This window comes from Lynx canadensis, chromosome A1, assembly GCF_007474595.2.
Source record: "Lynx canadensis isolate LIC74 chromosome A1, mLynCan4.pri.v2, whole genome shotgun sequence".
Classification (NCBI taxonomy): domain Eukaryota; kingdom Metazoa; phylum Chordata; class Mammalia; order Carnivora; family Felidae; genus Lynx; species Lynx canadensis.
Window position 1 is genome coordinate 183057878 of NC_044303.2, and position 72089 is coordinate 183129966.

Consider the following 72089-nt stretch of genomic DNA (forward strand, 5'->3'; position numbering starts at 1 on the left):
ATGTTGTATGTGAGGGGTTTCCAAATTCAACTCTATTGATGTTAGCAGCATTCCTGCTCTACCCACTACCCCCAGTTGTGGCAAGCAATAATGTCTCCAGACATTGCCGAATGTCCTATGGAAAGCAAAATCATCCCAAGTTGAGAACCATTGCTGTAGGCCCCACTAATTTGGAGCCATGATACCTGCTTGCTTTTTACTTTCTTTCCGAAGTTGATATCTCCTGGAAATTATCTACTTGTGCTACTGTTCACTAGGCCCTCCTTTGCCTACCCACAAATTGACTTATTTAATAATAAATCTAGAAATAACCCTTAGCAAATGAATCATAGCTATTATTATGAATTATTTGTAATGTTCCAGGTCTTGTTTCTAAGCAAATTATATACATATATCTCATATAATCTTTATAAAGACCTTATAAGTTAGATAACATTATCTTCATTTAAGCTGAATGAATTGGCATTTAGAAAGGTTAACCAATGTTCTTAGGAAAAAATGTCTAAAATCCTGACATTCCTCTCAGGCCCCTTCAGGATCTAGCCACAGTTGACCTCTCCAGGCAACCCACTGCCCCCCCCCCCCCACACACACAATACCACCAACATGATGTAGGCCAACCAGGCTTCATTTCAATTCCTCAAATGAACAAGTCAGTCTGTGGGAACCCACACTTACTGTGCCTGTTCATGGTGCTCTGCTCTTCGTTCCCTGAAATCCATTTCCAAATGTGCCAATTCATTTTTTGGCTTCCGCTTGGACATCACCTGCATTTAGACATGCTTCATCTAACCGTGCACGTTTAGGTTTTCCATTTGGAGATTCACTGTAGTTAATATTTGTTATGTGTCCTTGTTTGTTTTTTCATACCTTGCCTAGTCCATTGCTATCTCCCCAGTGCCCAGAATGCTGTTGACCTCAACGTTACCACCATATAATTGTTATTCACTGACTGATAGAATGAGGGAATAGTGAATTAATATTCTCCAAACCACTCAGAAGCAGCGGAGTAGAGATTTTAACTTGGGTCTGATTTTGAAGCCAATTCCCAGTCTTTTAGGCCTATGAGACCATACCTGTGTGAAAAGTTTCTCTGTGCAGCTGGCTTCATTTTGGCCCTTTTCAGCTACCAACCATGACCTTGCATGAAGACAACTTGAGATATATAAGTATTACAAGATTTGATCTCAGAAATAGTAATGACCAAAATTATTGTTTGTGATTTCATAGAACAGACATCTAAAAAAGGAAGGAAATAATAGTCTGCTTGACACTGAAAAATCAACATCGGATGACTTTAATAAAAATCACAACCAACAATGAGACATTTTTAAAAAATCCTCTACTAGATATTATCAATTCACATGATAATGAGTTTAATACTGTGCTGGAGTTTCAAATGCCAAGTATCACGCTCTGTGACTGTTAGCAAATGGAGTTGCACCATGTGTGACAATTTCATGATGATACAATCTGTGCTTCCCCACATATTTCAATAGATAGCAAGTGGTTTTGGTTAAGACTTATCTAACCAGTCCTCAGATTTCATTGAACTTCATTTGATCGGATGACCTCTTCAAATCCAATACAAATAGTGGCACAATTCTCTGCAAATGAATGAATGGATATGTTTAGAATATCTAAAATGCCTTGTGAAATATGTTTAATTATGCATAGGTTAACAGCTGTTTGTTTAGTGTGCTGTATATAGGATGAGACATTCAAGTCAGAAAAATATATAACCTATTGGAAAAGGATATTAAAGACAGCTACTGTGTAAACATCCACTTTGGAGCTGTATGTCAAATGTCAACATTCCAAATATATGAGTAACTGCATTTTCTTATCTTTCCTACTGCTTGTGGTTTTGTAATTAGTCCACTGGGCAATGGCAATATTACAAAGAGGCTATTAATCTAAATTCATGATTCAATTCTACATTGAAAAAAAAAAAAAAAACCTCTTAGCTAGTAGCTAAAGCTTAAATTCTGAGCCCAACCTAAACACAAATGAATGACTTAACATGAAACAAAGACAAGCTGACCCCCACTCCCATGCACAACAACAACAAAGTCTCTGGAAGGGCAGTTTCCTTAACCCTTAAACTTGGGGAATCCAAAGTAATTAATGGCAGAGTAAAAATGACTATAGTTATTTCAGACTAACAGAAATGACTTGCATCTCTTTAACTGAATTATATATTGTCATATGTAAAGGTTTTTGTACTGATCTCTCAAATTACTCATATCACCTGCCATTGCTTGGATCTCCTTTGGAAGCAAAGTTGATATATCATATTTTTTTTTCTGCTAAAGTATATATTTATATATATGATTAGTGAAGAAAATGTCTGATAAAATATCTTTTAAAAATTAATTCCCATGGCCAATTCCCTATTGCCTGTGGATGGGAGGAAAACATCCACATCCTCTGTCAACTTATCTTTGGATTTTTAAACTTCTATTTCATTGCAACAGGAAATTACTTAGATATAAAAACATAAATGTGCTAAAATGTTTGCAAGGACAATGTAATGGCTTATAGAGGACTACTAAATGATTAGTAGAAAAAAGGGAAATAAGAAATACATTTTAATTTTATTGACAACTTACTATAAGACGATCACAGGGACATTCTTTTTAAAAATGATGCATGATGGAGAGCCTGGGTGGCTCAGTCAGTTAAGCGTTACACTTTCGATTTCTGCTCAGGTCATGATCTTGTGGTTTATGAGACTGAGCCCCATGTCAGGCTCTGTGCAGACAATGCAGAATCTGCTTGGGATTCTCATTCTCTCTCTCCATCTGCCCATCCCTCGTTCATGTGCACACGTTCTCTCTCTCTCAAAATAAACATGAAAAAAGAAAACACGGCACTGGAGAAAACATCCAGATTCTTCATTAAAAAACAAATGGCGTATGGGGCACCTGTGTGACTCGGTTAAGTGTCCAGCTTCGGTTCAGGTCACGATCTCACAATTCGTGGGTTCAAGCTCCATGTCGGGCTCTGTGCTGACAGCTCAGAGCCTGGAGACTGTTTCAGATTCTGTGTCTCCCTCTCTTTCTCTGCTCCTCCCTTGCTTGTATTCTATCTCTCTCTCCCTCTTAAAAATAAATAAACATTTAAAAAAATTAAAAAAAAACCAAATGGTGTACCATATAATCATTACTAAAGTTCCATATGATAAATTATGTTAGTTTTGCTTTCCTTATAATTCAGCAGTTATGCATCATACCCATAATTATCAACTAGATATTGTAAAGATCAAAATTTAATTCCATGTCTATTTTATTTTGAAATCTATGCTCTTGTTATGTATTTTGGATCACATAAGCAATATTTGTTAAATATCTCCTATTCACACCAGGTGCTATGCTTATTCTCATAGCTCTGCAAAAACTCATAGCTTAAACGAGAATATAAATTAATAAGTACATAATTACAATAGATTAAAAAAAGAAAAGACTACACAACGATACAGATGAACTCAGGGAAATGGATTCTTTTATCGGGATGTTCAATATATTACCTTAAATTAGAATGTGTTGCTATTTTCAAATATACAGAAGCATATAAGAAAATTAAGGTGGCCCATTATTACATCAACCAAATACCAATGACATTATAAATTACTAGATCAAGAGGTACTGAATATAATGTGAAAACCCCTCTTATCCCAAACACCTGTCCTTAGAGCTATTTTGCTAAATGTTTCCTTTATATGTGCACATACGCATACTTGTGTATGACTTACTGGATCACTGTGTGGACATTATTGCATCTTGCATTTTTTAGAATGATATAACTTGTGATGATTTCTGTGTCAATTGATCTAATTAATCTCTAGTCAACACTTCAGTTGTTTTCAGTATTTGTTATTAAAAATGATGCATTAAGCATCCTATGCATGTGTGTTTAAATATGAAATTGTTGTGTATATTGGTGAATTCCTAACAATAAGATTGCTAAACCACATATTGACTTGTAACTAACAAATTTGTATATTGTTAAGTAGAATCCCTATTCTCTAAATAAATAAGAAAATAATATTTGAAAATTAGGACTAATTTAAGGGTTTTAGTCCCAAATAAGCTTAGACATCAATCCAGAATTATTATATTCCCTGATAAATGATCAAGGCAGTTGATCCAAAGTATAGAAAAAAAGATTACAGACTTTAAATTTTATGCTATTTAAAACAGTTCTCAAAAAGGGAATGAGAATATATAAACTCTGTGGTTTGTTTTGGTTTCCTTTTAAATTGAGTTATAATACAGAAGTCCATCAGAACCATCTGGTTTCCTTTATAGTTCCATGTTAAGAAAGATTTTTACGTGGTCATGTGTCTCATATTACTTTTCAAAGTAAAAAATATATATATTCATCTACAGTTTCTGTTGAACCATGCATCACTTTCTGGTTGAACAACATTTTTCAAAAAAAGCAAATAATACAAAATGGGTAGCTAACAATAATTGAATATTTGCCAGGTACCAGGCACTGTTATATATAATTAAATGCTTTAATTCATTTAGCCCTCAAACAATCCATGAAGAGATTTTATGAACTGGAAATCTGAATCCAGGATAAACCCAAGTAGTCCCTCATTACAGTTGATGTTCTTACCCATGACCCTCTAGTTTTCTTAAGGATAAAATGTGTTCATATCATGAAACTCTGCTAAAAATTTATAATATTAGGATTCTTTATCCTGGCTTGATGAGAAGTTGATGCAAATACATATTCAACTACAATTTAACTCTCTTTCTCATGACAACTTCCAGCAATGACTGATCAAAGGCCAATGAACACTAAAAGAATAATTATAAATTTACCTAATAGATTCTCTCTATATCTCAATTGTCCCTCCTTTTTAGATTAATCTACCCATTCTGATGGACTTTCTTATCCATTGGAAGCCAAGTTAGTAATAGATTTTTGTCCATTAAAACAATGAAGAAAGCAAGATGCATCCTGACACACCTGAAGTTTACTAGAGAAAAAGATTTCAATATTTTTTGTCATATTGACAGAAAATTCCAAACATCCAAAAACTGTAATTTTTAATCATTAAAATGACACATTGATTATTTGTATTATTTAAGCATTTAGTGATCCACAGAGAATTAATCAGCAGATTATTATTAACATAGAGTATTTCATAATAACTTTAGACTCTATGTATAGTTAGCTTAGCTGGTTTCCGATAGTACCAATAAGACTGAGGTAGATCTCTACTTAGACAACAAGTTTTCCATAACTCTTACACAAAAGGCAAATACCTTGCCCTACCTGAGTCTCAAGGGGTAATGGACACAGAAAGCATAACATGATTACTACAGAAAGCATCTTCAGGAAAAGTGATGTTAACACAGCTTTTAAGTATGGTGGGTTAATAACACTGCTTTCATCTGTGGATGATTATCAACATCCACAAATTTGTAACATTTTTGTTACATTTGTAACAAATTTGTGTAACATTTGTAACAAATTTGTATAAATACAAATTTATAACTGACAAATTTGTATATTGTTAAGTAGAATCCCTATTCTCTAAATAAATAAGAAAATAATATTTGAAAATTAGGACTAATTTAAGGGTCTTAGTCCCAAATAAGCTTAGACATCAATCCAGAATTATTATTCTGGGCATATAATTTTACTGGGCATTTAATATGCCAGGTATTGTCTTAAACACTTACACATATTATTTAATTTACTTCTTCAAAGTAACTCTCTGAAGTAGGTATTTTATCATAAATATTTACAGATAGGGAAACTGAGGCAAAGTGATGTTAAATTGCTTGCCCAAATTGAAATACCTGTGGCAAAGCCAGGATTCAAATCTGGACAAAAGTTACTAACTCTGGCTCTTAGAAAGACTCAAGTATGTGAAATGAGAATGAGAGATGCAATTGTCATTAAGTATATATATGCTCCCTGGGAAATATGCAAATAGCATATTCAGATATTTATGTCCCTTATGTTTAACTACTTTGAAATTTTTTAATTCCACATAATGCTAGCCTAAAATGGGATTTCAAAAAATACAGATAATTTCAAAAATTGTTTTTTATTTTGATATCTTTTTTCTTTCTTACATACTTAATTTTCCTGCTCTTAGATCTTTATCATTGATTATTTTTACTTAAATTTTTTTTTAATGTTGATTTATTTTTGAAGGAGAGAGAGACACATACACACAGAATACGAGCATGGGAAGGAACAGAGATAGGAAGACACAGAATCCAAAGCAGTCTACAGACTCTATGCTGTCAGCACCGAGACCGATGGGGGGCTCGAACTCACAAATGGTGAGATCATGACCTGAGCCCAAGTCAGATGCTTAACCGACTGAGCCACCCAGGCACTCTTACTTTTATTGTTTTCTAATTGACATGAATGTCATATAATATAAAATTAACCATTTTAAAGTGAACAATTCAGTAGCATTTACTACATTCACAATGCTGTTCAACTATAAACTATCTAGTTCCAAAATCTAGCAAGTTCTAAAACATTTTCATCATCTCGAAAGGAAACCTCTTACTCATTAATCAGCTGTTCCTCATTCCACCTTCCCACAGTCCATGGCAATCGCCGATTTGCATTTTGTCTCTATAGATTCACCTATTCTGAATATTTCATATAGAATGAGTCATACAACATGTAATCTTTTGTGTCTGGTTTCTTTTACTTACTCACTTATGTTTTAGAAGTTCATTCATGTTGTAGCATGACAAGTTCTTCATCAGTTTTATGGCTGAAAAATCACCCATCATATCTGTATATCACCATGTTTTTATTTATTCACGTATTCATGAACATTTGGGGTATTTCTATCTGTTGGCTATTGTGAATAGTGCTTCGATGAACATGCATGTACATAAATTTGTGTGAGTACCAATTTTCAATTCTTTTAGGTATATAACTAGGAGTAGAATTATTGTTTTTTATATTGTTTTCTTTTTTTTAAACAGCAGTCAAGCCATTCACCTTAAACTAACTTTACTCAATCAGTCAAGCATTACTAGTTACAACTCAATCTATTTCCCCCACTTGGTATGACAACTTCTAGGGACAATCGTCTATATTTCTTGCTTCCATTTACTCACTCTTCACTTTTTCCTTAATTCATCCCATTTAACTTCTGCCTTTCTTTATTCTGCACCAAAACATACTTCACTGGAGTCACTGAAAATTTCCAGGTTTCTATTAAAGTCTCTTGCTGCCTCAACAGCATTCAGCACCATTAATCAATTCCTTCTTCTGGAAACACTATATTCCCTTGGGTTCTCTAGTCCCTTGGACATTACATTTCCTGGTAATCTGTCTGGATCTTCCTTATCATTTGCAAGACTAACCTCTATTGAGACTTTAGGCACTGGCATGTCTTAGGGCAACTCGGAATACATACTTCTTTTTTGTCCGTATAGTCTCCCTAAGTGATCACAAAATCTCCCATAATTTTAAGTAGACTCTGAGGAGACTCCCCGTTGCATTTCCAATTGCACGTTCTCCCCCTTGTTCTTTTTACACTAGTCTCACTGCTTCTAGTCTCAGTCAGCTGCTTATGCCTGTTATAGCCCCTCCTGGCAGGGGTACTTTGCACATGTTCTTTCTTTGGTCTAGACTTCTAGCTTTCACCTCAACTTACTCATTCTGATCTCTACTCAGCTGATACACTGGATTTTCTAGTTTTCAGATATGAGGCAATTGCAGCTGGGAATTCTGCCCACTTGGATTGAGTATAATCCCAGGAGTTCTTCATTGTTTAGGCTGGAAGAATCCCAGAGCAGAGAGAATGATATTTTGTTAATGTGAGAAAGGTCGTATACCTTTATGATCTGGATTCACAAGAATGTTATTTTATTTTGTGCCCTCGAAATTGTGAACAAAGTAAACTAGTTATATGATGGGAACATTAAAATTTAGGTAGAAACATTTATAAGCTGGGATTAATATTTAAACTGCAAAATGTTTTTATATCACATACTGGAAGCATATGCAGAAGTACCCCCAGGACATCTGTTGAAGGTGATAGGACCATATTTATAGAAAAATGCAATACAGTGATTTGCAGGCCAGGATCCACCTTCCCAGTGATACTGTACTGAGATATTCTCAAGTTATTCTCTATGGATTTCGCTCAATGTATATGTGTGGGCATGTGCATTTTTTCATGTGCAAGTACCCACATTCATGTCAGGTTGTACACACATACATTTTATGGAGTCACTGAAGAAGCCAAAAAAGGATTACCATTGGAACCAATGGAGTTCTCAAGCATTTTAAAGAGTGGTATTTGCCTGATACCTGTTACTCCTTAATGAAATCACCAGCAAAACTGTATGTGACCAATGCCTTGCTTGGAATGAATTTACTGATTACGATCAAGACTTATATCAATAATTCTCATAATGGTCAGAATGGAAATTAATTGTGCTAATTATAGAAGACTAAACCTTAACAGTCCCCTTAAACATTTTTTATGAATAGACTAGATAAAATATCTTTTTAAAAAACGTGCTTGGCTTGTTAAAAAAAAAAGGGCTCTGATTTTTTTTTCTTATTTGTAATTAGAAATTATTTTTAAGTGATTCACTCTTTATAGGAATCCAACCATTGAGCAACAATACATGTAGAGCTTCTAAACACCTATACTAATATATTTTCCAAATCAATTTTCTGTTATTTTACAAATATTACACTAATAAAGGTGACAAGAAGACATTAAACACTCCTCCCGTGTCTTCTGAAACACTTCTTGCAAATAAGCCCACTCCTTAGCATCGTATATAAGGCTCTCCACTACTTCCCAGGTAGTCCCCTTGTTATATTTACCTGGGAGCTTTTGCTCACATCGACTAACAGTATTCTAATAATCATTTTTTTAAAGGGATATATACTACCAGTATTTTTCTGAGAGGCTTCCTTCCTTTTGTCTTCCTTTTATTCATTTCCAGAGATAATCAAACAAGGTGCAATGCAACATGAAAATGTTGATATGAGGTTTTCTGTGATAGGCAGCCTGTAAGGTGGCCCACAGATTCCCCACTTCCTCGTATTCACCCCCTAGCCTGAGGGCTGAAACACTTAGTATGTCACTTCTGATAAGTGGGAGCCAGAAAAAAGTACTGGGCTGCCACTTTCAAGAATAAGCAATGAGAGGAGAGACTCTGGCTTCCAGTTACACACCTTTCTTTTTGCCCAGTCTATAGGCAATGGGCTGCCATGCTGTGTTCTCAATAGGTGGAGACACCACTGGAAGTAATGGAGGAAAGTCTCCAGCCAACAGCCCATTAGGAGACTTGCCAATAGCTACATGAGTGGTTTGGAATGAGATCTACCCCCAGTTTAGCCTTTAAATGACTGCAACTTCAACAGACACATCCACTGTAATCCTATAAAGACCCAGAACCAGAGGTTTCCAGCTAGGCTGTACCAAAGTTTCTGATCTTTAGAAACTATGAGAGAATACATATCTGTTGTGTACGCTTCAAGGGCTCGGGGTAATTTGTTAAGCAGAAATAGGTAACTAATATAGTTGCTAACAGAAATACATAAGTAATGTTGTTGATTCTTTTTGGAAAAAAATACATTTTACCCTAAGATCATGCCTTTCCTACATTTTTAGTGTTAAAATTGCCTATATTTTATGATTTGATTGTGATAGTTTTTTTTTTCCCCTAAGCATATAGCTAGCAAAATAAGTCTATCTGAGCGCATAGAATTTCTACTTAAGTTTTCTGATTAATGAAATACAAAAGTTTGGGAACTGGGCTCCAAACAATTTCTTATCATTTACATTCTTTTATTATCACTATTTTGTGTAAAATAGCATAAATATTTATTTGCATCTAAATAAATATAAATACATTTACATTTATCTAATAACTGTGAATATCAAAAGTGTGAGGACTGTGTTATTTAAGCTTACCAGCACCGAGTGGGGCGTCTGGCACAGAGTGCAGATTACACAACTGTTTATTGAATGAGTGAATAAATGCAACTACAAATGAATAAAAACATTGCTTACCAGGTCCGCAGTTCCTCCCACAATATTCGGGCATCATAATGTATATCACTATAGTGTGAAAATTCCAGATATAGTAGTAAACATTTTAGACAGCCTCTGGATACCTTCTGATATATTGTTTCCTCTAACTAGAAAGTTCAGTTAATCAGAATGCCCATTCTGTTTTCCAAATCACAGTTATTTTCACGCCTATACTCTATATGTGACACAGGTGAACGCTGATTCAAATTTTAAGTTTTCTATTTCTATCATCAAAAAGGAATAGTACATGTAAATTACTTATTTATATACTAGATCACTTGTGATCACAGTCATGGGACTAATTAGAAATAACCACCGAAATACAAAATTCTTAGATTTATGCATCCCAAGGCAATGATTCAGGAAACAGAGACACACACTCACATATACAATCCACTTTCTGTGATCAGATATAGAAGAAATAAATTTAAGAGTAACTGAATGGGGCGCCTGGGTGGCTCCATCGGTTAAGCATCCAGCTTGGGCTCAGGTCATGATCTTGCAGTTCACAAGTTCGAGCCCCGCATCAGGCTCTGTGCTGACAGCTCAGAGCCTGGAGGCCTGCTTCAGATTCTGTGTCTCCCTCTCTCTCTCTGACCCTCCCCTGCTTGTGCTCTGTCTCTCTCTCTCTCTCTCTCTCTCAAAAATAAAAATAAATAAACACATTGAAACAAAAATTTAAAAAAAAGAGTAACTGAGAATTGTCATATTAAGATAATATCCTTAAAAAAAGAATAGAAAAGGAAAGACTGGTTACTTGGTGCATGAAAAATACATGGACATTCTTCTGTCAGAAGATGTCCAATTGCTTAGCAAAAATGTGAGCCCACAAGTCACTGGCATTCCCAAAGAATTAAGTTAACTGCATTCAATATTCCCTCAGAGAGAACAGTGACTGAACAGCTGATTGTCAGTGATGACCCTCTACAGTATGGCACCATAAGAAAATAGGACTATCACCTCTAGCATGTCTAAATCACATTGTATCCTGGTCACTGGGCTATGTAACACCACAAGCTTTAAAGGAACATACTGCTGTGTAACTAAAAGTGACAACGAGATGATTTCAATAAGAAATGTATGTGAAGTTTCTTTCACGAAGCATAGAACTGCTACCGTATAAAATGCAGAAATGTGAGACATTGTAAAGTGAAACGCTATGTTATTTCCTGCCTTATTTGGTCAATGTTTGGTGATTAAGCTCCTGTATGATAACAATAAATGAACAAAAAAGTGGTCAAGCCCACTGTGGAAATCAGATTCTGACCTGACTCCTGGTCATGAGCTTGTGGAATCCCCTCATCTTGAGGGTGAGCCAGGCAATAGGACTTGCAAACAATATCCAAATGTGATGGGACGTCACTTCCAAGCTTAGCTATAAAGGATTGCAACTTCTGTTCTGTTCATACTCTTTTTTTCTTTCTCTCCCTCTCTGCCTTGCCTAGTCTGATGAAGCCAGGTGCCATAGGAAGAGGCCTACAAGTCACAGAACTGAAGATAGCTTCCAGCCAATAGCCAGTGAGAAACTTGTCCCTCAGTCCAATATGCCTTGAGGAATTGAATCATGCTGACAACCACATAAGTGAGTTTGGAAGTAGATCCTTGCCCACTTTAGCCTTGAGGTGAGGCCACAGACACTGATGGCATGTTTTGTGGGGTTTTATTTAAATTTATTTATTTATCTTTCAGAGAGAGAGAGAGAGAGAGAGAGAGAGAGAGAGATGGAGAAAGAGAGTAAGAGGCAGAGAAGCAAAGAGAGAATCCCAGACAGGCTCCATGCTGTCAGCGTGGAGTTCAATGTGGGGCTCTATCTCATGAATCATGAGATCAGGACCTGAGCTTAAATCAATTGTTGGACGTTTAACTGACTGAGCCATCCAGGTGCCGAAAAACACATTGATTGCCTTCCTCAAAAGACTCTGAAACAGATGACCCAACTAAGCTGCATCTGTATTCCACACCTGCAGAAACTGAGAAGATGTGTTGTTGTTCAAGTCACTGAGTTTTAGGGTAATTTGTTATCTAGCAATAGATAACTAATGTACTTCTCAGTGACATACAAGGCTAGGTAGTACTAAGGAGATTGTTGCTATAGTTCCATTAGGAAGGAAAAAAAAAAAAACACTTGTTTTCTGTGATCAAATTTCTCTAACAAATACTAAATATTTCTATTATAATAAGAGCAGTCATGGATAAAAAAATAATATGGAATTTTACTTTAATATTTACTTTGGCAATTGGGAAGAATTTGGACAAAGGAAACAGGGACTGAGCCAGGATCAGGCAAATCACTTCAAGTAATTGTGAATCATAATCACGACTGAACTAATAAACCAATGCTCAGGGAAAGCATGATCTGGGCTGATACCTGAAGTACAGAGGGTGGTGTGGATGGATACAAAGTGGATACAGTGATTGGCTTATATGGTCAGCTATGAGGACCATGGGAGTGGCCAGGCTGATAATGGGTGTTCCTGGCCTAAATGGGAGAAGCACAGAACTCATTGGGACTTAGACTCAATGAGAGTCCTGTGGGCCATGTTACCATTTCTTGATTTTATAGTGCATATTTATTCATTTTCTAAAATTATGGTATATATCAGTTTCAGTTATTCAGTTGCAAGTAACAAAACCCAACAAAGGCCTTGGGAAGGACAGAAACTAGGATAGTCTGGAATATTTAATGCAAGAACTAATGACTATGTGACAATTGTTTTGGTCTTGGCCATTCTATTCAATATTTAAATTTTCTGGGGAAGAAGTCTGATTGGACTAACTTGATTCCCATACTTGTCTCTGAATTTATTGTTGTGGTCAGTGGAGATGGATCCCTATTTGGCCATGTATATAGTTCATGTCCACCTTTGGGGCAATGACTCAACTCCTCTCCACTGCATGGACTGAAATGAAAAAAGTGTCATTATCTGAAGGGGAATAAGGATGCTGTTCCAAAAAAAAAAAAAGGACATAAGGTTGTTGTGTGAGTTAAAACAGCATGCACCAGTATAGAAGCCACCTTGCAATCAGTGGAGCTGTCTCAGAATCAAACTAATGTAATTCCTTTAACAGGTATCACCTCTAACAGCCTTGATGCATGTACTGACTGGTGCCTTAAAGGCACCATCTGACACTTGAAATACATTTGATGCTAGGGATAGAAGAAATTACCCTTCTAGTGAAGGTGTGCTCCACGGCTGCAACTTCATATCCTCTTTAAGCTGCAGAGAAAAATTCAACTGGCTCTTCAGATCAGTGTGCCCAAAGGCCAGAACTGAAGCAATTCATCCCATCTGGCATTTCCTGATACTTAAGACTAGAGATGTTCAATGATGTTACCAATTCATATAGAAGTTCAAGCAATTGCCCAACTTTTAAGGTGCTATCTCAATTTATAATTACTAAGTGATTTATTGTTCCATTTATGTATGATAGAACAAGGTATAACACAATTAAGTGGCCTATCCAAATTCATACAATATATGGCATAGTTGAAATCACAATCCAGATTTCCAAGACCTTGCCAGATAATACATTTTACTACAGTTGCTACCTTAAATACCTCATCACTACTTGATGGCATGTGATCATATTTACACATTGACATGAACCTTAAGGGATAAGCTCCAGATAAGTTTATTGAGTCAGAATTCAGAAACTCCATATTAGACTGCAGTGCTGAGTCACATCATGAAATCATTCAGGATAAATGTCAAGTCCTGTACAGAGTAATAGTGGGAAAGTATAGGTGGGTTGAGATATAACCTAACAGCAAAGGTTTAAAAGACCTGAATTTTAGTAAGATATAATAAACACAAGGGCAAAAAAAAAAAAAAAAAGTGACCTACTTGCCAACAATATCAGTCTATTCTTGGAATGCATTCAGAGAGTTTTGTGTTGAAGTTCTTTCCTTTTTGGAGTTTACCAAGCTAGGTTCATAAAAGTTAACACACTATTTCTGGATACTTAGTCTCCCCTGAATCCTCCTGTAAACTGATCCAGACAAGAAAGAAAAGTTAAAGATTCTCTTTCACTTTTTCAAGAGCTTAAGATGTTTTAAACAACCCAGCTGTTACTTTTGTAGCCTCAGTGTCCAACATAGGTACCTCCTACAGAAAATATTTTAGTTTGTTTTCTCAAACTCCAGGAAATTTGAAGTTTAAGTTTGCCCCTCTCTGTTGCAGACATTTGGAGGATTGCCTGTCCTGGTCTAGAACCATCTACTGTCTCCTGGAATTGCCTGATTTTGATCTACAGATATTAATCTCCAGACTTGATATTGAATAACATCATTACATGACCTCAGCCCCTTAGCTCCATCTGGGTAGGGGACAGAGAGTGTCTGCCCTGAACTGAGTTGGGGCAAATGGCTTATCTCTTGTAGGATTTGGGAATGTAACAGAAGACAGTTGATTGGCTTAAGATAAACAATGTAAAATCGACAGCCAGGAATGCTGCACAAGCCAGTCTGTATAGACAGAAAAAGGATAAAGCAAACTCTGAAGACATGTAGAAGAAATAAGATGGGTACTAAGAAAGAGAGAGAAACAAAAACAGAAGAAGAAAGCTCTATAGATCTTTGTTCCCCTTCCTTTTTGAAGCTGGGCTACATTCCTAAACTTCAGTTCCATGAGACACTTCTGAATTTTTATAATTTCTATAATATAAAACTCCTGTTTGGTTTAAGCAAAAACATTTATCAACAACTCAAGATCTTGGGGAACTCTGTAGACCCTTCAGGCTCAAAGCACCAGCCAAAGCCCACCACCCACAAATATCTCCTACTCTTTGATTTTATAGTTTCTTCCCACTTTCATCTAACATGAAAGCACAAATGGTTGCAGTCAATGTTAGTAAGTAAAGACAGTGGCATTGGCAATATCCATAAGTTTAGACAAAATCTAAAATAACTCAAAACAGCAATGCACTAGGAACTACAGAAAATTCTGAGGATTGTGAGTGTAGCAAAGAGAAGACTAGGATAGGTAAATGTACTATTTGCAAAATATATAAAGAAACATTTAACTTAATTTTTATGTAAGATTTTTTTTTTCTTTTTTTCTTAAGTTTACTTATTTATTTGAGAGACAGAGAAGGCATGGGTGAGGAAGGGCAGAGAGAGAGGGAGAGAGAAAGAATCCCAAGCACGCTCCACACGGTCAGTGCAGAGCCCAGAGTGGGGCTCGAACTCACAAACCGTGAGATCATGACCTGAGCTGAAACCAAGAGTCAGATGCTAAACTGACTAAGTCACCTAGGTGCAGTTTTTTTTTTTTTTTTCTTAATTCAGAACCATTAAAATGAAACAGGGTCTTCTGAAAGTAGTGAGTTCCCTGAAATTGGAGGCATTTTAACAAACTTTAGATGCCTACTTAGCAAAGTATTTGTAGAACATCTATTCAAGTATGAAATCAAATGGGCGATTATATTAAGTTACTTCTACATGCTTTGCCAACTCTATGATTCTTTGATTCATCAATTTATTTTGAATGCCCACAGGATAAACTGTAAAATGCAATGTTGATCTCTACATGACTAATAATAACATCTTGTTTGAATCACAACATGCAGTACTATGCCAACCTTTGTGATGGACAGGCATTATGAAAATATACAAGGCAGTAATATTTACCGATTGTATGATCTTATCCCCAAAGGAGAAAGCCCTTTACAATGACATTTAAAGGTAGGCTTTTGTTTAAGATCAACTGTGTAAAACAACAGCAATAAGTACAAGGTGGCTCAAACATATGTTCGTCTTGATGACACCTTATCTGAATGGTGTCTTCAGTTGAAACACCAAGTCCGGAATACTGTGATCTCACCCTTCTGGAAAGCTTCATAATCACATTTTGTTATTATTGCCAAAGCCACAAAGAAAGCGCATTACAAGCTTGAAGTTTTTCAAGTGCCTTGTTCTTCTTTTTCAAAATTGTTTACTGTATAATTTAGACGTCCTCAGATGGGTTCTTTTATATATACATACATATATATATATATATATATAAATTTATAATATGGTTACTTCTGTTAGGGCACATTAAAACAAAAAAGATTAAGCCAGTTACAACAAAGAAACAATTATTAAATGTTATTCAGCCAGATGTGCTGACAGTATCCAGTACTCTTTCATTCCAGACAACGGTGAGAGTGAAAGCCCATATCCCATATTCACTTTCCTCATCATATCATAAGATTGTCCATGTGTAGTGGGCTCAGTGGTAGTTCCCAAAAACATATGTCCATGTCTTAATCCCTGAAAATTGTGACTACTACCTTACATAGCAAAGGAACAAAGGAACAAATGTTTCCTTGTATGGCAAAAGATACAGTTTAAGGATCTTAAGAAGACATGATTATCCTGGGTGATCCAGGTGTCTCCTAAATGCCATCACAATCGTCCTTATAAAAGAGAGGCAGGAGATCAGACAGGCATACAGAAGAGAAGAAGATATTATGTAGACAGTGTCCCGATGCTATTCTGATTTCTGACTTCTGGTTCATTAAATGTTCACTTATTTTCTATTACTGTCCTTCAGTTGGAATGAAAGCACTCCTAAATCAACATTATGATATTTTTAAGGACATGCTTTGAACAGACAACTCATAAAAAGAAATATAAAAATTTCCTCTAAACATATAGATACTCATCTTCATTCTCTTAAGAGAAATGTAATTAAAACTATGGAGGCAACATCTATAAACCACTCAATTGGCAATTCAAAAGCTTGACAATCCACTCAGCTGGAAAGTCTGTGCAGAAAGAGGGTCTCTCTGACATGCCTAATGGGAATAAAAAATGGCGCAACCCTTATGAAGAGGAATTTGAAAATATTTTACCAAACTCCATGTGCAGTGCTACTTCCAGAAATTTACCCTGAAGATATACCACCAAAAATATGCAAATTCATTTGCTGTATGCAAATTAACAAGGTTATTCACTGAAGTATTATTTGTAATTGCAAAATATCGGAATCCATGTAACTCTCCAAGCATAAAAAAGTAGGTAAAAGTAATGGAGTGCTACACTTCTATAAAGAAAATGAGGAAGGACTCTATTAACAAGACATACTGTTAAGTGAAAATGCAAAGTATGAAAGAACATACATGTGATACTATATATTGTATGAGAACATAAACTAAGAAAATATACATATACTTGCTCATCATTTAAATTTTTTTTTTTTTTCAGCGTTTATTTATTTTTGGGACAGAGAGAGACAGAGCATGAACGGGGGAGGGGCAGAGTGAGAGGGAGACACAGAATCGGAAACAGGCTCCAGGCTCTGAGCCATCAGCCCAGAGCCTGACGCGGGGCTCGAACTCACGGACCGCGAGATTGTGACCTGGCTGAAGTCGGACGCTTAACCGACTGCGCCACCCAGGCGCCCCTGCTCATCATTTAAAAAAGCAACACAGGACTCATAAACCGGAAAAATAAAAAAAAGAAATTAACTACATGTGGTGAGGTGGAAGAATGGACTGAAAGGGATATGAGAAAAAGTGATATTTCTCTGAGTATACTTTTATGTATACTTTGGAATTTTAAGCCTGTTAATATATTACATATCTAAAAATATTAATTAAATCAATATGAAAGGGAAGGGGAAATAACTGCAAGCAATCTGAAATAAATGAGCCTTCATCATATTTCAAGAGAACACCATAACCCCATGGAAAGGATTAAAAATAAAGAACTAATCTAAGTACTGGTGAACAGAGCACTCAGTTGTATATATTCAGTCTTGGGCAGAGTAGGCTGTATAGTGGAGTCGTAGATCAGCCAAAAATCCTAAATTATTTTCAGTTTTGATTGTTATAATCAAATGAGTGAGGAAGAGGGGGTGGGAGAAAGAAAAGAAGAAACAACAACTCTACAATGGAGAAAGGGGAAATGGGTAACACCTTGATCAGATGTTAAAATTAACACCACCAATGAGGACAGATGAACATAATGTGGCTGGTTTAAGAGGCATTTTAAGGACAAAATTCCTCCTATGCAGCATTCCAATGAGAAGGCATAAACACAATCTAGTCAACAAAGAAATATAAAACCAAACACACAATAAGAAATGTTCTATTTTTGAAAAGATGGGAGAATATATTTTCAAAAATGTCAATGTCTTTAAAGACAAAGAAAGGCTATGGAAAAGACTGAGATTAAAGAAATGTTAAAGATGCTAAAAAGACAGGACAACTAAAGGCAATACCAGCCTGTAAACTGGATTCTGAACTGGAAGAGAAAAAAATAGTTTAAAAGGATACTGTTGAATAAACTGACCAAGTTGAATGTGGATGGTAATTTAGACAAAGGTATATATGTAAATTTATTAAGTTGACAAAAGCAATGTGATTATGTTAGAGAATATACCTATTCTTTGGAAATCCTAAGCTTAAAGAATTTATGGGTTAAAGGCCATGGGATATGAAATTTACCTTCAAATGGTACTGAAAAAAATTACATCTATACATATATGTAGAGAGAGCATGAGAGAGATTGAGAGGACCTAAATGATAAGACAAATAAAGTAAAATATTAATAGGTAAATTTAGATAAAAATATGTTATTTGTACCATGAGGCAATGTTTTATAAGTTCGAAATCATTCCAAACAAAATATATCCAAAAATAGAAATTATTTCAATCTTAAAATTGCTCAATGACAAAAAACAAAACAAAAACAAAAACAAAAAACAAAAAACCCCAACTTGTTTCTATTTAATATCTCTAATAATCAAGATAAATAGACCCACTATGTGCTCCCCTCTCCCATCTACACAAAACAAACACCACATCTCAAATCTCAAAGAGCTTTTACTCTAATCAATGTACTTAAATATGTCACTTAAGAATAATATTAAAACTACAGGTCTCAAATAAATGCTAAATGAAAGACACATGTAATAGCCAGTACAGACATTTTTTCTTACCTAATTGAGACTTTTTATAATTTCTCTTCTTTCTTATTTTACACAAGTGAGTTGAAAAACCAATTACCCTTTGATAAATAACCTCACATTTACTTGAAAACCACTCTTGAAATATCCTGCCTCCCTTCCTCAGCTTGAAGAACTCTATTTCCTCAATTTTGTCTACCTTTCTCATATTAATTCTCTCCTCCAAGAGTAAAATATGCTGATCAGCTGCCGTTTATGCAGGCCTTAAAACTAGCACAAGATGCTTTACCAGCATCCTTCTGTGTCTGTGTTAGCATTCCTGTGATAGGCTCCAAATCATGAATTTGGGGATTGGTTGATTAGATTTTTCATCAAATTACAGGATCTTTTCCCCAATGTTAAACATTGAAATTTTCCCCACGGTAGAGCAGACAACTTGGTGACATGAGCTCATGAAATTTTATTTATGTATTGATTATGCTCCTATACTCACTGTGTAGATTTTTGTTATACTAATGAAACACTGTCTGGATTTTAGAATTCCCCGTCCTCAGACACACTGAAAACTCATCTGTCAAGTTAAAATTTGACCCTCAAAGTATTTGAGCATAAAATTTGCATTAATTTCCTGCATTAATAAAATGGAATATATATATATATATTTATATATATATTTAAATTTATATATATTTAATTTATATATATATATAAATATATATATATATATTTAAATTAACGCTTATTTATTTTGAGAGAGAATGAGAGAGTAAATAGGGGAGGAGAAGAAAGAGAGGAAGAGATAGTCCCAGGCAGGGCCGTGGTGCCAGCACAGAGCCTGCTGTGGGGCTAGATCTTACCAACTGTGATATCATGATCTGAGTCAGTGTCAAAATTTGGGCGCTTAACTGACTGAGCCACGCAGGTGCCCCAAATGGAATTTTTTTTTTAAATTAGAGGTTTGTAGAGCACCTGGGTGGCTCAGGGGGTTAAGCATCCAACTCTTGATTTCCACTCAAGTTGTGACCCCAGGGTTGTGGGATACAGCCCCTCCATGTTCAGTGTGGAGCCTGCTTAAGATTCTCTTTCCCTTGCCCCTCCCTGACTCATGTGCTCATGCTCTCACTCTCACTAAAATTGAAAGAAAGAAAGAAAGAAAGAAAGAAAGAAAGAAAGAAAGAAAGAAAGAAAGAAAGAAAGGAAGAAATGTAGAGGGTTTTTTTTTTTTTGGTTTTGCAAAATATGGTGTGTTTAGTTTCGTAATTAGGATACTAGAAAAATAACAGTACTTTTGGAGATAGCTTGCTCAAGAAGTATATCGGATGTTAGGATCGAAATCAATGATCTTTTCAAATAAATTCATAGGTACTAATGAGAAATCCAAAAGAAGTTTAAATTCTTTCATTAAAGCCATGTCAAGGTTGTAAACTTGAAGGTCTAACACCCCTACAATCATTTGACACAAGTTCCGATATTTGTAGGCAAAATATGTGAAGTTTTCTAATATACCAAATATTGCATGAGTGCACAAGAATCCCTATTTTTATATTTCTATTTGTGGAACTTTCAGAATCTTATAGACTTTTTTTTTTCTTCATGAATTCTTTATTCCTTTCTCCCTCTCTTCTTTCCTCCATTCCTTTTTCCTTCTTTTCTGGTGGGAGCAGCCAGTAATAATTTTTGATTGACTGTCCACTATGCCTTAAATAAGTATAGAAATCTGAAGTTCCAGTTCCATCTTTCTGTGTCTGCTTCTGTTTGCCAATTGCCACTCATTCCTCCTTATAACTATATTATCACCTTTGTTCTCTTTTTTTAAATAATAAATATGGGCAATAAAGTGTATTTTTTTTGCTCATCTATCCATTAATTTATTTACTAATGAATGCATGCAATTTCTGTGTTAATTCATTTATTCATTTCCTCATGCTTCAGACACAATTAAAGGCTGACATAAATCATAAAAGAAGTATGTTTCTTTATTATTTATTTATTTATTTTTTTAGTACCCTACCTGAATCTCCCAATTAGAGGCAGCATCTGCTTTTAGATTTCAGGTTTGTAACCAGCCAGAATAAGCTGTTTAAGATGTACAAAGGGATGAACTGGAAAGAACAATTAAATATGTTCATTGCTAATGAATGATTTTCATGCTGGGTGAGCCCATAAAAAAGTAATGAGAGTTATACAATGAGCTGATCTTAGGCACTCTATAGTTCCCTAATTCATGTTCACCCACTGGCTGAAAATGGATTCAAATGGATTCATCAGTATACAGTCTATGAGCTAGCATTTGCCAGGTAGGAGAGCTTTTCACTGTCAAGTCTAATGAGTTATTACTAATGGCAGGTAGTTTCTGGCAACAGCTGGTAGCATTTATCCAGAATAAGAAAGGTATAAATGAGTTCCATGACAACCCGACCTGGCAGCAGGGGAAGATAAAGGAGAATGCCGAAGAGATAGACCACCTGAAGGTGTAGGGAGAGATGCAATGAGAGCTGGTTTAAAGGTTCAAGAAGACAAACTTTATATCACACACTTGCCTTGGGTCACCTGGCACAGAAAGAGGAATTTTCTCTAGATCTTTAGATAAAGATGGAGAGGAATGTGTTTCCTGCTTAAAAAAAAAAAAAAAAAAAAAAAAAAAAGGAACTTTTCCAGGAACGTTCTAGAATATCCAGTTAAAAGTATATTCTCACTGCATATTTTATAGCCCCATTCCACAGCTGAGCATTTTAGTTTATGTTCTGTAAAATTTTCACTTGAAGTACAGAGATCAGCAGCTTTTAAATACTTAAAGATTACCAGTTTTCCTCAGTAAAGTGTGTCTTCTGTGGCCTCTTATTTTGATTTCTTCAATAGAGTGCAATGTCCTTCAGACTGCTTTTTACTCATATTTGCTTCCTAAGGACCCAAGTGTTCTATCAGCCTGACTGATATTACCCATATCAATCATTAGTTGATTGTTCTGTTGTCAATCACTGCCCTACTTCTAACAGTAATTTTTTAACCAATTATTAAAGTAATCTGGTAATCAAAAGGACCAAGTTTAGTGTTTCAAAGGATATTAGTGGTAATATTTCTCTTCACAAGACTGCACCATTTAACTCCTGCTGAGGAAAATGGTATGATGGTTAATTTTATGTGTGAACTTAACCAAGCCACAAGGTGACCAGAACTTTGTTAAAACATTATTTTGGTTGTGTCTCTAAGGGTGTTTTAAGAAGACTTCAACATTTAACTCAATAGATTGAGTAAAGCGGTTTGTCTTCTCTAATGTGGGTTGGGCCCATCCAATTAGTTGAGGGCCTAAATAAAACAAAAAGGTTGACATTCCCAGGAGTAAGAAGAAATTTCTCCTCCCTTACTGCCTTCAAGCTGGGACGTAAGTTTTTCCTACCTTTGTAGATGTAGTGAAACTTTAGCTCTTCCTAGACCTCGATACTACTGGCCTTTGGACTAAAACTACACCATCAGCTCCCCTGGCTCTCAGCTCTTCAGACTCAGACTGGAGCTATACCCATAGGCTCTTCTAGGCCACCAGCCTCCTGACTGCAGACCTTTGGACTTGTCAACCTCAGAAATCATGTGAACCTATGCATTATAATAAATATCATAAATATCTCCTACTCTGTTTCTCTGGAGAACTTTAACACATGTGGAAACTTCCAGAAATAAAAGAATTAGATCAAATTGAGTGTCTAAATGCCTGTGTGCCTTCATGTTGACTAATTTTTTTAATAAATCACAAAATCTGGCACATAACTTGTGTCTAATAAATATTTATTAAATGAATGGGTAAGCTAATTTGTCAATTATGTACACTGTTGTTAGTATATTAATCATGTTAATTACATATATAAAGAAGTATATATACAGTTAATTATATTAATTACGTGTACAAGAAAACTGTATTCAAGTTGTTGTAAAAGTGATATATCTGCTGGAAACTGGAGAACTAATTGAGCTCTCTCTTGAAGAGTCATCCCCCCCAATAATCAGTAAAAAATAATAATAATAACATGTCTTCTACTAACTTACAATGTGATTTTAAGCAACTCATGTATACAATATCTCAGTTTCCTTATTTACCAAAAGAAAAAGTGGGAAATTTTTCAGACTCTTACAACTAAATAATTAGAATCCATGTCAGTATAATACTGAATGATCATAGTAATAGAAAGGGGAGAGAGAAAGAAAAGTGAAAATAAATGTACTAATAATATTCAATCCTAATTTTATTATATCTTTTGTATGTCTTATCTGTTGAAAGATTTGGTTCATTCCAAAGGTTGGTTTAGAACTGATAACACTGAATACTCTATATCTCTTGGCAAATTGAAGAGTAAGTAATAGAATATTTAATTATATATTAATGCTGTACCACTATTTTATTATTACTTTTTTTTTTTTCCACAGATGGTAGCGATATTTTTATTTTTGCTGAGCAGAGGCAGCATTTACTGCTGACGTCTGGGCCACAGCTGCCCTGTGGCTCCCCTTGAGTCACACTGGATACTCGGCTCCAGCTGAAGGAACAAGCAAGGCCACCAGTAAAGGGGTAAAGCTCACCCCTCACTCACTGCAAGGTCTCCAGCAAGCCCTTCTCAGGAGAGAGCTCTGACAGCAATATGTTTTCAAGAAGTCCAGCCAGAGATGGGACTTGAGGTCAAGTTCAGGGGCAGACTTCCTTTCAGTCATAGGCTCACAGCCTTTCTGGGGTGACAGCCCATTGTATGGGATGCGGGGTATTGTCTATGAATGTGATCACTTCCAGGCCCCCCATGGGGCCTTTTACCACCACTGAGGTATGGATCACACCCTTCCCTCAGCTTTCTCGCAGCACTTAGCCCTGTTTGTGCAGCAATGCTCGCAACTTTCCTGGCATTCCGGGACCTCTCCGCACCTCAAGAAGTGCCAGCAAGGGACTGGCACATGGCAGGGACCACCTGGATCTTCATGTTTTTATAGGATGCTTTGATGTATGCAATGGGGATCTCCTCGAATTTCTTTCATGCCCTCGTTAGAGAACATTCCTGTCCTGGAAATGGGGGACTAAAGTTGCTGCTCTTCGAAGCCTGAGCCACCGCCTTTGTCCTCAACCTCCTGCTTGGCCACTGCATCTTGTAGCTGCTGGGTGCCTGTGTGGACGATGGAGGTGGGCACCCTGGCCACGACTCTGGGCATTGGTGGCCGAGCCCATGACCACAAGGGCAAAGAGCCCGTCCTTCCTGCCACCTGCATGGCTTGAATTGACCGCCATCAGAACCTGTCCTATATCACTATTTTATTTATTTAATTTATTTTTTAAGGTTTTAATTTAGTTTCACGAGAGAGAGAGAAAGAGAGAGGGGAAGAGGGGCAGAGAGAGACAGAGAGGGAGAGAGAGAATCCCAAGCAGGCTCCGTGCTGTCAGCGCAGAGCTGGGACTTGGGTTTGAACTCAATGACCTGGCCGGAAACCAAGAGTCAGAGGCTTAAGCAAGTGAGCCGTCCCAGTGCCCCCACTATTTTACATTTCATATTACTAGTGGTAATTTTATTCTATATTTTAACTGTGTATATTTCTCTATTTTTTTTCACTGTGAACCTCTTTAGGACAATCTTTCTTACTGTTTTTATGTCCTTGCTCATACTAGTAACACTTCTTAATGAAAGAAGATACTAGATTTTCAAAGATTATTATATACATTTTACTTCTTTTTTTTTAACGTTTTTATTTTATTTTTTGAGAGACAGATACAGAGAACTAGTTGGGGAGGGGTAGAGACAGGGATACACAGAATCTGAAACATGCTCCAGGCTCTGAGCTGTCAGCACAGAGCCTGAGGTGGGGCTCGAACCCACAAACTGTGAGATCATGACCTGCGCTGAAGTCAGACGCTTAACTGACTGAGCCACCCCGGCACCCCTATATCTTTTACTTCTAATATCATAATTGCATTTTGGATTAAGAAAATTGAGGGGCGCCTGGGTGGCGCAGTCGGTTAAGCGTCCGACATCAGCCAGGTCACGATCTCGCGGTCCGTGAGTTCGAGCCCCGCGTCAGGCTCTGGGCTGATGGCTCAGAGCCTGGAGCCTGCTTCCGATTCTGTGTCTCCCTCTCTCTGACCCTCCTCCGTTCATGCTCTGTCTCTCTCTGTCCCAAAAATAAAATAAAAAACGTTGAAAAAAATTAAAAAAAAAAAAAAAGAAAATTGAGAAGTACCATTTTTAATATTAAAAGTAATTTGTTTCTTCTTTCATTAGATAAGGACCATAAAAGAGGGTACCTTGAGATTATTTGTTTCTGAGATTTGAAATCAATACAATTCAATTTTATAGGGAATATGTCTATTATAAGATGAGGCCACCATAATATGTTAAATTAACATATTTTTCTCAGTTTCTGCTCTATTTTGCTTTCTTCTGAAACTGTCGTAATGAGGGCAGAAAAAGAGACAAGCAATAAGCAAAGGCAGAAGTACTGGAAAGAAGGAGACACGAAGACATTCTGTATCTATAAAGCTATCTCTTTCTGTCTATACATACCGCAAAAACAAAAATATGCACAGTTTGCATCCAACCAAAATAGGTAGAACTGACTCTGAAAAAAAAAATTAAAGAAGTCTTTATACTAATAACTCACTGATATTATAAAATTAACTTTTTTTTTAATCTGGCAAGTTAACTGAAACAAAATTAGAATATGAGAAAAATACTCATAAAATACTTAATAATAGTACACTACCTTAACAGGAAATAAATACCTCAAGAGAAAAATGGGTACAACAATTTATAACATAAATATAAGTGGCATGTAAAATATAAACATTAATAAATTATAACAAAATAAGTATGAATATAAACAGTGAGATCGGATCATAAATCAGTGGGGCAGTGTGATTTGAATCAACCTTCCTAGTATATGATAGGGCAATATCTATCAAAACCATAACAATGTACATGACTTAGACCTTAGCCTTAGTAATTTCACCTATAATAAAGGAATCTAAGGTGGAAAAGAGCAAAGCTATATAGAAAGACATAATTTTATAGGGAAAATGTTCAAACATTATATACAATAGCAAAATAGACAAAAGATAAAAGTATTAAAATATGTCATTTAAAAAATAAAATTCCAGGGGCACTTGGGTATCTCAGTTGGTTGAGTGTCCATGACTTCAACTCAGGTCATGATCTCATGATTCATGATTTTAAGCCCCACATTGGGCTCGCTGCTGTTAGCTCAGAGGCTGCTTCATATCCTGTGTTTCCCTCTCTCTGCCCATATCCTGCTTGCACTCTCTTAAAGATAAAGTTTAAAAAATTTTAAAAATAAAATAAAATTCCAAACATTACACAACCATGTAAAATGTATTTTTTATAATAAAATATCTGATGACATATAGAAATGCATAAGATATTTTAAATATAAAAATAGGGTTCAAAATATGCATCTGTAATCTGTGGTCTTCAAAAATGCAATCCAATATCTTACACACACATACACACATATACAAACAAGTATAAATACACACATGTCTATGTGAAAATTAAAAAGCTAGAAATATTTTACAAATGTCAACATTGATAGGATTATAGGTATTTTTTATAAGTTTTTCAGTATTTTCTTCATTAAAATCTACTACTTTTTAATCAGAAAAACAATATTATTTAAAAAAAAGAGCTTGTTGTAGATAATTCTTAATGTCATTCCTCAGTTTAAATCCTTCATTTTTCACTATATTATGGTGAGCAGCATTAGCTTTTTATGGTATAGAAAATTGCCTATTCTGTAATATAGAATAATTGGGGCATCTGAGAGTGTTTGGGATTTTATAAACAATAAAGTTCAATTGCTTACTAGTTTTCCTTTTTGAAACCAGATCAAATCGTAATTGGCTACTAATAATACTATCTGACTCAACTATAAGAAACTTTGAAAAAAAGCCTCATGAGTGAAATTACAACTTATGCCATTTTGAAAAAGTACTTAACCCATTTAACTTTAAATAATAATTACCTATAAGATAAAAGCTTAAAAGAGAAGTTAGGGGAGATACCGTGTTTTAACATTTGCATCCCCCTGAGACCTTAATGTGCTAAGAAAGAAGGAAGAAAATCATACAGAAGCTTTTGGAATTCAATATTACTTAGTCACTGAGATGGCATCGTTAAAATGTTCTGTCTTATAAAATAATTATCCTTTCCAAATGGCAGTGAAAGGAGACTGCCTGACTTTTACCAGGATGTTGTCACATGGGACTAAAAGTCTTGAGGCAAAAAAAGAAAGTTGGAAAAGACCATGGTACTAAATCAATCTGGTAAATATATACAGAACATATTTCCATTTATGTTTTCAGCTAATTCGTGTATTTTTCTCTAGTAGAGAATGAAAACAATGTGTTTGCTATCTTAGACTTCCCAAATAAACTATTTCTTACTGAAAAAAAAAACACTGATTAAAAGTAATTTATAGGTGAAAAAATGAAATTTGGGAGGGCTGAAGGAATTTGGTTACTTTCAGTTGAATTTTTCAAGGACAGAATGAAGGAGGAAGGTTAAAATGTGGGTGTAGGAGCACTCTTCCCAGAAGAAAGTTAAGTGACCATAAAGTCACTTTATTTTTCATTCAATTAATTTAGAACTTGTTTGGGTATCATGAAGTATTTGCCAGAAGGGCAACACACAGACACAGACACAAGCACACACATGTGCATACACACACACACACACACACACACACACACACACTAAAAAAACCCATAAACCTAAAGAGTGATAGAGTTTGGAAACAGAGATAAATTTCCCATTATAACAGAATCTAAATCAGTGCTTTGAATAAAACATCAAGAAATAGGAAAGCTGGCATACATAGCCCTAATGAGAAAAAAAGAAAACTTTATAGAGAAATCCACATCTTGTAGAAAGTCTTAGGTCACATAGTTTCATTATTCTTGTATAAGTACCAAATAATTTTATTTATTTTGAAACAACACTGACACTTGCAATTTTAAAGAATACATTTGAAGGACTGAGAAAAATGTTAAATTTTCCTTAAAAATGTTAACCAATTTAAACTTCTTTCCTCCTCAACTAAAGTAAAATTATCCCCTATCTACTAAGTACCTAATGTGGAGTCTGCTAACACTCTAGAGGATGTAAGAGAAATACAAGATATCCCCTATGAGTTTCTTAGATAGTTTGCTTAAGAGATGGAACTGACACAAAATGAAAAGATAATGGCACTGGCAGAATAGAATCAATGATCAAATTATGCAGTACAGGGGAAAAGCACTTTGATTCTACAGATTGCTGTGAAAACATCATAAGCTGTGAGAAAAGGAAAAAAAAAAAAAAAGATCGAGGCAGAGTGGAGGGTGGGGCAGTGAGAAAACCTATCCCTTTTATGGGGCAGTGGGAGAACCTATCCCTCTTACACACGGACCTAGGGACAGTGTTCTACTCCCAAACGGCTATTTTCTTCCTTCTAACACCTTGGGTCACTTTAGGACCTGAGATGTTTTTGAGCATTTGGAAAAAGAGAAAAGAAATGGTGAGGGGTGCATTTGAAAATCATTTTAGAGTAGGTGTTTATTTTAGAGAAGATTCTCAGAAAATTTCTGGCTTGTCTAGGTGCCTTGGGTTCTGTTCTGGAATCACTTTTTGCTCTTTAAATGCTGTTTAGGAGCAAGTCCTCACATGCCACTGGACACTCTTCCTGTTGACAATTTTGACCTTTATTAATTCAGGTCTGCTCAATCTCCACTACTGACCTGTCAATGCTGACACCTTGTCACACTCTGATTTTGCAGAGAGAATGCTGAAAGAGTTCACAGGCCATCACACTGGTTGACTTGATACCAGAAAGAAAATAATAATAATAATAAACCCAGAAACAACCTCATTTGCTTTCTATATTTAAACACAGGCTAAATCGAAGTTGCACCAAGGATTATTCATGTGTCCCCGAGAGTTCTAAAGATGAATACCAGACATACTAGGGGAATAGTTATACTATTCATATGCTTATATAAATTGGTTTTCATGAGTAAATTTCCTGGTTTGCCCTTTTCTGCTGAGATATGTCCCTTGTTGTAGGAAAATGCAATAAAGCAATGCAGTGTGTTTTTTAATCTGTGGAAAGTTGAAAAGGTTACGTGCTGTGTACGAGTTTTCTATTCTCAGAATATACATACACATTCCATGAAACAAAAAGAAACCAGCATAATATGTCTTTGTTATCCCTACACTGTAGCTTTCTGGCAGAGAATGTGTAAGAGTAACTTTGCAGAGAAACAGCTGTTTGTTTTTGTAAATTTCCATTGGCAATCCTGACCCTAAGTCTTTTCTATGCAAGGAAACTAAAAATGAGAGGTGTGCACCCTTTAAGATTAAGTTATTACACTTCGCCATTTAGGCTCGGTGCTGTTTAACCAATAAAATAAACTACAATTTGCCGACATTTACTTAAAACTTAGATACTTTTGTTTCACCAATCTTTCATCAGATTAGCCACACTATGATTGCTATTAACTAGGAATCCCTTACTGGTTAAACTGTCATTAAGATTAAGTATTATTATTTTTTTTATAATATTAATGTTAAATTTGAATAATCTATTGATATTAGTCACTTTCCTTAAAAGTAGCCAACAGAGGGAAAATAGGATGTGGAATGTTAAAGTTTTCTCTGGAAAGGGCTAACTGGGTTTTAGAGGGATTATATCATCAAATTTAAGAATTGGAATTTGAAGAAACTGGACCTTAGATACTTTCCATCATTCAGCAGATGCAAATATCAGTGGAATTCTGTGAGTCATGTGGGTTGCTCAGCAGGAGAAAAGTATAGCCCAAATCTCAAGGTCTCCAGTGTCCTTCCTTCCCTTTTCTATATTGCTGCTTGTAACAGTAGTTCGGAGTTAGGTACAGATGCAAAATGTGCAAAAGAAAGAAGCCCAAACTTCATGCATCTCAAGTTTTACAAGTATTTCCAACAATGAGTTAAATCTTGTTTTTTTTTTTTTTTAAGTTTTAGTGAACTAAGATAGAAGTGCAAATCTTTTAAATGACAATAAAAATCTTCAAACTTTAAAGCTGAGGGATGGAGACAAGAAAAGGCCACCCTAGGTTTTTTGTAATTTCTTTTCCCTTCAACGCTGCATATAGGCAAAAGAAAACTGGGCCAAGGGGAAGGTGAGTGGACAACTGCATTAACAGCCAAGTTGATGAAGGTGAACCATGTGTCAGACGCTGTGCTAGGAAGAACTTAACACTCCTCTCACTGAGTCTTGACCCAGTGAGAAATTATTCAGACAGCATGTCTGAGCAAAAGAGACCTAACATGTAAACTCAAGTTCACTGATGGAAAAGTTTTTTTGTAAATAAAATCTGCCTTAAAATAATATAAATGATTGTATATAAATTATGGGTTACTTTAAAAAGTAAGTCTTCTGCTTTTTTTTTTTCCATTGTATTTCATTGTATTTTAAGGGCCTTGAAAACAAAAGTACTGAAGTGCACCTTGTGAATAATGCATGTAAGAGAGCAGGTGACCTAAGAATGCACATACTAGGTTAGAGAAAAGCATCTGGTATCTTTGAAGTAAATAAAAATTTTATATCCTGTATATATTCTTTCTCCTGAAGGACACTCAACCTTTCTTTGGTACCCTTTTAAGGGAACACAAATGCCTTAAAATTTCCAACATATGTATATATGTATACACACACACACACACACACACACACACACACACACACACAGACACACACACACGTATATGCAATTTTTTCCAGAGATGGTATTATTACAAGAATATAGAGAAAAAAATGCAAAGAAAGGGGTCTATTTTCAATATTCTTCATCTGCCAATGGACAAGCATAATATTTGAATTGTTAATCCCAAACCATTATTATCTTTTCACTAAAGCAATCTTTAAATATGTAAATTTGACAACCTATTTCTTATATGACTATTAAAGGCAATCAATTATTTATTTGGTGTATTATTTACGTATATTAATTTAACCTAATTATTTATTCACATGCAGACCAACCTCCATCATGCTTTCACTGGATTGGTCAAATACTTTATGATGCACATGAGAATGAAAAATTAGGTGCAGTAGATTTCATTAACCAGTCCCTGACAGCACCTTTACCATTAGCAAACTGAGTTTATCAGATTGGTGTTTGCATCTGAAGGAGTAGTCACTAATTCCATCTACATTAACACTGTTTTGTCTGTTGTTATCAACAAAGGTTTTATATTCTTAGTTGATCTTTAGTATGGAAACAATGCACAATAACATATGATATACCAGCATGATCATACCTATAAGCTTCTTTTAAATATATCCAGTCTCTGAAAGTTCTTTTCAGGTTAAGAAGTGTGGCACATTTCTGTTGTATGAATCACTTAACATAGGACACCCAATGTGTATTCCAAGAAAAGCAGGCCCACTTGATCCTCTAATACAAATAGTGTAATATGATTACCTAGGTTTGTGAAATATCCCTGTTGTAAACTCAGTATGCCTTGCTATATTTTAAAGACACTTAGATGTTCTAGAATAAGAAATGTTTACCTGGACCTAAACATTTTTTCTCAAACTTATTTGAACTCAGAGCCTTTTTGTTGTTCTGAGTTAGGGTATCATAGAAAATACTTTGGAAAACTCTGTCCTGGCACAACAGGGCATAGTTAAATAATAAAAAGAATTAGGGAATACACCTATGTGGTTCTAGGAATTCTGGGGAGGAGGTTTTCTTTTTTTTTTTTTTTTTTTCCCAACGTTTATTTATTTTTGGGACAGAGAGAGACAGAGCATGACTGGCGGAGGGGCAGAGAGAGAGGGAGACACAGAATCGGAAACAGGCTCCAGGCTCTGAGCCATCAGCCCAGAGCCCGACGCGGGGCTCGAACTCACAGACTGCAAGATCGTGACCTGGCTGAAGTCGGACGCTTAACCGACTGCGCCACCCAGGCTGGGGAGGAGGTTTTCAAATAGACATAAAGAAAGGTCATGACACTCTTTAAATTATGTGATTCGCTAACCTTCTGCAACCTTACAGAGATTTCCCACCACTGTGGAAAAATAACAAACAACAAGGAAGTAAGAAATAAATCGAATCCATGTATGTTTTCTCTTATTCATTATCTGTTAATTATCATATGCAATATGGTAAGAAGTGAGAATTTTCTTTAAGTAATTTATGAAAGCTCTCCATATATCATCAAAGTCATCAGTCCTGCCCTCAGTTCTATACTCTGCCCTTTAGTATGCAGCTGAAGATGGCATTAATAATAATGTCTAATTAATGGATACCTATCCATTTCTCTGAAGAAAGTTGCATGGCACATTTCCAGAGTCACAGGAATGCCCTTTTAGAACACTGAAAACTGGACTGAATTTTTCAATGCCAAAGTCAAAGATGTTTTCAGTAGTATCATACTGTGCTCAGCTGAAATTTCACATGTGAAACTCCTCACCAAATCAGAAACAGCATTTGGAGCATGGATGCAAATAAACTGAAGAAAATCTCATCTTGGACTTCTGGGAAGTCATTAAAGAATGTTTTATTCTACATTAAATAAATATTACTGTCAAACTATCACCCGTTTTCTTCATAGATCTTCAATGTATGATAATCAGGTGTTAATATTAATATGATTCATTGGGGAAGATGAGGAAAATAATGAAGTCGCATGGAGGCAACTGACATTGCTGCAGAGATGAAGAAATTCACAAAATGAGATCTGTGGCCATTTTATCACAAAACTTTCACTCAGAAACAGCCTATATATAGGCTTCTTTTTCTTTAAAATAACCAGTTCTATTCCTTCTACAAAAAAACAAATTATGTTTTTGTTAAGTCTAAAAAAATATGAGTTTCAACTTAAAAACACTTAATATTTAATTTTAAGTTTCATTTTGTAAACTTTCGTTAATTGGGCATCTTAAAATACTCCGTTTATACTTTAATGGTGATATATTTTAAAGATAGCTTCTGTAAAACAGCTAGACCCCATTTGGTCCAAATAGGAATATCAAGACTTACAGAATTTCTAAAGAATATGGTACAATACCCTTATTTTAACAGTTGGCAAAATTAGATAGAGGGATGTAATGTGACTTTTACAGACTGATATAACTTTTTTATTTTAAGGCAACACTGAGACAATTTTGAACTGAAAAACCACAAAGATATATTTTTGAGATAAAATATATAAATATCTAGAACTTGTTTAACAGGGAGAACTATTATTTGTCATCTATCGAAAGACATAGAAAAGTCCTTTGTAAGGGCTGGATGTTACTGTCTCCCCAAAATGTATGTGTTTAAACCCTAACCCTCAATGTAATGGTAATAGGAGGTGTGCCCTTAGGGAGGTGGTTAGGTTATGAGGATTAAGTCCTCATGAATGAGGTTAGTGCCCTGATAAAAGAGACCCCAAAGAGCTCCTTTACTCCTTCCATCATATGAGGACACAGTGAGAAGATGGCCATTCTATAAACCATGAAGAAATCTCTCACCAGAGACTGAATCACCCTTTATCTTGTGTTCTCTGGCTTCCAGAACTATGAGAAATAAATGCTTGTTTAAGTCACCCAGTATATGGTACTTATGTTATAGCAGCTTGAATGAACTAAGACAGAAATTGGTACAAGCTGACATAAATATATATATACACACACACATATATGCTGATACTGAGACAACTTGTTGTGAACTGAAAAAGGACATATATTTTAGAAATAAAATACATGTGTCACTTTTTTTTTAACCAGAAAAATAGTAATCAATTATCTATTCAAAAATAAATTGAAAAGTCTTCAAATGCATATAAGCAACCTGGACCCCAATGAAATTATATGTTTGGCTTAATGTCACATAGCTGGTTAACTATATAGATTTACACAAACCACCATGTTTCCTGACATCCTATATGTAACTATCCATTATCTATAAACTTTTATTGATTCTGGACAAGTGAGAGTCACTATATGAACTATGAATTACAATACTTCAGAAAGTATACTTAAACACTGCTGCTATATGTAAGAAGAAAGCAATGCATAAATGTAACTAACACAGATTTTATAGAGAGAAGGAAAAGACTCAGGTCATGGTTCTAAAATTTATTATCTATGTACTGAGTCTCAGTTTTCTCATCTGTAAATTAAAGGTGATAATAAACCCTGTAGCAGAGAGATTCATGAGGATTAAATAAGAAAACTGACAATTTTGGCATGCTGTAAATACAAAGAGTTATAGAAAGATCAATGATCTCTACTAGACTATTTAGGGGTAATTTTAAGGTGATAAGTTGCCCAACTGAATCACCAATGATAAGTTCTGAGTGCATTTACTAAATGCTGCAGAAGGAATCCTATTTCAACTGTTCCCTTAAAACAATAAATCCCTGACTTGCCCCCTTTGGTCAGTTTCATAATTATACCATATAGGATATGGAAAGGAAAAGATCCCAGTTAAAATATGGGTTTTCTGGTTTACCAGTTTTCATGCGACTGAGAGTAAGGAACCACTAAAGTCATGTGGCCAGTGCTTCAAACCAAGGTTTGTGGAGTGTCCTGGTGGCTTCTGACACTATGATTTTTTCAAACCTTAGTGGACATAAGCTTGAGAGTGGGGAGAGTGAAAATGACCTATAAAAACAGGAGAGTGATTTCTAACTCTCAAGTGTCAGAAATTTCAATGCCATATTTCTTTAGGTAGAATTCTCTTTTGTTCTGTGAAAACCATCTAAACTGAGCTTTTTAGTTATGCAAATGAAAAGCAAATAACTTTCCTCTGAAATGGAGATGGAGTTCTAAAGATCAAAAAACTATTTCTAGGGTAAGAATGTAAAAATTGTCTACGTCGGTTGTTTTAGGAGAAAATGCCTTATTAAGAAGGAATTTGTTTCACCTCCTTGAACGAGAAGCGTACACAGAAAACTCTTCATAAAACAATATGTGATATCCTGGGCCCACATGAAAATTGCCTGAGATCCCATAAAATGAAGTACGGCCCAGAGTCACTCCCAATCTCTATACAGAAACCTGCCTCATTCTTATACACATATTACTGTTATTATTTTGTTGTTTCATTTTCTGAGCCACTTTTGTACCTGTAAGAATTGTCTCTTCATTTCTAAATTATTTTTGGTTCTTTTTTCAGATCTTTCTGCTCTTTTTCACAGCATCTTCTTGGTTGTTCATTTTGTGACTCCATCTTATATTTTACATATTTACATATTTTATGTGTGTATGCAATCATTTTCCATTCTCTATTTCCTAAGTGTGAGTTCTGAAGTACTCGGGGGTCTAAATCTTTTATCTAGTGTTTCTGCCAACTCTCAAGCCACTCCTTTTCTGACACATTTCGGGATATTTGAATGGAAGTTCATAATTGTTCTTTTCTGGGGAGTATTTAAATGCTTTAATTCATGGTGTTTTTCTTCAGATATTCTCCCTCATTCAAGAGTAGCTCTTTCCATAAGCCAAAGATCACTATTGACTTTGGTCTACTCCTGTCACATTCTGGCTTCATCTTAAAAATTTATGATAGGTAGGCCAAAGGTTTATATCCTCCCAGAAGGACCAATATATGTGCTCACAGCTCACAGCTTTAATCTCTGTTCATTGTTTAATTTCTGTTCCTCTTCTCCTTAGCCTTTGGCAATTTCCTTCATGTCCTTTATCCCAGCAACACAATAATAATATTATTTTATGCTTACATTGATTGTTGAAGGAGGGTCTTTCAGATATTGGCTTTGCCTTATTGCTATAAGAGGAAGATCAACTTTCTTCATTGGTAAAATTGTTATTTGGCCTCTCTCCCTTGTTCCAGTTAGATGTGAACATGTATGCAAAAAGCCAATGGTAAGGGAGTAGAACTGATGTGTGTACTTTCTGGGTCACTTTAAAGACAAGTTGCTTGTCTTTGACTTACTACTCAGTCCCTATCCCTCTTCCTACTGTCTCAAAAACACTAACAAATGGAGCCATAGCTGTGTATCAGTGAAGGAAGCCACACATTGAGAAGGTCAAAGCCTACTGGCCAGCCTGAATCCCTACATGACTGCATGGATGAGAGATTCTTACCTGGCCTGAATGCTGAATGAAAAGAAAGACCAAAACAAACTCCTCTATTGTTTGAATCTCTATAGTGTGGCCTTCTAAAGCAACCAACCTCTATCTTAACACATGTACTTCCTTTTTAGGGGATAACATGAATAGATAACCTAAAAACTCGAAGGCAAGGAAATGTCAACTTTTACAAACAAGTTCTCTAATCTTTTAACTGAAGATTGCAACTGAAATTAAAATAAAACAACCAATACCTAGGGGAAGAAAAAAAAAAAAAGAACACAGAGAGAAGGAGGCATAAAGAGTTTAAATGTGACAGAAAACTGGAAAAAGTCTATCTTATCTTATGCTGGTATGGGGGGGGGAGTTGTAATTACCCAGTAAGATAAAAGCTGTTGAATTTGTGGCAATGGAAATATTAAGACAAATTAAATACCAAGCTTATCTCTCCTCTGTGCTATCAATATTTTATACCAAACATCTGTTCCTTGTATCTCATCTCAGAAACACTTTTACACTTTATCAGCACAAGCACAGATTTTCAAAGCAAATTAAGCTAAATCGTTTTCACTTAATCACCAATTGATCACAACATACAGAAATGCCACATATTGATCTCTAAGAGCCCCATTTTCCCCAATTCAGAAAAGCATATTGGAGGAAACACTTGATTTACAATGAGAGTGCACTGGTTAGGCTTCTGACATATTTTAAGCAGGAAGCATTTCAGTGATTAAAAGAATAAAATAACAAGTATTTTCAATGAGAGGTGAAAAATAGGCAATTTCCACCTTTTAGTTAACAGTCTTAGAGTAACAGGAGATCCTTCCAGATCCTTCAAGCTTTTTTAAGTCTCATTGGAGAATGCCAAGGAGACGATGGCCATTTTTGTGTTGTAGGCCACTGTAATTTTAATATATAGGCACACCTAAGAATTAGAAGCAATCCTTCTTCCTGAAATTGGCTGAAGGGCTATTAGTCAATGCTAGGCAGGCCACATGCAGATTTGTTGCTAATCACTGACCTGGTCCAGCAACTACATGTTCCAATGCCCATGGGAGCTGAGCGGCTAACATAAATGAGTGAAGATACACATTCTGCCCATATTGTATGGGTAGATGATGTTCAATTCCAGATAACTACTGTTGCCTGGTACACATGCAGACCCACCCTTATAATATCTCCTTAGTTTTCAAGACAACAACAGTAAAATGAAAACCAAGATATATATGCAAAATTTCACACTTCATGGTATGGCCCGAACAAAACAGATTTGTGGATTGGATTTGGCCTCTTTTGAGGCTGAATGTGACCTATTTTACAGCTTCTGATCCAGTCTAACCCACTCAATATAGAAAAAAAAGAAAGGGAAGGCCAATCATGAAGAGGCACAAGAAATGGTGCTAGAATCTAAACTTTCAGACCAGGATGATCAACTGTCCTTATTTTTCAGAAACTTACAGTTTTAGCACTGAGGATCCACATACCAAAAAAATCATTCAGATCTGGGAAAACTGGAACCATTTGGCACTGTATTCTAGACTTTGGTAAGTGATTTATTTTTTACCACATCCTGATGCATCTTTCTTTATTCCTATCATAAGAACATGTAATGAATTTGCAGCCTTCATAAGTTTACGTAAAGATGGGGAGACCAAGGCCCCAAAGATGACTACTGATCACATCAGCTGTGGCATTGCTCACCAAGCCAGAGATAGGACTAAATGGGGACCAGCAGTCAGATAGACTGAATGATTATTTCTGGCGCAGAAATTTAGCTTCTGTGATCCTTTAACTGATCACTTTCTCAAAATTGTCACATATTGTGGGATACTGTAGATGGTTATTTGGTTATATTTGGTTTATTATAGTTGTTTTTTTTTTCTCTCTTTCTCTGAGATAGATAGATAGATAGATAGATAGATAGGGATAGAGACAGATATAGCATAGATACCAGTCTATAGTCTCAATCTGTCTAAAAAGATAACTTGAAAAAAAAATTGAACTTTAGTTTTAGTTAAATGTTCTCTCCCTCACTATCTCTGTCTTTGTCTCTCTCTTGATAGATAAATATATATATATATATACACACATACAGACACACAGAGATTTATGTGTATATGTAATTAATTTCGGTTTTGTACATATACATTTTATTGTTCACCCAAATGCCTCTCATTTAACTCATTCGTATAGCAGGTCAAACTTCAGAAATTGTACAATTCCAGTCATTTCCAGAACATGATGAGGACCACAGGGAAAGAGAGAGAAAAAGTGAGCAAGCCTTACGAACTGTGAGGTTACAGATCTATTACTCATTTTACTCCAAGACCCAGGGAATCTATCTGTGCTCAGAGTTCCAGCCAACTTCAAAGGGAGACTTATGATCACAGAAGCTCGATGAAATAATGGAACAAGAATAAAATTGGCCCTGTGTGAATTAGATTGCAAAGGCAGGAACCTAGCTTCATTTACCTAAGAAGCTAATGTTTAAATTAAAACCTTTATATGCCCTCTATAGTTTTCTAAGAGTCCAGATTTGGTACAGGTGACTAGCACAGAGAAACTAACAAAGAAATTAAGGTGGGATAAAACAAAAGTGAGCAGTTTTTCCTTTATTCTTTTCAAATGATTGCCCTTACATATGCACTTTTTTTTTCCAGAGCCAGCATAGATGTGACAATTAGAGGATGATTTTTTTTTTCCCTGTGGCCCTGAAGGGATCTAGCGAGAGACTTTAGTAGTTTTCTCTTTGTAAAATAAAGTCTGGCTTTGAAGCCAGGATCTCTGAAATGAGGCATTGCAAATGTCCTTTGATGAATCAGTCTGTGTGAAGGAGAAAGGAAGAAGGATAAGGGAGCAGCAGATTGATTGCAGCTAATGTTCCTCTCATGCCATGCCATTTTAATCTTCCTGGAATGGCCATGGATAATCAAGAGGTCAATCATGAATCCATCAAGGGGTCCTTGTCTCAAGGCAGTTTCCAAACTGTTGAAGCCCTCACTCAAATAAGCCATTTAAAACAGTTAGCGGAATAGGGTGAAACTGGGGCATGGTGGGGGGCACTGGAGAACGTTAACTTCAGGGGGTTATCTTTCAGCCAAGTGTGAGAGCTTCTCCAGGGAGGAGCACTTGAACAGGGTGTGCAGAAATGACTTTACCATGAACTTCACTCATAAAAAAGACAAATGAAAACTTCACTATGTCACAGGACGTGGTGGGCATGCAAGATATTCTGGGTAAAATTAAAAAGTAATCCCCAGAAGAAGACAAAGAGAGAGTAGAAAACTCAATTGCAGTTAAGAAACAGAGGAGTTACAAGTTGTAACCTCTGTCGACTGACACTCCAGCGGCACTTATCCAAGTTGTGCTAAATATCCCCTGAGGGATTCGGTGCCTCTGGGGGCCCTCTGTCTAAAAGAGAGAGGGAAAAATGAGTTTAAGGGCTGAGAAAGAATTGCTTACATTAGGAAGCCATAATATCTGTGAAGTTTGTTCATGTAGGACTGCCAGTTTGCTGCCCTCAGTAGAAGCACTTGGCAGCTTCCATTCCTGCTAGCCCATAAAGAAATAGCCTTTTCCTTTCCTCCAAGAACATCTCTGACTTCAGATGGCAGCCCCTTTTAAATTTTGGATGAGGTGTCAAATGAAATTTGACAGCTAACTGATAGGTTCAAATTCTCACAGGGCAGTCTATCCCTGAGGACACAGAAAAACTAATTCACTGCCAGGCCGGCAAATTTTCAGCGATCCCTATCATTCCACATTCGGTTTGATGTGCAACCAACTGCTTTTTCTGGTGGGAACACGGTGCCTCTCATTAGATGGGTCCTTCTGTGACAAAGGACAATGATTTTAGAAGCACATGTCACCCCCCAGAGTTCTCTGATGTTCCATAATGTATTTATTGACAAAATTAAGAATTGCCTCTGTTAGTGAAATCACTGACCCCAAATGGTAGCTGTGAAAAATGTTGTTTTTAATATCACTTGGGTCTAATATCATTTCATGACTAGTCTCTCAATCAAAATCTTATTAAAAATGCAAAATTCCACAGCCTGGGAGGAATTAAAAACTAAAGATTTTTATCACCATCCCACCTGATTTGTAACTCTACTTACTCTAGCTTGATCTTATGATATGTGTTTGTATCATCCTACGTATAAGTTTGATCCTCTCTCAATTCTCAAATGAACAGAAACTTGAAACTAGAAATAATTAAGCAGCCTTAACCACACTCCTCTTATTAATCGTGGGGAGGGCATTGTTGCAGAGTGATTTGTGTTCAGATTTATGCTTAACTTACCACTGTTACAGTGTAACAACTCATAAATAACTAAATTCTTTGGATCTCCTTTTTCTCATCTGTAAAATGAGGATAATAGTAGTACCTAAGGCACAGGTATTGAGAGCAGTAAGGCAACCAACACGTGACACAGAGTAAGGGCTCAATCAATAGTAGGTTAAGGGAAATAAAGATCAGTCTACTAGCAGCTGAGAACACTGTGCAGTATGATAGGCACCATACATCCTGCATCCTATAACTTAAGTTTTCCTATATGATCTGGAAAACCATGCTTTAGTATTACTAAGGTCACTGGATTTTACCATGATATCCTGAGCTTCAGCTTAGTTTTTCACCATTATTCTGAAATGACATCAAGAAATATAGTCTTGAATTTACTGAGTTCCTCCTATGTCAAAAAAGACTGAATTTGTGCTTTAGTCCCTACTTATATGACCCATTTCCTCCAAACCCATTGCCTCACTCCTGTGAAAGACTGTTATGCTATATAAGTTATATCAATCCATGGAAGAGGGACAACGGAGTGAGCTATGTGTATGCCATTCTTGGCTTATAGTGAAAGGAAAAGAGAACCAGGAGAATTGAAGTTGAGTTCCATCATTAATGAATAATAGAAAATTGTTCATCTTTTTGTGCCATAATGTCCTCACCTATGGATAAAGCAATTAGAGTATATAATCTCAAAGATCCCTTCTATATGGATAGTCTATAAGGTGAGTCAAAGAAGCCCTGGATCAATGAGAGATTTCAAAACAAAGTGCATTATATGGGAGGTAAAAAAATCTTTTTTTTTTTTTAATTTTTTTTTTCTTTTCCAACGTTTTATTTATTCTTGGGACAGAGAGAGACAGAGCATGAACGGGGAAGGGGCAGAGAAAGAGGGAGACACAGAATCGGAAACAGGCTCCAGGCTCTGAGCCATCAGCCCAGAGCCTGACGCGGGGCTCGAACACCCGGACCGCGAGATCGTGACCTGGCTGAAGTCGGACGCTCAACCGACTGCGCCACCCAGGCGCCCCAAAAAAATCTTAAGTAAAGAGTGAAAACAAGAGAAAATTAAGGTGTTTTAATCCAAGAAAACATAAACTGGCTTATAAAATAAGACATAATTGCTCTAAGAAAAACTGAATACTAGTCAACTTACTGAATGGCAAAGAATATGAATACCCTATGGTTACAAAGCAAATAAATCAAACCAACACAAGTTGAATGTGCAACAGTACAGAGCACCAGTGTAAGGAAGTGTTCATAGATTCAACAAATATTTATTGATCTCCTGCTATATGCCAAATGATGCCTTAGAGTATCTGGGGCACATCAGTGAGCAAACCAAACAAAGATTCCTGACCTTGGGAAATTTATATTCTAGAGTTAAAAATAGTAGATAAGTAATAATCTAAACAAATAAATAAAATACTTGAGGATAACAAATGTTATGGAAAAAATATAAAATAGACAATAATAAACATACAAGTAGAGGAACAGAGACAACTGGCAGGTGAGACAAAAAGAATGGTCGGATTAGATGGTAGTTGAGAAGTCACATTTGAAGAAATATTTGGAAGAAGTGAGGGAATTTACCATGTAGCCATCCAGGTGAAGGTATTCCAGATAGAGAGGCCATCTAAGGCATAAACTCTAAATGGGAGAGTCAGGGTGCATACAAGATGAGGTCAGAAAATGAAGCAGTCATTTGGGCCATTTAACAATGAAAGCATTTAAACAAAATAAGAAATCATTGCAGGGTATTAGACAGAGGAGTGACATGATGAGACTTGAATTGTAATGGGCTTTGTCTGAGAACAGTGGGGAGATAGTGGACACGGAGCAGCCAAAAACAGAAGAAAGGAAAGTGCTAAGAGGTTTTGCAGTAATTCATATTAGAGATATTGGTGGTGGTGGCTAGGGCCAAGGTGGTTAGAAATGATGGGATACTAGACATATTTTGGAGGTAGAAACTTGAAGTTTTCTGATGAACTGGATGTGAACATATGAATAAAAGAGGCGACAGAATGGGGAAGGTAGCCGTGGGATCTAACATCCAAGAGAGGGAATGGCTTCCTATGAGGCTATGGTAACAGGCAGCACTACAGAATAAAGGGAGTAAATGTTACCAGGTGGGTAAATGAGGTAGAGGGAGTATATGGAAAGACTTGTTTTCGAATTTAATTTTGTCAGTAAGATAAGAAGCAGTATCTTCAGCTGGGAATGTGTGTGGAAAAGGAATACTTGGGAATTCAAGAGAGAAGCTGTGTAATTGCTAACTAAGAAAATGGTACCATCACTAGACTAGGAAGTTAAAACCTGATGCCTGGCACCATTAGAGTCTCAACTGAGAGTTTTGTTTGTGGAGCTTAAATGAGACCAGTCAGAGAAGTCACATGCTTTTCTCTATTGCATTTAAGTTGCACAGGGGCAAGCACAGAATAAGCAGCAGGTTTGCTTTTAAAGGATTTTGGTTTTACCAATTGAGTCCAAAGTGAAGGAGGAGTAAAAGTCAATATGGGCAAGGGAGTGATTCTAACAATTGACCATAACATTTAAATGTGGAGTTCAGGGGTGGGGGGTGCAATGACATTAAATGATGAAGAACAGTGAGAAGATGATAGAAGGCATTGATTGGTGGTGCTAGTGTTACGAAAGGTAGCTGAGAACTAGAGGTAGATTGAAGGTGGAAGTCAGTGCACATAATTGTTATTATTGAAGGGTAGCAGTTATTGGTGTTGATTAAGCATGATTAGGACATAGTCACAAGGTCTGACCTTGGGAATGAGTAACTGAAGTCCGGTGAAGATATAAATCTTTGAAGAAGATTAGTTAAAAAAAAATGGGGACCTAAGGTGTTAGAAGGAACAGCTATCATCACAAGTTAAGACACAAGTAGCATTGGACAGAGTGATGCTGAAGAAGTCATCTTAAAAATGGGAAGAACTGACCTTGGGTTCTATAAGTGACAACAATAAGAAGAAATACTGATAAAGCAATCTGATTGCTTGAGTTTCAAAATTGGGATTTTTAGGAAAATGTGAGAAAGACTAATTGGAAAAACATAAGAGACATCTGTCTCATGTGTGGGATGAGATGTATGAGAGAAAATGCAACCATGAGGGGACATAGTGCCCTCAAGAGAGAGGTCATAAAAGAAGGTAATGGAATAATCTAAAGAAGAAAGAAAAAAAAATTCTTGTTGGTGGATTTTGAACACTATGACCCAAACACGGTGTGCATTACAATTATTATCCTCCCTGTGTTACTCCTCTTTACATTAATTCCTATTCCATTGATGGATTAATTCCAGTCTTAATTTTTAAACAAAAGAGCAATAGAGTCAGATCCTAGACTGATTGTAATACTTAATTCTCAATAACACATCAAAAAAGGTCAATAAACCTCAGGTAAAATAGTTGTATCATTTAAAATGGGTCTTCTGTCTTTGATTTTCTCTACTATGGATGGATGACAAAAGAATGCAATGGAAGGTGTCCTTGTTACAAGAAAGAAGTGACTCCATATACAGTTATTTTCAAGTTTGATCAATCATTTCCAACTCATTTCTTACTTTTCCTTTTAAAACACCTACCCCACCAAGAATTTCAATAACAGTGAGAAAATAATTTAGGCAACTGACAGGCAATTCAATTTCCTGGCAGATTTTTAGATAATCAGACACCCAGGAGAAGCTTGTACATTTGTTTTATTCATGGTCAATTTGCTATGGCACATTTTTCTCTACCAGCTCAACTCAACTTTTACTCAACAGAGAAGTGGTGCATTATTATGTAGCAACACAACTGGCTTAGGTGGTTAACCAGGCACAGATCATCATTTCTGCAAACAAGCCCTCTCTTTGCTTCCTGCCAATGAATTTCACTTAGGTCTTTGTTCATTCATTAGGAAGCTTGTGCCAGACTCTTGTGGTTCAAATACACATGGGAAATAGTCATGATTACTCTGACTCTTTGTGTTTCCTGGAGCCAGTGGACTCTGAAGCAATTGCCAGAAGATCAAGAGAACAGCTGATCCATGGGTCAAGAGCTAGAGAGTTAAGGTAGGGCCAAATGTCGACACTTTGATTGACATATATAATTATATTTGTGCTATGACAAATAGCTGGGCTGGGAATGAGCATATATGTGAGAAAAGATATCCAATCTCTTCCAATGAAGAAGAAGCTAAGTGTAATATTTTCTCTTGTTTAGGAGAGTCTACAGACACCCACAGACCAGCAATAATATGTACAAGGAGAAGGGGCAACAGTGGCAGCAAGGTGTCCTTCTACTGATAGTAGAGGAAAGGCCAGATGTAGATTCTGGAGAAGGGAAGCAACTTCAGTAACTTGAAAGAATGCTGCCCATGAAAAATCACCTGCCAAATGACCCCCACAGAGGTGAACCACTAAAAACCAGTGGTTTAGAGAGAGTTGTAAGAGGCCAAATGGAGGAGAAAGCCTAAGCCAGGGCACATAGAGTTCTCCAGTGGCTAAGTCTCCAAAGAAATACTGGACATAAAGGCATACCTCCGCAGGGGAAAGACGGGGAGAGAAAAAGATTGTCCTTGGAATATCTGCCTCACTCACAGTCATCAATGTCACACTACAATTCTGCCACCTGACTTGCCTATGTTGGGAGGAATGGTATTTGGCCACTTGTTAGTATGTAGAAAAAATGTTTTCCAATTAAAAGAAAAAACTGGGTCTTAATTCTACAAATGGTTTTACTCTTAAATTGAGAATACAACTTACCAATTTTTATTAATTGCATAGTAATTTAAATATGCCTACAGATCAGATATGGCTCATGAGGAACATTTTGTGCCCTCTGGTATCAGTAATACCACAACCAGTAAGGTCCTTTATATTCATATTTTAGCTATGCTCTTTGTTAGCAATATCTGCTGTGATGTAAGCCTTTCCCCCCCACCCCGGTCTAAATCTTTTCCACTTTGTAATATAAAATTATTGTTTGGTACTCTCCACAGTATGCTTTTCAGGTCATTATCCAGTCACTTGCCTAGTCAATAATCTTTGCACACTATTTAATGCCCAGGCATTTTATGATCTAGGTGCTTGCAAGTGATTGTCAATTCTATATTTATGTCTGCCTAAAAGTGACAGTATCATTTTCTGAGCATCTTATTTTCATCTTCACTTCGCATCTTGTCTTGCTTCATTTTTTTTCAGTTATGAGAACAATAAACATAAAATTTTAAGAAATGTAGGTAAGTAGAATCAAAATTTTATAAATCCTACAGTCACAGTGGCATTATATCCATTGCAATCATTTTGGTTTGAAGAACTTCTCTCTCCATCGCAGTCTTTCTCTTTCTTTCAGACTAAAACCAAACAAACAAACAAACACTCCATCTTTTTTGGCAAAGGGAAAAACTAACATTTCTATTGCCTTTTTCTTCCCCTTTCTTCTTTTATACCCTCAGACGAAAGCACTTTGGTTTTGAACCTAGCATAAGAATTTGATTTGAGGCATGTGAAAGAAATATAACTAGGAAACTTTTGTTGGTCTTTCAAATGTGAAAAACAGACCCCAAAGCCCTTTTGTTTAGGACACTTCTTATTTGAATATGCCCAGATAAGTCCTAAGGTTTAGCCAAGCTTGGAAAGGTTGAAACCAAGAAAGGGCAATTTGCTTGGCATAATAATGCAATGGGAATTTTCTACTTTTCCTTGGAGGTTTGAGAGGAATATGTTGGGAGAAGGAGGAGCCTGGGGATTCAAAGAAGCCAGACAATGAAGGATGTTTGGGGGGGGGGGTGGGGTGCTGTTGGGTGGGTGCTGAACAATGTGGTAGCAGATGGGGGTCTAACATAATAGAGCCCCTGAGAAGTTCCCCAGAAAGGATAATGAGCATGTAACTTTAAAAGTACTGCTGTCTGACATTCAATTGTAGCTTGTTCCCTCTCCTCCCATATGCTGCAATTCCCTGTATTTCTAGGCAGGTCTTCCAGGAGAGGCACATACACCAGCACTGTGCATTATTGCTGCTCTGGAGAATTTTGAGAGGAGAGACCAGAGTGAGCTGTAGCAGCATGCAGGGGCAAGAAGACAATTGGAAAAACACAGTAGCAGGACTGTGAGGCAACAGTGATAAATTTTCATTCACAGAGAGAATGATTACAGACCAAGAACATTTTAACATTCCCCTCAGCATGATTAAATGTTAGACAGGTTTCTTTCTGACTCTAGGTTTTTGACCTCTCTTTCCGTAGAGCATTTACTTGAAAAAAAAATCAAGTACAAATTCTCCCCTGTCCCTTTTAGATCTAAATCTTCTCCCAACTTCTGGCTAGCTTCACACAGGTATGTCTTTCTCAGCACTTGGGATCTATTCTTAAGACAGAGCCCCTAGCTCCCAGGCTCTGTGGAAGGGTAGGAACCTAACTTCAAGGAGCACCAATTAACAAACACAGATGGCCTAATCACATTGACTAACCACCCACCTAAAACTCTTCATTAGCTTACCTCGTGCTTAAAAACTCATCTGCTTTTTGTTTCAGTGGAGTTGATTCCAATCTTTTTCTCCTACTGCAATAGTCCTGAATAAAATCTTCCTAGCCATTTTCAACAAGCATCCAGTGTAACTCTTATGCTATCTCCACCACAGGAACTGTTGGAAAACTGAGGAGACCTTTGGACTGGTCACAGTCATGTGGTATGGTAGACCCCAGTTGGCAGTGCCTGTCCAGCATTGATTTACTCTTTTTCTGGAACCACCACCAGGATTTTACTTTAAGAAGCCATCCCTTCCTACTTTGTCTGGCTTTGTGGAAACTGCCATTAATGTGCATTGCCTCCCCTTTCCCATTCCCTACCAAGTGATGGACCTGTGACCTGGGAGGAGCTGGATCTATCAAACACTCAAGAGTATTTGCATCTTTAATTGAATGGCTCAGGAGGGAAAACAGTGGAAGCAAATTCATCCCAATGTCAGCAGCCTGGAGACACTGTTCATTAGTCTTCACTTGCCAGAGTCCAGGAGCTCTTTCTGCTCCAGATGCATAAGGGGCTATAGTTCCTGAGTTAGTCCTTCTGTATGCTCAATTATCAGGATACTAACCTTTCCCTCATCATTTCCTTTATTTTTTCTTACATTACCCTTTACCCAATTTTTGCTGCTTGCAATATAAGAATGATAACAGGTAAATATAAGATTGGAACTCAGCTAATTTTTAGATGTATAATGAAGGACAGGGAAAGCATAGACGCGCACTCCATTGTATCCTTTCCTATCATTTCTGACCCCCCCTCCCCTTTTTCATTTTATTTTTCTTTTATCTCTTAACTCATTATCTACTTATTTGTTGGGTCAGTACATACAGATTTTAATATTTTTAATAGAGCCTTCTTGTGTTCTTTCTATTAACCTTTATTTCTTCTCTTTTACTCTTTTCTTTTTCTCTATGTTCCCTGACACAATTCCTGGCCACACCTTTGGCCCACCAGTGACTTGTCAACAGGATGTCTGCATTTAGTAAGCCAAGTTTTGCTACCCAAAGCTCCAGGGAATGTTAAGTACGCAGAGCCCTTGGAGTGCAGCCAGCATAACCTGCTAGTCCTGGTCCCTAAGAGTTAGGTCTTTGCTGAGCGTTGTTCAGTGGTTGTGAATCCCAGAGACAATACTGATATCTTTCAGATCTATCACTGAGATTACGATATACATTTTCATTCCTTTCTTCTCCTCTCTAATGTTTTCCAAGTCATATACAAATTGCTAATTTGAATTCAAGGCTGCATTACTTCACAGTCTAAGATTAATTTACACTCACAAGGATCAAAACCTTTACATAAAGAGAGTTGGTGTGGGGAAAGAAGGGCATAGATGTGTTTTCAAATGTATCTACTCTGTATCAGGAAGGACATGGGTTAATGCAAAAAGAAAGCACATAAACTTGAAGTTAATCAGACCTCTGTTAGCATCTTGACTTTAACATTCAAAAACATTTCAGCTTGGTTTCTATTCTTGCTACTGTTGTTTTAATATTGGGCACATTTCCTCAGTTTCTTTATCTATGACACAGAGATTACAATTCCTATATGAGAGTTGCTATGAAATTATGTACATGAAACTCTCGAGTGCCTAATACATAATGCACACTAAATAAATAAAGGTAATGAGAATGATGTTGATTAATTACTGTTATTTCTATTATTATGATGAGAGCAATCCCTAATGATGGTACATTACATCGGTGGGGGAAAAATCCATTATCAGTAAATATCAGTGCACCATGTGTGAGCGTTAGTAACAAAAGTAAATGCTTTTGCAAAGGTGAGGGACAAAGTTCTTTTAACAACGCTAGGACCATGTTTGACAGCAAAAGAGTGATCACAGGGATCCTGTTGGGAAAACACAGAAACCTTTTGTTTCTCTAAATGTGGAGAGAGATTCCCTACCAAATAGGGTTTTGGTAAGTGCTTACAACTCCAATATAAATAGACAGAAAAGACTTAAAATCAGTAAACACAATCAAGATATAGATACTACAACCTCATCTTTTATGTCACTTAAATAATTAAAACACTTCTTATTAAATAATGAAGTTATTTAAGGAGAAACATCAGAAGAGCATCCAGCCGGCAGATCTAACTGCTTTTGCCTCGAGTGACATGTTCCCAGCAGTGGGTTATATTATGCCTTCATAAAACGTGTTCTGTCATTTTTTTCAGTGCTGTTATTTTTGGCGGATAGTAAGAAAAAGTATCTATCTATGTTGTATGAAAGCTCTAGATGAAAATAAGTGAGAGATTCCTAACGCAGGTGAAGCCCTCCAACAATTTAATGCCAAACCTGTCCAAACCACAGGGGTGAAAGTGACATTCATTTATAGCAATATACAAATGCAGGGATAGCAACACCGTAATGCCAGGGGGTTTGCTTCATCACATAAGTTATAAGATAAATTGCAACTACATGAAGGGCATAATATTGAATAAAATTGTTGGTCTAGATTAGCATTTTTAAAAATGTTTATTCATTTTTGAGAGAGAGAGAGAGAGAGAGTAGGGGAGGGGCAGAGACAAGGGGGAACAGAAGATCTGAAGTGGGCTCTGCCTGACAGCAGTGAGCCTGCTGCAGGGCTTGAACTCATGAACCACAAGTTCATGACCTGAGCCGAAGTTGGACGCCCAACACAATGAGCCAGCCAGGCGTCCCTAAATTAACATTTCTTTAAAAAGTGTTTTAACAGGCGTCTTCTAAAAGGTGAGCTAAATTTGGAAAACACTAGCTTAACAAAGTTAAGCAGATTTTACCTCATTTCCCATCTGAACTCTCTACTACCCAATGGTATATAGCTCCTACTAACCACAATCTGTCTTTTCTTATTCATTGGAAATAAGGCTCAAGTTATGCCCCATTTCCCAACCTTTCTTGCAGTTAGGTGTGGCCATATGACTAAGTTCTCCCCCAGTGAAATGTGAGTCAATGTGATATATATTAGTTAACGGTCTGACCCATGACACCTCTCCCGAGCACTCCTCCATAAGCTCTCATGCTACCAGCTGACTATGTGACAATTATACTAGACTTATCTGAGAAGTCTTCATCTGAAAATGGCAGAATTGTTATCATCCTGGGTCCTAGAATGAGTCCATGGAGTGGAGACCAGAACTCTCTCTGCTAAATTAAAACAGCCATCCTGAATGATCTTTCATTACGCTTATCTGGTTCCCCTCTACTCTACACCCAATTTGTTAAAAATCTAAGTAATGTTACTCAACTAAAACTTTTTTTAAAATGTTGTTTCTTTATTTATTTCAAGAAGGCAGGGGGAGGGGGAGGGACAGATATACAGAGAGAAACAGAGGATCCCAAGAAGTGTTCATGCTGCAAGTGCAGAGTCCAATGTGTGGCTTGATCTCACGAACGTGAAATCATGACTAGAGCCAAAATCCAGATTCAGATGCTTAACTGACTGAGCCACCCAGGCACTCCTCAACTAAAACTTTTTTTTAAGTTACAATCTTGGCATTATGCAGGCACCTTTCTGACTTATGCCTACTGCAGTTTGCTATTTGTTTGGACATCCTATGTACTGAAATTCTGGAAAACGTCCACCTCCAATCATCATTGTTTTTTTGCCACTTTCACACTCATTGAGATATTACATGGATACAACTTTTCTTGGGTTGTATATAACTTGACTGCCAGTCACAGTAATAAACTTCAAAGAAACTGATTTGAGATGAACATTAAAATGGGGCCTCTATTTCAGACTGGTGAAAGCACATTCAATCCTAACACATAATACCCTTACATGCTTCTACTGACTTCCACATGTTTAAACTTCTTACAGTTCTTGCCAGAGGGGTAGACACAAAGTTGGGTTCGCAAGTAGCTACAACTTTTTGAAGAACAATGGATTTAAACAACACTTATCTGAAAACCATTAAACACTGTAATCCTAACACCAATCACTGGTTCTTAGGCTAAAACTGTTAATTAGCAAGCATTAAAATTTATTGATTCATAGATAGGCATCTCTTTGATAAGATTTTGAACTACCCAAAAAAAGATATACTAATAACTCCAAGTACTAGAGTTCTGAAGGAAAATAAGTTGCATTAAAACGAAACAAAACAAAACAAAAACAAACAAACAAAACTTCCCATCATGTATCTCACTCTGAGTATCTATCAAGTTCCAAGATCACTGGGCATTTATTTCTTCCATTTGGAAATCCAGACTTTGGTGTTTGAATATATACTTTTTTTTTTTACTACTGTAAATTTTTGATGTGGATCACAAAACAGTACAAAAATGAAGTGCTTTCTTATAGACAGTAAGAGAAGACAAATTTCTTACTATAAGAAAACTATCTTTACGTGTTAGTTTAGATTTGCCAAATATTTTCATATTCAGTACTAAATTCAAAAGGCTTATAGGGGCTAATGTGCCGACAAAGAGTTTGAAGTTGAGTCCTGGCTCAGTAGAAGCAGTGTTGTCACTGACTAGTGATGGTGGTTGTAAGTCCTGGCACCATGATTGACAGCATTAACGGATCTACTTTTCCTATAAATAGTAAACTAAATTCTGATTGAGGTAAGGGAGCTCTTTGGTGAATGACATAGTCATTCTGACATCTAGTTATGTAAGATATAAGTCCATTTTTCTCTGACAGTGTGCCGAAACATTATATTTAAAGTATATGGAAGACCTCAATTACCAACTTTTTACTGGTAGCCAGATATTATTGTGGAATACAAATGATGTAATCTCTTCTTTCCCTTCTTTCCTTTATATGAACATTTTCCCTCTGTGGTCATAATCATCTTTTGCCACAGAGAAGAATGGGATTGACATAAGAGTAGAGCAAAGACAAAGATGGGACAGTAAGAAGGTTTTGGCTTCTTAAAGTAGTCCCTGTAAGTCTGTATCAGGGAAAACACCTGTGAAAACCTGAATATATTATTTTTGAAAGAACTTGTATATAATTTAGGGAGCAGGATAATGGTAGTTGGGATCTTATTCTAAAAGAATAAGGCAAAAACTTAACTATAAATTTTAACTGGTAAGAGACTAAATGGTTGTGACAGAGGAAGACAGAGGGGGGCATGAGATGGCAGGCCAGTGTAGCCACTTACTTTTGGAATGACAATAATGGAGCACCTTTGAGAGACTGCCCAGCCCCTGCCTCAATGGGAATTCTTCAGAGTCACAAACAGGAAACTACAAAGAAACCTGTCCAATGCCTAGAGTGAGTCCTTTACCATTTAAGGACTGATGCCATTTTGCCTGTGCTCAGAATCATACTAGTTGTCCATCCCCTGTGTATCCTGTAGGAGCATTCTCCACAGCAGCCTATGTTCTGCCATGGCATTTTTGTGAGGAGTATCCCTGTCAGATTTTCTCTTATGTCTTCTGCTTGTTGTATGAGGGCAAAGTTTCAGGAATCTTGCAAGCCACTTGCTGTCAGTCATGCCACTATAAACACTGGAAAATGCCACAAATATCCCTGCCTGTAATCTCTCCAGTATAGGTGGCAGGGCCATGGCCAAAGAGGAGGGCATAGAATAGAGAGAAAGTCCCTTACTACTGCATTTAGTTAGGAAGAAACTAAACAGAAGTAGTTGAAGATATCTCTTACACTATTTTTTCATCAGTACTGATTGTTTATTGAAAGTTTATGATATATTACACCCTATGATTATGAATAAATTCTAGCATAATTTAAAAAATAATTACCTAGAGATGCTTTTCACCACTAAATACCTCAGGGAAGAAATAATTTGAAAATGGTAGTTTCAAATAAAATGAAAACACAATAAGAAAATAAAATAATATATTCCAAAATATCATGAAGCCCAATTAAAAATATGAAGAATAAACCCACATAGATTGGACACACAGAAAACCTGATTCCCATACTGCACAAGTGCCTTCGCCAAGAAATCAGGATTTTCTTTCCCATCTGTCTTTTGGAATTATCCAAGCAAAAGACTACTAACAGCCTGATGATTCTGCAAAACATGTTTACCTCAGGAAAATTGCGGAGCAATATGGAAACCCCAGGAGTGGGTTAAGCTGCCTACTCAAATGCTCTATGCTGTCTCCAATTTAAGGTTTGATGAATCAAAGCTCAACAGTGTGACCTCCCCACCCCCCCAACACACACCTGTTTCTATGAGGAAGTCAAATATCAAAAAGCGTGTGAACATCATTTCCCTAGTTTCTTATTAATAACCTGACACTACTGTGAATTTTGGAAGTTGTGGTCCCCACGACCTCCCAAAGGTCGTTTGTAACTACATCTCCTAAGAGCTACGAGCCCTTGCCATCCACGAAATAAAGTTGATCGGCTGACAGTAATGAGACAAATATGTATTAGCTTCATGCCTCGGAAACTGTAATGCCCCTAGTGAATCCTTGACATTTACTCTGCGCAATTTCCCCCGGTGTAAAATGCAGTTTAAAAAACAACTGGAACGTATGAACATGCTGGCAATGACTGTGCCAGCCAGGAACTTGATTCGTTTAAACGACGTTATAACCTGTTCCTTGAGTATTGATTAGAGCGTGTGAATAAAATAGCTGCAGATACTTGGAAGGGATTTTTAATAACAAATCATTCTTTTACAACAGTTTCTTTTTATGTGAATCAGGACTTCACCATTACAAAAATAAATAAATAAATAAATCTAGCTCTTAGGAATGTGAATTTTTTGCACAGCGAGGCTTAATAACATAAATCTGCTACCATCACTTCCCAAAGCACTTAGAATAAAATTCAAAATCTAAACTCTTATAGCTCTGCAATCTCTCCATGAAACTGTCTATGATGGAGCCATGATATGACTCATTCAAGGTATTTTCCCACCTCTATCTCTTATCTTACTATAATCCCAATAGTCTTCTCCTTTTCTGGTTCTAACATGCTAATCCCAGCCAGCCTCTAGGACCTGACATTTCTAGGTGTTTCTCTTGCAATGTTCCTTTCTACCATCAATCTTGCATGGTTGGATTCTTCCTTTGAGACATAGTTCAGATTTCCTCAGAAAGACTTTCCTGGACCATTCAATTAACTTGGCCAAAATCAGTCACTCTTTATCACATTGCCCTGATTTGTGTTCTTTATATCATATTAGATATTTTGCTTACTTTTATTCCAAAAGAATGTGAACTCCAAAGAGTAGTAGCCCTTGTCTTCTCTGGTTTGGATCATAAAATACTTGCTCTGATCCTGATATACTTAGAGAATATTCTGTTTTCTACCTAGCATGTCCACTTGGAAATGCATTTAAAATTTTTCCTTTTTTTTAATGTTCATTTATTTTTTAGAGAGAGGGAGACAGACAGCCTGTGAGCAGGGGAGGAGCAGAGAGAGAGGGAGACACAGAATCTGAAGCAGGCTCCAGGCTCTGAGCTGTCAGCACAGAGCCTAATGCAGGGCTTGATCCCACGAATGGAGAGATTAATTGGCCAAAGTAGGATGCCCAACCGACTGAGCCACTCAGGCGTCCCTAAAAGTATTTTCAGTATCATAGGAAGGCTCACAGAATTGATGAATAAGGGAATCTGAAAAACTATCTAGTCCAACCACCTTGTTTTTAAAGTGGAAATTGTGAATTGAAATGGGAAGCTCAGACCCTCATTTCTGATTCATATTTCAAACTTCTCTCTGGCATATCAGAATGTTTTATGAAGATTTAACATTAAATAGGCTTTAATAAAAAATATTGGTTTTGTCTAAAATTATCAAATTGTTCGAATATTAGATACAACTTATTTTTTTGAAATTCTGAAAAAATATGACTTTTCTCATAGAAAAAAACAACAACTATGTTTATGTGTAAAAAAAATTTCCCACAGCTTTATCTGTCCCACGTAAGATCTCTCAAGTCATTTCCATTCTCATTTTCAAAGATCTACTTAACAAACATATTCATTCATGCATTCATTTACCCAAAGCTTAATGTTTATAAAGCACTGTAGTAGGCAAAGCAGAGCAGAGGGGCTCATGGATACAAAATATTTCCAGATAAACTGAGATGGCAAGAATGACATATGGCTAATCGTTAAATAGCCAACAAAGGTGGCAGAGATGCCATAAAAACCATCATCTTTATAAAATGTGAAGAAGCATTTTCTGAATAGCTGCTTGTCAGGGATTTTGGTTGATTGATTTTCAATTCTCATCTTCTCCCTGAAAACTAAAGATATAATTTCTATTTTATAGACGAATAAACTGAGGATTCACACGGTAAAGAAATGTGTCCAAAATCACACAGCTCATAACTGCAAAGCTGAGAATCTGAATGTAAAAACTATAATCTTTATCAAGCATCAATGGTTTTTCCTCTGTGTTCACAGAGACTACTAGAACATTGAGGAGTGGACAGGTGAGTGTAGGGAGCTCCATACACCCAGCTACTTTCATCCAGGGTCTCTCAATACCTTTCTGGTTAATGAGGTATGATGAGCGCAGGGAGGAATCATATGAACTAGTGTTTCTACAGCTCTAACCCATGTATGGCTTTTATTATTCAAAACAAGAAATTCAATGATTAAAAACAGGTTTTACAGATTAAATGCAAGTATCACGTGTGTAAAGTAGTAACGATTATGAAATGCGAAGGGGTAGGGATGATAAAAGTCGTCTTTGGTGATACAAGATTTCAGACAGAAACTACTCAAAGTTCCACCGCGGATTAGTTAGAAGGATGAAGAGACATGTGCGCAGATAGAAGTAATTCTGAAGAATTTTACTGGGACCAAAGTGGATAAGCAGTTGTATGGGATGGTGTGGTGTATTGGTTGATTTCCAGCTGGACATGTCAGGTTCCCCAAACTGAAGAGGTGTTGCTCAGGTCTACCAATTGTTATTTTAAAAACCACCTCTGATTAGCATGTTAGAAGGGTATGTAAAGGGAATGAGGCATGTTTTCAGCACAGATGTTCCAGGTTTTTTGTTATACACTTTCCTTTTTGAATCTCTCATTATCTACCTGAAAGGTAGTTGCCATTATTTACACATTATTGATTTAGAGCAGTGGCTCAGAATCAAAACTCTTTGCCTAAGATTAAGCAACTGTATTTTTTATAGGTAACTTCATTTTGCTATTTTGCTACTCAGCACCTGTTATTCATTCTCCTGGTAATAGTACCTTATGTTTCTTTGGTGAACTACCTCTCTCCAAATGGTAGCCCATATCCTGCCCCAAGTTTGAGAAGCATGCAAAAGAATGTTATGTTTCTCCATCCAGAGTGATGCCTTTATAAAGGATCCTGACCCCAGCCATGACAATTTAGAACATAAGTGGAACTTTTGTTTGAGTGACTGGGAAGGGGAAAATCTTTTCTCTGCTTGAAATAGAGCTTATACAGATAAGTCTGATAGTACTGGAAATCAATACAGAGGAAGACCCATCTACAAATATACTGTACTACAGAACCGTTACACAGAGTGAGAACCAATCTTTTACTTTTTTAATTTAATTTAATTTAATTTAATTTAATTTAATTTAATTTATTTTGAGAGAGAGAGAGAGAGAGAACAGGAGAGTGGCAGAGAGAGAGAGAGAGAGAGAGAGAGAGAGAGAGACTCCCAGGCAGGCTCTGCACTGTTAGTGCAGAGCCTGATATGGGGCTTGAAGTCATAAACCATGATATCACCACCCGAGAGGAAGTCAGATGCTTAACTGACTGAGCCCCCCAGTACCCAAGAACAAATCTTTTAGACATTAGTAAATCCATATGTACCTGAAGTTACAAACTTTCCCCTGAATTTTTTCAATTCCATTGGCTAATACAGTCACTTACTTGCTTAAACCATTGGTCCTTTCTGCTACTTATGAGCAGAAGAATCCTCAATAATAGTGCTTGGAAATGTGTGGAGGCATTTTGGCTGTTACTACAATATAAGAGTTCTGCCGACACTTAATGAGCAAGGACTAGGGATTTTTAACATTTTGTAGAGATGTAGGAAAAATGTGCTGAAGGAAAAATTATTCTGCCCTAAATACCAATATTGTTTCCTAGAGAAACACTGGGTTAGGTGAAAGGAAATGTGTATCGCCTGGAAGAAAACTTGCAAATTATAGCATGCATGCAAGAGGAAACATATGTATAAAGTTTAGGAGATGATGAGGAAGCCAGTGAGATTGCAGGGGGCTTTATATATAGCATTAAGGGGATGTAACTCTAAAAGCTTTGCTGTTGACAGTATATACAAACTGCATTTGTAGTTTATTTCAAGGTATTGGGGAGCCATAAAAGGTTTTTGAGCAATACAGTAATGTGATAAAAATTAGTGCTATAATCATCTCATACCCCTTAGGATGACTACTATCAATAAAATCAGAATCTAACAAGTGTTGACAAGGCTGTGGAGAAAGTAGAATCCTTATATACTGTTGGTGGCCATATGAAATGGTATAGTCGCTGTGCAAGAAGTTCTTCAAAAAATGAAAAAATAAAATTTCTGTGTGATCCAGCAATTCCATTTCTGAATATATATCCAGAAGAACTGAAAACAGCATCTTGAAGAGATGTGTGTATCCCCATATTCAAGCAGAATTTATTTCAAAAGCTAAAATGTGGAAGTAACCTAAACATCCATCGATAGATGAATGGATAAGCAAAATGTGGCAAACATACAATGGAATATCATTCAGCCTTGAAAAGGAACAAAATTCTCTAATATCCTACAATATGGATGAATCTTGAGGACATTATACTAAATGAAACGAGCGAGTCACAAAAAGACAAACACTGTATGATTCTACTTACATGAGGTACTTAGAGTAGACAACATCATAGAGACAAAAAGTAGAGTGGTGGATGCCAGAAGCTGAGGTATGGGAGAATATGGACTTATTATTTAATACAGATTTAGGTATAGGTTTTCAGTTTTACAAGATGAGAAAAGTAATGGGAATGGATGGTGGTGTTGGGTGCACAACAATGTAAATGTATTTAATACTACTGAACTGAACACTCAAAAATAGTTAAGATGGTATACTTTGTTATGTGTATTTTAAATTAATTTTTAAAAAGAAACACAGTGTAAGAGGACAACTACATTGGAAGTACAGTGGCTAAATTACAAAGCAAAGAGGAGGTAGAAAGACTAACTGGGTAACTTAAAACACACACATTTTTTCCTAGAAAAAGCAATGTAGTTATATTCCCATTCTTTGTTGTTTTTTGCGATTGTTGTTTTCCTAGCCTATTAAGATTAGATATATTTCAAAAGTGCAACAAGAAATCAGCTCTCTGGCAAGGACTATGTGTGTCTGTGTATGCATGTGTCTTCTCTTATAGCTAAAGTCAAAATGAGCCTATGATCAAGCACAGAAAAATAAATAGGACCATCTTGATATGAAGTGTGTTTCTAGTTCTTTTGTGAATGATAGCCATTTTCTTAGCCTAGATAAGACCATTGTTATTTGATTAGAACTACAAAGCTGTGAAATGACAGTTCCTCACCAGGAACTGAATCTGCTGGCACCTTGACCTGGGGCTATAGCTTCCAAAATTGAGAGAAAATAAGTTTCTATTTCTTCAACCATGAAGTCTATGGTATTTTTAATGGTAGTGTGATCAAACCAATTCAATCACTCTACATAAAAAAACATAGACAAATTAAAGTCAGGACATAAAGAAAGACCAAAGAAATAGAGTGATCTTGGTAGTCATTTCATAAAATAAAATGCAGAGGGAGAAAAATTATTCATTCTGTGAACAAGCAAATATGGAACAAAGAATAAAATGTTATTGCCAAACTGGACACCAGGTATGAAAAGAATTCTTACAAGAGAAGGATTAATTTCCTATGGACTTTCTACCTCTAATAAGAATATATGACAGTTATCATATAACATCTTGTAACAAGGCTTTCTCTTTATATTATTATTTTTTCTCCTACTAGTTTTCAATCTCTTCAGAGCCAATAATTCTATTTGTATATTTTTATCTACATCCACATCTATGTCTATTAAAGTCTTGATGATTGTCCCTACTTTTAATTTCATAAATATATATTGATTGATTCATGGGTTTAAAAGCTGGCATATCACATCATATTTTATTATCCATTCTCTTGCCTAAAGACCTGCCAGACTACAAATTCCTTGAAAGCGGGGACTGGTTTTTTTTTTTGCCATGTAGTATATATTTAATAAATAGCTACTGAGTGTAAATAAATTCCACAATAAATCAAACAGAGAACAGGAAGCTGTGAATGCAAGAGACTACTTTCTTCAATGGAAAACTAATTGTGAAAATGTCTCTGCACTTGGAAGCCATTGGCATCAGGGACCTTAACAAGGAAGCTTGGAGAATGCTAAGAAATAACTAACACTCTAGAGGAAACAAAGATAAGATTCTGTGTTGAGAAGGCTTTGGAACAGAAAGCATATACATTCACGACAAGATAAATTAACATTGAACTCCAAAGAAAGGAACACACACACACACACACACACACACACACACACACACACACCAACAGCTCATTGCCCTTATTCTGAAGCATTTATAAACATAACTATTTCTGTTAAATCTACTTAAAAATATCTTAAATGCTAGAGAGAAGGTTGTTATACAGCACAGGAGTCTGTAAATTTTCTGACGAATACTCTTTCCTTCTCAATTGTACAACATACCAAATGCATGACCTTAGTCCATCATGAAGCACCTGTTCTTTGAATATGTTTTGATCAGAGTGAACCAACAAAGATAAACATAGCTAATAGCCTTCTGTACTGTAGTACCAGCGAGTTAAAGACAATAGCAACCACAAAACAGCAAGACATCTCAGACCCCACATCACCCAATGCTTTAGAAAAATTTCAAGGGCATATGTACTTGGCACTGAATTTAGGTTTGAATGGAAGTAACATCTCTCTTGTGAGTGGCAGCTTTGGAGAATAATTAGGAAGCACTAGAATAAAAACTGCAACTTATAAAATCTCTGATTTGGTCATGCAACATAACATCAGTGTAAGTGGGAAACAACTTATCTGAAAGGAAGAAAAAAAAGAACTGAAATGAGTGATGCGAGTGAATGGAGGAAAAAAGGAGAAAAAGAGGGAAAACAGAAAAAATCAGGATTCTATTAGAGTATGCCAAAGGTCAAATTATGTTTAATAACCTTTCTAATTTTATGAGGTATAAATATGATGATAGTCATGTCATGACATCATTTAGCCCTAGAATTGAAGGAGTGCTTGGTCATTTAGATAATGGAGCTGAGGATGGTAATAGGATGAAACGTATAGTGCAGGGTGACAGGTTAGTTCTTTTAGGATCATAGGCTCCTTCCTAGTGCTGCATAAAAGGGATTATTATATTGGCTTTCAGAAGTATCTTGACATTTCCATTAAAATCATCATTTTGACAGGTTTATGCATTCAGCCCCTTTCATTTGCATGGGATTGAAACTTGACATTAGAAATCCTCAGACCAAATATATTTTAAACATCATGCACACTTGCATATTTATGTGTGCAATAGTAAATGCAACATGTAAGCCTACAGAGTACATAGCTATTTTTAATAGCCCTTGTACTTTATAATTTTTACTTGATTGCTCGTTACTTTGGTATTTGGTAATCTAGCAAAAAGGTGAAAAATATTTGAAGAGTTAGGATGAATGTGGTCTGCATTAAAGTTATATTTTTGGTAGGAGCCAGTAGACTTAAATGTTTAACAAGTTAAGTATTCTGGGCTGTTTCTGCAATTCTTAACTTGGTGAGGCCATTTATATACAGATCTGTTTGACTTCCAATGGGTTATGTCTTGATAAACCCATTGAAGTTGAGAATATCTTTAAGTGGAAAATGCATTTAATATACCTAACCTACTGAACAAACATAATAGCTTAGCCTAGCCTACGTTAAATGTGCTCAAAATACTTGCATTAGCCTGTAGTTGGGCAAAATCATCTAACACAAAGCCTATTTTATAATATAGTGTTGAATATCTCATGGAATGTATTTAATACTGTACTGAAACTGAAAAACAACAGTTGTATGGGTACAGACGGTATATTGGTTGTTTATGCTTGTGATGGCATGCCTGACTGGGGGCTGCTACGGGCTGCGGCTGACCAGTCTCACAAGAGATTATTGACACATGCCACTAGTGAGGGAAAAGATCAAAATTCAGAATTCGAAGCATGGTTTCTACTCAATGTATCTTGGCTTTCATACCATTGTAAAATTGGAAATTTCAAAGTCAAAAACACCTTCAGATGAGGAATGCCTGTAATTTTATTATGTTACTTTTTTTTTCTATCCTTTGGCTTTTATTTTTCAAGGGCTATGCCCTTCATTTAAAGGCATGGGGTTTCATTTATTTAAACTCCCATACATATACTCATCATCACTTATCAGGTCAAATTGGGCTTTCTTTTATGTTTCTTTCTTTTTCTATGCCCTAGCTACCCAAAAGGTGATTGGGGGACCAGCAACATTGGCATCACCTGTGAACCCATTAAAAACACAGAGTCTTGGGCCCCACATCAGACTTGCCTGTTTGCCTCTTAACAGGAAGCCTGGGTATTATTGAAAAGTTATGCTGTAAGAACTACTCAGAACAAAGAACAGATAAGCAAAAACCTCTGTAAAATGCCTGGAATTTTCCATTTTAAAATCATCAATATATTTAGAAAGAATCATTATCAAAAATTTCAACCTTTTACTAACTATACACAGACCTCTTAAATCTTTGTTGTTTGTATGCCATTTCTACTACTGTTAAAACCCTCTATAGAAGAGATTAAAGTACTGTATTGGTACAATAGTAGACAAACTGGCCTATGGGTCAAATCAAGCTCATAAACTGTTTTTATACAGCCTATCAGCTAAGAAAGGTTAGCATTCTCTGTGTTTGGGGAAAAAAAGTTTAAAAAAGAATAATATTTTGTGACACAGAAAATTTCAAAGTTTAGCATCAATAAATAAAGTTTAGATAATTTAATTACCTATGGCTACAACAACAGACCTAAGTAGTTACAACAGAGCACATAGGTCCCATAAACACAAAATTATTTACTATTTGGTCCTCCAGTGGAAAAAAAAAAACATAGACCCCAATCTATAGTACAGATCTTGTGTACAATGATAAGCATGAAGCCACTTTGTTGGATAAAAGTATTTACTGTCCTTTAGAACTTCCCAGGACAGGGGAATAGAGAAATAAATACATAAATCAGAAATTATTTTTATTTTGCTTTGAGATCAGCAAATGAAAAGTTTCATATCATCAGTTAAGATCCATAATATATCATATTGTTAAATTCTCAGATAACCGCACAAGGACTTTAGAATAATGTTTAAGTCTGTCTGCTCAGATTAAGTGGAAACAAAGGTACTTCATTTTACTTGTGTTCCTCAAATTAGGGCAACTGCTTGGACATTCCTCAGAACCTCTGAAATTTTTCTGGTATGGAGTGACATCTTTGATATTTCTCTTTTTTCAGAGTGGATATTCCCTGCCCACTTTGATAGATGTTTGACTAGTGGTCACACATCTCTTCTACATGTGGTCACAGAACTAAAACAGACTGAAATTGCTGGTGAGTAGCAAACATGGATCACAATGCCCTTGAGTTTTACTCCAGAGGAAAGAAGAAACAGTAGCAGTTCAGATTATTGTATTTAAAATACTGAAGAAGATTTGGGGCGCCTGAGTGGCTCAGTTGTTTGAATGTCCAACTCTTGGTTTTGGCTTAGGTGGTGATCTCATCGTCCTGGGATCAAGCTTCGCATTGGGCTCTGTTCTGACAGCCCAGAGTCTGCTTGGGAATTTCTCTCTCCCTCTCTCTCAGCCCTTCCCCTGCATGTGTGTTCTCTCTGTCTCTCTGTCTCTCTGCCTCTCTGTCTCTCTCTTTCTCTCTCTCTTAAAAATAAACATTAAAAAAATACCGCAGAGGATTAGAAGGTAGCCATGGACAGGAAATGGGGAAGACAGAACACTCCATGACATAGGGAAAAGACAAAGGACCTCAAAAACCTTTGAAGGTATTGACAAACTGTGGCAGAACATAATGATGGCTTTGAGACCTTGAGAGAAAAGATACTTAATACTGTTTATAATAATAATAATTAATAATAATAATAATAATAATGTAATGTTTGACACATTTCAGAAGGATTTCCATCCAAATGCTTAGCTTTGCTGCTAAAGAAGAATGTTTTAGTCACCCAGAATATTTGAATATGTGAATATCTTTGCAGTTATGGTGATTACGTTGGATATCACTATTCTAAAACAATGACTAGAAATCTCATACCTGTACTGGTTTTAACCAGTAGGATCAGCAATCAAGGAAGAGAGGTTATCTCACGGAGAGAGTAAAAGTATCTAGTGAGGGATGTTAACAAATGATTTATCGATATCATTCGATTTTTAAATTATTTTTCGCTGTGAATCTTTATAAGAATTGTAATCCACACTAGAGAAAGCAAAAATACAAAGTAATAAGACCCATTAAAAAAAGGTTAAGAGACACTTACCCAGAAAGCTTTCCAGTCACCTATGGGGTCTTTAGATAGTTCTTCAGTAATATGCACTATATATCTCACATTTACTCAAATAAATTGGTTTGAAACGTGTCACAGCTACTATCCCATTGCTTGCCTCTAAGAATAAAACATGTGGCATTGCATTCTAGCAATGAGCACCATTTTAGCATTCAGCTGATGCTTCCTTCATGGGCTGTAACTTGGCTCATTCATCAGCCTGAAATGGGCTAATTTAAAATAGTCTGAGAAAGAAAAGGGGAAAAAAGCTAATTGTCCGCAAAGAGGTGTTAAGAATGAAATAAAAATATAGAAAATTAGCAGTTGAAGAGGTATCTTTTTTCAGCTGTCGCAGCCTACTGTCTGAGGATGCGTACCAGTAATTTGTGAAGATGTGTGGGTATTGAATTGCTCTGTGCACAAAGCCAGTCTAGTGAGTGATAACTCCAATACCAGCTTTGACTTGAGTGGATTAGGTGCTAAGTGGGTTTAACAAAATTACCCAGAGCATTACATCATATTCCTCCCACTTCTTGTGACAGAAACTATTATTTCTATGGGACTGTGCTAAAATGAAGTGATCAAAAATATGAAAGAGGTAAAAGGGTAAGGGGATAATAAGGATGGTGAAGAAAGGGCATCCTCATGAGTAGCTCTTGTACTCTGAAAACTTGGGAAGGGTTTTGCTGAAATCAAAAGTGTCCAGTTTAAAATTATACTCTGGTGAAGATTTAGCAAGATTATCCTTAAAACTTGCCACTTGTATATTTGATTTTGGAGTTCCATAAACATTTGAGATAAATAAAAATCAATGTAAGTGATTCCTGAATGGTGGCCATAGTTAATAAAAGTATTATATATGTGAGAAGTTGCTAAGAGATAAGATCTTAAAAGTTCTCAAATGGATTCTAAAGCAGAAAAAGGAATGCTTCTAAAAGAAGCTTTTCTTACAGATTATTACACACAATTTCACCAGCAGGGAGAAATTTATATTTTTCATGAATTAAATTGAAGTCTATCCCCATAGCAGGTGATATCCAGATGATATGTTTTGTTAGTGGTCACTTTAGAAATAGTCAAACATGGAGTCAATAGAGTCTTCTTGGGTTTTCACTTCATTAAGTGTTTAACTCTGTCAGCCATTTTTGTGACTCTGTCTTGATTTTTATAACTTGTAAACTCATTACAATCTAATTAAAAGACTTGTTAAGCCAACGTTAGCAATAATTTTTCCCAAGCTAATATTGTTTGTAAGTCTATTTCTAATATTACATTTTCTTGAGTCTGAGATACATTTAACTATTTTCTTTTTTTGGTGTTGTTCAATCCATTAAGCTGGTGCTTGTCTTTCCACAAGACAGATTGTTTTGTTTCACAAGACAACTAAACTAATAGCATTTTAAATACTGGATTGATAAAAAATAAATAAAAAAATAAACATTGGATTTACACTTGAAGAAGTAATATAATCCTAATTAATAAACTAACATGGTTTTTTCCTCTTTGCAATCCCTGAAAATGTATGACCATGGAAGGGATGTCTTCATCCAATGCTTAAGAACTCAGATTGACCTAATGAACAGCTGCAGAAACAAGCGTTATACCTGTTTCACATTTTTCTCCAATATGATGCCTTATATCTCTAGTGTTGGGCAAATTGAAACAACTAAGGGTGTACTTTTTTACTATGTTCAACAAACGGTGACAAAACATTGATCTTCTTTTTAGTCACTGACTTAACAGTTGTGACTTTGATCACTTTTGAACATTAAGCCTAACAAATTTTAATTTTTTATGTTTATTTATTTTTGAGAGACAGAGTGTTTGCACACACAAGTTGGGGAAAGGCAGTGAGTGGGAGACAGGGAATCTGAAGCAGGCTCTGCACTGATAGCAGAGAGCCTGGTGTGGGGCTCAAACTCAAGAAGCCATGAGATCATGTCTTGAGCTGAAGTTGGACACTTAACCATCTGATTCACTCAGGAGCCCCGAGCTTAACAAATTAAATATATATATATATATATTATATATATGTATTATTAAATATTATATATGTTTAATTTATTTAATATATATTATATATTATATTATATATTATGTATATATTATATGTTATATATATAGTTATATATTATATACATGTTATATATAAATATATATATTTATTTAACTAAAATCCTTCTTTGAAATAAAAAGAAAACAAACAGAACTAGTAAATAGCCTTACTTATAATAAAATTTTGGTAATATCTTTGAGAGAGTGGAGAAAGAGTGAAATGGTTTCAAGCACATTCTCTCAGAACTCAGGAGGTTGGTTGAGGGCAAAAACAAGAACCCACGCTTTTAGAGAATAATTAAATATTGAGAGGGAATTTAGCTTATTTACTTAGTTGTGTTGTTTTCAAGTCAGACCTTCAGCTTCAATTAAAGAGAAGCTTGCATTCTTATTTTAAATCTAAAAAATAAAGCCTCGTCTTCTCTAATTACTGTCCTTTTTATATACTATATGTGTGTGCATGTGTGCATGTTAGAGTATAGGTAACACTGAGAGAAAGTGTCATAACTAATGGAAGAAGAAATGATTATTAGTGGGAATTCTGCAATACTGTGTCAGGAACATGCCCCAAAATAGCTTCAGGTTGATGGGGAATACTTAAGCTGCCAGTGGTTTAACTGTTACTGACAGAAATCCCCTAGGGCAAGGCAAGTGATGAGCAGTGTAAGAAGCAGGCAGAACACAGTTCTGGACAAATGCACCAGCCCTCGTCAAATGTGGAAACTGCCCAGATGCATCCATGTATGTCTCCAAGCCTGCACTCAGAGCCCCACCAAACTTAATCATCTTGTAGCACAGACATCAATGTCTCTCATATGTTTACTGACAAAAGAAGGATCCTTGATAAATCTTGACAGTGGGAACATCACCAAACAGAACTCTTCAGGTTTAGTTGCTGCGTTCTTTAACATATTTACTTAGGGCACATCTCTGGCTTTGATTCCCAATATTTACTTAAGGCACATCTCTGGCTTTGATTCCCAATAGACTCTATTGTCCGTGAAATGAAAATGATTGAACATTTTCCTTAATGTTGTGAAAGCACAAAATAAATTTTAGCAGTTATTATTAAGGTGTTTTTCCAGCAATTTCTGGTAAACCATAGATGGGAATACAGTTGAGAACTCTTTATTTCCCTGGGTTGAAAATGATGATTGTGAATCCCTTGGCCCTCGGCTTCTCCATGATAATTTCCCAATCGTAAAGAGAATTTACACCATAATTTGTTGAAAAGTATTCTTAGATCCTTTTAGACTTATTTTAAGGAAAACATTGTCCAGTTGTAAAAAATGTTGGAAACAAACAGTCATGTAATTATTTCACTGAGCATGGAGACTAAAATTTGCCTGGAAACACAAGAATGGAGTAAGGAATACACACTAAGTTAAGAAAATTCCCAATAGTGAAAGCAAGTAGAAAAATTTCTGTCATTAGATCAGTTTCAAGATGACAGTACAATAAGGTAGTAGTGAAGAAAGAAAAGAAATACCCTTTTCCATTGAAGAAGTAAGTGTTCCAAAGTATTCTTCAGATTATGAAAAACATGGCAACACAATTGGCAAAAACAAAAACAAAAAAAGTTGACGATTCTTTTTTTTTTTTCCAATAGTGTTTTTGGATTAAAAGGAAATTTCAGATCTCTTCTTTTCCAGAAAAAAAAAAAATAGTACTTCCCCCCCACACCCACCTCAATAAGAGCACAAAATGGGATCAAAGAAAGAGAAGATGGAATTGTGTACCTGTTAAGAGAACAGGAGTCAAAGGTGGGTCTACATTCTGGTCCCGCTGCTTGTTAATTCTGTAATGTCGGCAACTATTTCCTCTCTTGAAGTCTCAGATTTTTTATAGGTTGCATATTGGAATTCAGCAAAGAATGCTTTATATATGAGTAGGGTTATTGTGAGGAGTAAATGGTATTATGCACGTTGAGCAAGAGTGTCATGTGGCACATGAAAAACTAATAAATATTAGTTCTATCACTGTGTTGGAAAGAACAGTATTTTCACTAGAGCCTCAAAACGTATGAAAGCCCTCACTAAGAGCTGTGGTGAAATAAACTTAGGAAACAGTAAGTTAAATACAAAGGAATAACATATTTACTGTAAATCTGGAGATATTTCAATTTCTAAGAGTGTATGATAAATCTTGAGAAGAAACACATTTATTTGAAAGCCCTTTTTAATATAGTGGGACTTGTATGCCACAGAATAAACTTTAAAAATGTCACACATTTTATCTGGAGCCACCCAACTGGATGCCCAAGTTGAATTTCTCACCCTTTTCGCAGATATCTTACAGTGCTGTTACCTCCAAAACTATAACCTGCATTCTTATTTTCCATCAATTCAAAAACCTTCAGCTCCTCTCCATGATTAGAGAAGAAATTCTAATTTCTTTAGTATGGCATTCAGTGACTTCGATAGTATGACTTTAACCTTTTTTCCCAACTCTTTTCTAAGGGTATCAACATCCCTTAAAAGCACTAGGTGTCCATGGTTTCTCATACTCTTTCCTAAATCTATAATGGGACAAAACTATTTCTCTATCTGCCAAAATCTACTCACCTCTCAAGAAAGAGTTCATGTGTCCATACCCTTGGTTAGCTCTCCCAGGACCATGTTCTTCTAAGACAGAATCTCTGAATTGCTATAACTTTTTTTTTTCCATAGTGTAAGTACAGCAGTTTATTTAATAGAATTGTTATGATATGCTGCTGTGTCTGAATCTATTTCTCCTACTTCTTATAAATTCAGAGAGGGAGTGAAATGTGTCTTTTTTTTTTTTTTTTTTTTTTTTTTTTTTTTTTTTTTTTTTTTTTTTTTTTTTTTTTTTTTTTTTTTTTTTTATATGAAGTTTATTGACAAATTGGTTTCCATACAACACCCAGTGCTCATCCCAAAAGGTGCCCTCCTCAATACCCATCACCCACCCGCCCCTCCCTCCCACCCTCCATCAACCCTCAGTTTGTTCTCAGTTTTTAACAGTCTCTTATGCTTTGGCTCTCTCCCACTCTAAAGTCCTTTTTTTTTTTTTTTTTTTTTTTTTTTCCTTCCCCTCCCCCATGGGTTCCTGTTAAGTTTCTCAGGATCCACATAAGAGTGAAACCATATGGTATCTGTCTTTCTCTGTATGGCTTATTTCACTTAGCATCACACTCTCCAGTTCCATCCACGTTGCTACAAAAGGCCATATTTCATTTTTTCTCATTGCCACGTAGTATTCCATTGTGTATATAAACCACAATTTCTTTATCCATTCATCAGTTGATGGACATTTAGGCTCTTTCCATAATTTGGCTATTGTTGAGAGTGCTGCTATGAACATTGGGGTACAAGTGCCCCTATGCATCAGTACTCCTGTATCCCTTGGGTAGATTCCTAGCAGTGCTATTGCTGGGTCATAGGGTAGGTCTATTTTTAATTTTCTGAGGAACCTCCACACTGCTTTCCAGAGCGGCTGCACCAATTTGCATTCCCACCAACAGTGCAAGAGGGTTCCCGTGTCTCCACATCCTCTCCAGCATCTATAGTCTCCTGATTTGTTCATTTTGGCCACTCTGACTGGCGTGAGGTGATACCTGAGTGTGGTTTTGATTTGTATTTCCCTGATAAGGAGCGACGCTGAACATCTTTTCATGTGCCTGTTGGCCATCTGGATGTCTTCTTTAGAGAAGTGTCTATTCATGTTTTCTGCCCATTTCTTCACTGGGTTATTTGTTTTTCGGGTGTGGAGTTTGGTGAGCTCTTTATAGATTTTAGATACTAGCCCTTTGTCCGATATGTCATTTGCAAATATCTTTTCCCATTCCGTTGGTTGCCTTTTAGTTTTGTTGGTTGTTTCCTTTGCTGTGCAGAAGCTTTTTATCTTCATAAGGTCCCAGTAATTCACTTTTGCTTTTAATTCCCTTGCCTTTGGGGATGTGTCGAGTAAGAGATTGCTACGGCTGAGGTCAGAGAGGTCTTTTCCTGCTTTCTCCTCTAAGGTTCTGATGGTTTCCTGTCTCACATTTAGGTCCTTTATCCATTTTGAGTTTATTTTTGTAAATGGTGTGAGAAAGTGGTCTAGTTTCAACCTTCTGCATGTTGCTGTCCAGTTCTCCCAGCACCATTTGTTAAAGAGGCTGTCTTTTTTCCATTGGATGTTCTTTCCTGCTTTGTCAAAGATGAGTTGGCCATACGTTTGTGGGTCTAGTTCTGGGCTTTCTATTCTATTCCATTGGTCTGTGTGTCTGTTTTTGTGCCAATACCATGCTGTCTTGATGATGACAGCTTTGTAGTAGAGGCTAAAGTCTGGGATTGTGATGCCTCCTGCTTTGGTCTTCTTCTTCAAAATTCCTTTGGCTATTCGGGGCCTTTTGTGGTTCCATATGAATTTTAGGATTGCTTGTTCTAGTTTCGAGAAGAATGCTGGTGCAATTTTGATTGGGATTGCATTGAATGTGTAGATAGCTTTGGGTAGTATTGACATTTTGACAATATTTATTTTTCCAATCCATGAGCAGGGAATGTCTTTCCATTTCTTTAAATCTTCTTCAATTACCTTCATAAGCTTTCTATAGTTTTCAGCATACAGATCCTTTACATCTTTGGTTAGATTTATTCCTAGGTATTTTATGCTTCTTGGTGCAATTGTAAATGGGATCAGTTTCTTTATTTGTCTTTCTGTTGCTTCATTGTTAGTGTATAAGAATGCAACTGATTTCTGGACATTGATTTTGTATCCTGCAACTTTGCTGAATTCATGTATCAGTTCTAGCAGACTTTTGGTGGAGTCTATCGGATTTTCCATGTATAATATCATGTCATCTGCAAAAAGCGAAAGCTTGACTTCATCTTTGCCAATTTTGATGCCTTTGATTTCCTTTTGTTGTCTGATTGCTGATGCTAGAACTTCCAGCACTATGTTAAACAACAACGGTGAGAGTGGGCATCCCTGTCGTGTTCCTGATCTCAGGGAAAAAGCTCTCAGTTTTTCCCCGTTGAGGATGATGTTAGCTGTGGGCTTTTCATAAATGGCTTTTATGATCTTTAAGTATGTTCCTTCTATCCCGACTTTCTCAAGGGTTTTTATTAAGAAAGGGTGCTGGATTTTGTCAAAGGCCTTTTCTGCATCGATTGACAGGATCATATGGTTCTTCTCTTTTTTTTTGTTAATGTGATGTATCACGTTGATTGATTTGCGAATGTTGAACCAGCCCTGCATCCCAGGAATGAATCCCACTTGATCATGGTGAATAATTCTTTTTATATGCTGTTGAATTCGATTTGCTAGTATCTTATTGAGAATTTTTGCATCCATATTCATCAGGGATATTGGCCTGTAGTTCTCTTTTTTTACTGGGTCTCTGTCTGGTTTAGGAATCAAAGTAATACTGGCTTCATAGAATGAGTCTGGAAGTTTTCCTTCCCTTTCTATTTCTTGGAATAGCTTGAGAAGGATAGGTATTATCTCTGCTTTAAACGTCTGGTAGAACTCCCCTGGGAAGCCATCTGGTCCTGGACTCTTATTTGTTGGGAGATTTTTGATAACCGATTCAATTTCTTCGCTGGTTATGGGTCTGTTCAAGCTTTCTATTTCCTCCTGATTGAGTTTTGGAAGAGTGTGGGTGTTTAGGAATTTGTCCATTTCTTCCAGGTTGTCCAATTTGTTGGCATATAATTTTTCATAGTATTCCCTGATAATTGTTTGTATCTCTGAGGGATTGGTTGTAATAATTCCATTTTCATTCATGATTTTATCTATTTGGGTCATCTCCCTTTTCTTTTTGAGAAGCCTGGCTAGAGGTTTGTCAATTTTGTTTATTTTTTCAAAAAACCAACTCTTGGTTTCGTTGATCTGCTCTACAGTTTTTTTAGATTCTATATTGTTTATTTCTGCTCTGATCTTTATTATTTCTCTTCTTCTGCTGGGTTTAGGCTGCCTTTGCTGTTCTGCTTCTATTTCCTTTAGGTGTGCTGTTAGATTTTGTATTTGGGATTTTTCTTGTTTCTGGAGATAGGCCTGGATTGCAATGTATTTTCCTCTCAGGACTGCCTTCGCTGCGTCCCAAAGCGTTTGGATTGTTGTATTTTCATTTTCGTTTGTTTCCATATATTTTTTGATTTCTTCTCTAATTGCCTGGTTGACCCACTCATTCGTTAGTAGGGTGTTCTTTAACCTCCATGCTTTTGGAGGTTTTCCAGACTTTTTCCTGTGGTTGATTTCAAGCTTCATAGCATTGTGGTCTGAAAGTATGCATGGTATAATTTCAATTCTTGTAAACTTATGAAGGGCTGTTTTGTGACCCAGTATATGATCTATCTTGGAGAATGTTCCATGTGCACTCGAGAAGAAAGTATATTCTGTTGCTTTGGGATGCAGAGTTCTAAATATATCTGTCAAGTCCATCTGATCCAGTGTCTCATTCAGGGCCCTTGTTTCTTTATTGACTGTGTGTCTAGATGATCTATCCATTTCTGTAAGTGGGGTGTTAAAGTCCCCTGCAATTACCACATTCTTATCAATAAGGTTGCTTCTGTTTATGAGTAATTGTTTTATATATTTGGGGGCTCCGGTATTCGGCGCATAGACATTTATAATTGTTAGCTCTTCCTGATGGATAGACCCTGTAACTATTATATAATGTCCTTCTTCATCTCTTGTTACAGCCTTTAATTTAAAGTCTAGTTTGTCTGATATAAGTATGGCTACTCCAGCTTTCTTCTGGCTTCCAGTAGCATG

The 72089-nt window shown here is 36.3% G+C and overlaps 1 pseudogene; it reads right to left on the reverse strand.

Annotated features, from left to right (window-relative positions):
* Positions 1-23648: 23648 nt before the first annotated feature.
* LOC115520921 lies at positions 23649-52340 on the reverse strand (annotated as a pseudogene).
* Positions 52341-72089: the final 19749 nt, after the last annotated feature.